Below are 59,152 nucleotides of genomic sequence, written 5' to 3' on the forward strand. Positions count from 1 at the left end.
TCAGGAGGCCACAGACTGAGAGTTATATAGTAGAATGAGCAGGGTCCCCAGCAGCACAGAGTATATCAGGAGATGAGTGATGTGTTAGTGAGGACAGGGCTGTATGTGACAGGGGCAGTGACATGATATAAGGAGGGGAATGGAGGCAGCAGGAAGCCACAGACTGAGAGTTATATAGTGGAAGGAGCAGGGTCCCCCAGCAGCACAGAGTATATCAGGAGATGAGTGATGTGTTAGTGAGGACAGGGCTGTATGTGACAGGGGCAGTGACATGATGTGAGGAGGGGAATGAAGACAGCGGGAAGCCTCAGGCTGAGTGTTATATAGTGGGAGGAGCAGGGTTGTGCCCCTAAGAAGTATGCAGATTAGTCATTCAGCGAGCTTGCTAAGTTACTATTTTTTAAGACCCTTATTTACATAATACATGTAACATGTCATGATGTCATTATGGTAAGGGGGAGGGATTGTTGTGCCCTGAGAACTGCACAGAACTTGACGTGTTTAGATGCATCAGCGAGAATAAGTCTGCAGAAGTCAAAGTAAAATGTTGTCAACTATGAACACTGTACATTATACCACTTCATGTCTATCCTGTTTTATGCTTCTGTGATTGTTTTCATCAGTATCATCTGGTTGGTGCATTTATACTGCAGTTACGAGTAGTAACCACCCAACATCACAGGCAGATCTGGTTTAATTCACCTAATTTACGAGTTAATTGTGAGATAATTATTATCTAATCAGGTATGTAATTACATCAAGTCATTTCTCTGCCGTGCAGGGAAAACTAATTGTCCTCACAAGTTACAACATACAATTATTAATCCGGGTGATGATTGACTTATACAGAAGTCATAGTAAGAGTGTTAGGAACTCCCAAGCCAGTACAGTGAAACTCGGGGACTACTCTGAAGGCCAGGTGTTCGCTGGAGCCCCTAGTGGTGGGGACAGACTGGGCTGCGGGCCGACCGAGGGTCGAGTAACGTATACTGACTTAAAGGAGCACCCAGGAGTGGAGTGATTGGCGGGCTGTAGTGAAGAGGGAATCCAAGGTCAAAGGTCACCAGCACAGGTACAAAATCCAGGGACAAGCGAAGGGTCAGACACACAGGCAAAGAAGCAAAATCCGGAATCCAGGCAAAAAGGTCAAGGTCAGAAGAGAAGGTTCACAGGTCCAGGAACAAGCAGAGGTCAAAACACGGGTAGTCAATCCAAGGTAGCAATAACCAACAGAGAGAACAAGCAGGCAGCAGAACTGAGGACAGAACGCTATAACCGGCAGTGAGGCTGCAGACCTCACTGCCCTAAATACCACAAGCCACCAATCAGAGCCTAGCTCTGATTCTCACACAGCCCCTATACTAATTAAATGAATCAGCCCACAGGCTGTGTTAATTTGCGCGCATGCGCCCGGCTACTAGTACCGCCGGGACGCAGCGCCAGATGAGAAGCGTCGGACCGTTGCCTTGGCAACGGCCGGCCAGAAACTGGAAATGACGTCCCGGTCGTCAAGGTGACGGCCGGGACGCCAGAGGACACAGGAAGTGAGCCGCGGCGGCTCGTGACAAAGAGTTAGTGGATTCCTGGTGTCACAAATGTATACTCACTAACAATCTCTTGTAAACATAATTAGATACATTGAAAATATTATACCTATTCCATAAAGCCAAATGCAATACATAGTCATAATATGCAGTGCTAGAAATAACGGGTCTGAGTCATTAAGGAGAGCAAAGCAGAAAAAAGAGTAACTTCGCACCTGGGCAAAACCATGTTGCATTGGAGGGGGAGGTAAATTTAAAATGTGGGGGCAGATTTATAGTTTGGCTAGGGCATGTCCTAGATCAACTTTACATTTCAGTGTAAACATAAAGCCACCAAGTATTTGTGTGTTACATGAAAAAACAGCCAGTATATAACTGATGTGCAAAATAATAAACTAATATGCACCCCTTGCATTGTAACATGGTTTTGTCCAGGAGAAAACATACTTATTTTTTTGCCTTAGTCTCCTTAATGAATCAGACCCACTATATTTTCTTTTTATCTCTATCATATTTTATCATGATTTGTCACAAGGTTACAGTGTTCTCGATGACACATTAAGGACTCAGAGTTAGGAGCAAGGCCAATTTGCGATGCAAGGGGGGGGGGGGGGCAAATGTATTTTTTTGCATGCAGGGAAAACACCAGCTGCTTGTGCATGTAGCACACAAACATTGAGCACCTTTATTTTTACACTGCAATTTAGCGTTGAGCTAGGACATGTCCCCTCCTAACTATAAATCTGTCCGTGCATTTTAAATTTGCTCCCCTGTAGTGCAACACGGTTTTGTCAAGGTGCAAATTTTGCACCCAGTAGTTGGATTTGCTCCTATCTCTAAATTCTCCCCTGGGTGAGGATACCGTCCTTTCACCTATGCAGATTATTAACTCCTCTCGGGTCTGTTGGTGTTTTGTCCTTATTATTTCTATGAATGGATATTTTGACTATGTATTAAATTTAGCTTAATAAAATTGTTATGATATTTAATTATGTTTACTAGAAGATTGTTTAGGGAGCCATTAGTTTTAATGGAAACTTTATGTGTTTTATTATTTGTTTTTGGAACAATGAATAAAGTGTTATTTTTCTATATTTGGTCCTGTGCAGTTTAGTGATTGTTTCATGTGCTGTTTTCTTTTGTTAGTTACCACAGAACGGGTGTCACTATGGTTCTCATTGCTTCCTCCTTTGAGAAGACCTTTTGTTAAATTTTGACCAAGGGGCTAATTTGTATGTTCTTTGTTGGCGGGTTATCCAATATCCCGTTTCCTCCTACAGTCCAAAGATGCATTGTCAGTTATCTGTCCCTGTCTTGTGTGTGTGCTTGTGATCGGGAGATTGGATTGTGAACTCCACAGAGGCAGTGACGCATGTGAATATGATTGTACTGCGCTGAGGAATATGTTGGTGCTATATAATATCCCGTTTCCTCCTACAGCCCAAATATGCATTGTCAGTTATCTGTCCCTGTCTTGTGTGTGTGCCTGTGATCGGGAGATTAGATTGTGAACTCTACTGAGGCATCGACACGTGTGAATATGGTTGTACTGCACTGAGGAATATGTTGGCGCTATATAATATGATGTTTTCTTTCCTTGTGTTGCTACAGAGAAAGATGGGAGCCCCAGTGCCCCAGAAATGGAGGGCTCCGAGACCGCAGGAGGGGGGGGAAGCAGTCCCAGACGAGAAGGCTGTCATCGCTCCTCTGGTGTTGCCTGCGATGGGCCCGGTGAAAATACCCATCCCAGAGAGAGAGACTTGGACGCGGCAGATGGACTTCATCATGTCCTGCGTGGGTTTTGCCGTCGGACTGGGGAATGTGTGGAGGTTTCCGTACCTCTGCTACAAGAACGGAGGAGGTAAGAACTGTCACAAAAACATTATGCCCTCCCCCCAAAGCTGTGTGTCCCTAGAGCTAGTGGCAGTGTTGTCCCTGTCACCTACACACAAAGAACATGTTCATTTGTGAGCTAAATCAATATTCTGCTTATTAATTCGCTAGGAACTAGTTACATCATTACAGCACCCGGAGAGGTGGATTGGGTGCACGACTGCCCCCTGGAAATGAGGCCTATGTAGAGTAGTACAGTATGTAAAACTTGTGGCTCCTGAAAAATGCCACGATTGACTGTAGCAAGAGAAAACTGCTCTGATTGGCTACTCGCTTCCTGGAATTGCCAATCAGAAAGGTTTTCTCGCACTCCAGCTAATCAATCCCAGCCTGACATGCCTAGTGCTTGTTTCAGCGTTTCAGGGGGTCCCCAACATTCTTTGTCCCCCTGACTTAGCTGGCTATAAGCACTGGTGCTGGTTAAACCTCTTGGGAGGAGGCACATTTAATTTTGTTTCCAAAAATTCTAATAAATTTTGCTTACAATAAGGTGATGATCCTCACTGTAGTCTCACAATATTTTGATTAGCGCGTATTTTAACATACACGCAGCTCAAAACACGTTGGGTCATAATTTTGTGGCTGTTTGTTCACGTGTAAGTCCTGGCCGCAAAATTTGCAGGCAAATGTAAATCAGACCAACTGTACTGTTTGTGCTTGGTGCTCCTGCAGTCTTGGTATTACTCCTTAATTGTTCTGTACTGTTTGTATTCTGTACGGAAACTTTTGGCACCTTATAAATAAATAATAATAATAATCAGGCCCATTATGAATTAATATACAATTATAGGAACACAGCAGTTGTAGTGGCTCAGTTATGCTTAGAAATTAAAGTGTGTTAGGTTTAGAGCAAAGCCGAGGTTTGTGTAGCTTAGTGTAGACGCTATCCGCCAACCTGGATTATAAACAGTCCCGGAAACACAACCTGATTCTGTTTGTAGGAAGTTTCCATGACATGAGAACAAGCTTTTAAGTTTCAAAGCTATTTCTGGATCTCTTTCTGGATGTTCCATTACCAGAATAACATAATGATGTCCTTAAATAACCGATACACTATACTATGCTGAGATCAGTCCCGGCTGCTTTAAATCTAAACTGCAGATTTAATTTTTAGAGACCTCCTGGCAATCATGACAATACTCTAAATTAATTGGAAATCAACAGTGCTTTAGGGTCACCATGAGCTATTAAAGGACGTGTGCAGATTATTACAGTTTGATATGCTCCACTTGAGCATAAGATGATTTGCAAACACTGTTATTTATTTGTTGACAAATGACATTTAAATGTACCAGCTTCTCTGCAGCACTGCAGGTTAACTGATTCCAGAGGGCAGCAACATTGTTGCAATAATGACTGCAAAGTTCTATTGTAGTGTAATTGAAGTGAGTGGGGTGAGAACCCAGACTACTATCTTAGAAGCTGAATTGATACTTGTCAGCTGGAATGAACTCATTGCTTGTTTGGCCAAAAGCAAGCGATGGTGGCTCAGTGGTTAGCACTTCTGCCTCACAGCACTGGGGTCATGCGTTCGATTCCCGACCATAGTCTTATCTGTGTGGAGTTTGTATCTTCTCACCATGTTTGCGTGGGTTTCCTCCGGGTGCTCCGGTTTCCTCCCACACTCCAAAAAACATACTGGCAGGTTAATTGGCTACTATAAAAAAAATTGACCCTAGTCTCTCTCTGTCTTTGTGTGTGTGTATGTTAGGGAATTTAGACTGTAAGCTCCATGTGACTGAGTTCTCTAATTCTGCAGCCTGTGCAGGCTGCAGAATTAGTGGAGCTATATGATGATGATAACTAAAATCTCACTTATTGGCATATTGGTAAATGCAATTGGAAGATGACTGCATCTAATTTGCAAACCCACGTGTGTGGCCCAATTGGAGAGAGAGCCTGTCGCTTGACTCTTGCGCTCCTGACACCTGAAATAACACTTTTGCCTCAAATCATCTGTTGAAAACTTAAAAACACACTGTTGATAACTTTTGTCATAATTACAGATGTTGCTAAGGAAGGTCAGTAAGTTTTCACCAGATGATTTCAGGCAGAAATCCTGAGCCCTTTCAAGACTTTTTCGCAAGATTTGGATTCAGACATATTATGATTCAGCTCAACTAAACTGGGACCCGCAACTTTTTAGTGTGCAGGACACTGTGTTATCACTTTAAGGAGCTCAAATGACACATTTCATTCACTTTTAATTTTAACACTGTAATTTGTGTTAGGATTTGATTTCACTGTTCGCTAGAATCTTTTGTAAAATGATTCTCTATTCCATCAATCCTAAATGATATATTGGTGTATCAAGGCCGGGAGTAAGGTATTTTGTTCCCATGGCCAATTTTGTAGCCCCCTACCCCCCCCCCCCCCCCCCTCCACAGTGCAGCAGCTTCCCATTGACTTAAACTCTCTCAAGCGCCGTCTGAGTTAATCATCTAATGTAATCAAAACAACACGTAATTGGCACTACTGATAATACCATAAATTAAAAATGCTCATTATTTTGAAATGCTGATAGACACAAAAAAATGTGGTCAGAATATTGAGCAAGTGGCAGCTGGCACCTGTCCATTTCTACTGCTATAGACACTGAGCCAACATGACCTTTCCACAAATCTAGTTGTACCCCCTTCGCTTTAACTCGCTCTTCTTCTTAGATTGTAAGCTTTTGTGTCCAAAATCCCCAGGCATATTGTTTTAACACTTTATGCTGCAAAAATATGGGATAACGCACTTCCTTCTGTATTGTTATGTCGCGATTACAAGACCCTGAGGAATTCTGGGACCATAGAAGACCAGGGGGCTGTAGGCAGATTGGATTTAAGGAGGTCACGGAATTCCGATGTGATTTCTAATAGCCGGAGTAATATACAGTAGGGGGGTATTATAACTTATAGTATAAAACTTTTCTTAATGAACATTGATTGCATAAGAACTCGCTGACGTATAATCAGTGACATCAGAATTCTCTGGTTATACAGATATTATCTAGAAGATTTTATACATAAATTAACATCTTTTGTATATAATAATAAAAATAATAATAATTATATAAATAATAATACAATACTTATAATAATATAATAGTAATAATACATGACTTTCTTTACTGCTGCTATAGAACCAACCACAGCTAATCTTATAGAATAAGCAAACATCAGTAATGTCAATTATGTGGGTTACTTTTGTCTTTTGGCCGCCCCCTGTTTCTCTACATAACTACTTATGTCTCTTTATTAAGGCTGAATGACCTATTTATAACAATTTCAATGAGTAATCATCGCATCCTCCCATCCCCTCCCCCCCTCCGTCTTGCAGAGAATCACACACTCTAAAAATGGAAATCTGCTGCAGCAAAGGGAAGGGAGGGGAACCGAGAGTGTCGTTCGTTGGGGCGATATCGCTGAGAGGTAAAGAAAGCGGAGAGAGGATGATCACAGGGAATGATATGACAGCTGATGAATTATACATCTGCCACAATATGCTGCTCTATCTCTCATCTCAGCTTATAAATGAGGAGTGGAGCAGTTCCCTCGCACAACAGACAGCGCTGAATACAACATTGTTACATGAAAGTATAAAACGCACAATGTTCTGTTGTACAACAATCTGAGCGTTTAGCAGCGTCCTCAGGCAGCGCATGGAAATGATCTCAGGGCGCGAAGCGGATATATAAAGTTTAAAACGTCTGTCAAAAGAAGAGCTAAAATTATTTGGAATAACTATTGTGCTGGATGGAAATTTAGTTTGATACAAATTTAGGGCTACCCCTTATTATACAACATAGGGCCTCATTGGTGGCCTGCAAAACTGATGATACTTTGATGGCAACGTGTGTCTCAAGTTGCGTAGGTGCACCTCAATTCAGACATTTGAGGAGCAAGATGGCGGCGTTGGAGGAGGAGCACAAGTTTGCACAGCCAATGGGAGAAGTTGGGTGGAGCAAGATCAAGTTACAGACTAGATGCACCAATGTGCTTAGTTTTTGCGGAGCAGTGCAAAAGCGAGATTGCGTTGATCAAGGGCAAACGCAGGATTTGTAGAGAGGGGTTTCCATGCCACACCACCAGTGGGCGTGACCAGCATGCTTTGGGACGTGGCTATAATTTTAGACAGTGCTTGGCTGCTCTCCAACTCTTCCTATCCCCATCATATACATTGGCAATGCTGCGTGTGCTACTGTTAGGGGCACACAGCTCTCCCTGTTCGAGCAGAGCCGTGTGAAGCGGACATACCTCCCAACTGTCCCTACAATCAGGACAAAGTCCTGACTGAGTGTGTCAGAGCAGTTGACAGACTGTCCTGCTCTCTCCTACCTGTTCTTGCTGCTTTCAATACTTGTCGGGGAGAAATGGCTGTGAACAGTGCAGACAGAAACGATCTGCACACAATCTGCAAAGTGGCTGGTCCCGGGGCAGGGTCCAGCCACCTCAAGCATACAGTACTCCAGGCACTAGAAACCCCCCTCCCCCCAGGCACTAGAAACCCCCGGCGAGAGCATGCGCAGCAGCTCCGTTTCTTCAGCGCTGTCCTATACAGCAGCCGCGGCGCTGTCTAAGAAGCATCCACGGCGGTGCTGTATACACTACAGCACCGCCGCGGACGATTCTTTGACAGCGCCGCGGCTGCTGTATAGGACAGTGCAGCTATAGCGGCCACTTAGTTAGCGCAGGGGGGGGGGGGTTTCTGGAGACTCAGAAACCCCCCCTGTGTGCGCCACTGCCCCCCCCTGGGTTTGCCTATGCTGATATTATTGAAATGAGATAAAGGGAGAGGAGGATATTTTTGTAGGTACTCCTTGCTTTGAGGAAGGGTACATGGTCATTTTCAATCGCGCTGAACCTTTAATGGGACACATTTTTCAACTTACAGTTACACTTTGAAGGAGAAGCGCATTTTTCGGTACCGTACTTGCATTGTACAAAAAATAAATATCTTCATAGAACCTTGAAGTAAGCTGATAACACAAGAATATGAGACGAACGACGGCACCAATGTCCTTAAAAAAAAATATCAACATAATAAGTGAAGGAAAATCAATGATCACAAATTGTTCCAAAGTCTCCTTATCAGACAAACTCGCTGCTGAAACTTTCAAACCTCCTTTTATAATTCCCTTTTTATAGCGATGATGTTGTTTCCAATTATCTCACAAAAAAAAGTGAAAAAAAAACCCCAAATGAATAAAAGTATATTAACTGAATTTCAGCTCGTTTATATCTCACGTCTAAAAATTCAACTTGTGTTTCTGCGTGAAAAAAAAGTGTACACCCCACCGTGACTGAAAACCTGAGCAGTGGAAAAATACATTGCATGCAGTGCTACTTACACTAGTGTAGCAGTATCTGGATAAATCCTTGAGAACATCCTCAGCAAAAATAGAAAATATATACAATAGTGTGATATTGTTATAATATAGTCCCAAAACCCGGGTTATAGACACATCAGAATCTTCCAAATGAAAAGAAGAAGTCTGAAACGCGTTTCAATACTGAAATACCTATGAGAAACGCGTTGATGATTTTGTCTTTTGGAGTGCTGTTTGGTTTAATTATTTACTTTTACACTTGAAGTAGGCTGGGCTAGACACACGTGCTCACTAACAAGGCGTTTTGCGGTAATTATCCAATCCAGTCCATAGTTATGAAGTCGATGGTTTTCAAGATTGCCCACCAGAAATTTCTACTTGACTTGTAAATGCAGATATTCAAGATACTCTGCATGAAAGTACAACACGGAGCATTCAAAACTGTTTCTCACTTTTCACCAATAAGTGACTCCATGGACTAGATTTACTAAACTGCGGATTTGGAAAAGGGGAGATGTTGCTTATAGCAACCAATCAGATTCTAGCTTTCATTTATTTGGTGCATTCTACAACATAACAGCTAGAATCTGATTGGTTGCTATAGGTTACATCTCCACTTTTTCAAACCCGCAGTTTAGTAAATATACCTCCATATCTGGAATACAAACTTCTGCTATTTAAATGTTTTCCATTTCCTGAATAATCAGATCATGACATAGGACAGTGGCGAGAGAGAATCCCACCTGATGAAAGACTGTTTTGTTTTTTTCTTGCTAGAGCTCATCAGTGTATGAGAGGGTATACTGCTCAGTATGTTATTGTTTCAATCAATATCAGTAAAAAAAAAATGTTAATTAGGGAACCCTTGTTACCTTAAATTTGATCAGGCCACAAATCCAGATCACACTTTCTTTTGTGTATATAATAACAAATATTAGGGAGTAAAACAGTTTCCTATTAATCTTGTTATTGTGAAGGAGAACTGGATCTGATTTGGGGGATAAAGATCATTGTGAGATAAAAAAAATAATATTTAAAAAAAAAAAAAAAAAAGGTTATTGCCTAAAAAACCAAGAAAGGCAGCGGCATTAAACTACTGTAAATGAATTGTGCTCTGTTAAATATTAGATAGAGCTCTAATAAAGATCGTCATTTGTTGATGCCTGTTCTCCTTTGTGTCTACCCAGGTGTGTTTCTTATTCCCTACTTGCTAATTGTCTTCGTGGGAGGAATTCCCGTTTTCTTTTTGGAAATTGCTTTGGGTCAGTTCATGAAACAAGGAGGAATTGCAGCATGGAACATCGCTCCGCTTTTCAAAGGTAACCTGGGGTCCACTTACATTTCCATGGACAGTATTTAGTTTGCGGGTTTCCTAAGGGAGCCTGATAACGGGTTGGGTACGGATTAGCGATTACGACTATTCCGACAAGTGTCATAGCTACAAAAAATATGACACTAGTCGGAATGGTCGTAATCGCTAATACGATTACCAGCGCTCACAGCAGCACAGAGTAATGATACACTGGGTAATCCTTATTTTTTTCAACACCTGCCTTGTAAGTCATTTTTAAACTGTGTTATAGTTGAAAATACTGGAATCAAATGGAAATCTAAAGCAGATTTTAGAAATGTATTTCTCTTTTCAATTAAAATTTATTTCTCAATTTGTCCACATATCCAGCCAAGTTGTGTGACACAAAAATATGTGAATAACTGACATTCCCTTAGGCACCTGCGATTTCTCCCCACTATTAAAATCGATGACTTTTTTCCTCATCACGTCTGAACAAGCTTTATGTTTATTGCACTGGATTTAATGGTTGAAGATATATAATACATTGTTTTACTGTGAAACTTAAGCAATTCTGAAAAGTGCTTTGAGTTAATAAAAGGTTGCAAATTGTTAGTTCAAATGACCCTCTTCCCATTCATTCTAATGACTGAAGTTTGAGATGACACCTTAAGTCAGTGGGTCCCAAACGTTTGCAGTTCCCGGCACCCTTAGAGTCTGCATAATTTTTTCAAGGCACCCCTCCAAAATAATTACCGAGCAGTCCCGTTTTATACGTAGTTGGGTCAAATAAACATAATAAGTATTTAGGTCAAGACAGAAATACTTATTTAGTTGCATGCAAATATAATACACATAAATCCAAGGGAAAAGAATATTTTTATATATATTTTTCAATTATACTTCTGTCAAAGAAAAATTTACAGCTAACTCACACTGTGCCCTCCTTCATCTCCACATACTCAGTGCCCTCCTTCATCTCCACACACTCTGTGCCCCTGCATCCACACACTCTGTGCCCTCCTTCATCTCCACACACTCTGTGCCCACCTTCATCTCCACACACTCTGTGCCCTCCTTCATCTCCACACACTCTGTGCCCACCTTCATCTCCACACACTCTGTGCCCTCCTTCATCTCCACACACTCTGTGCCCACCTTCATCTCCACACACTCTGTGCCCTCCTTCATCTCCACACACTCTGTGCCCCCTTCATCCACACACTCCGTGCCCCCTTCATCCACACTTTTCTTCTGTCTTACCAATTTGGCAGTGCCTGGGACCCAGCATCCTCTCTCCTGCCGCTTGTCACTGAATGTCGGGTGTGATGACATCACGCCCAACATTCAGTGAGAAGCGAGGAGGATGCTGGGTCACGGGCGCCATCGGATTGGTTTGGTTTTTTTCCTCCTCCTGTCACAGCACCCCTGTGACAGCGCCGCGGCACTCCTGGGAGCCGCGGCGCACACTTTGGGAACCGCAGTGTCACTCACCGGACCGTGAGTGCCTCTTCCCGGACATTTAGGAACCGTGGTCGTCCACCATCCTGAGGGTCTGCGCATGCGCAGCCCTTTTCTATACTTCAGTGTATACCCCTTTAACTCAATTGGCAGATCAGGCAACCTCCCTATATTAAGCACCTGTGGTCAACACCACGTTGCCTGATCTTGGAGTCTCATTCCTCATGAGTCTCTGAAGGTGTTCCTGTATTCCTCGTGTATTCAGCGCTGCTGATTCCTGTGGTTTCCAAACCACTTCTATTCCTGTGGTTTCCATACCACTTCTATCATCAACTGTATCATCAGGACTGTTTGCTGATTCCTATCCGCTGCCTCCGTGCACTACAGTCTTCCATACCACTTCTATCATCAACTGTATCATCAGGACTGTTTGCTGATTCCTATCCGCTGCCTCCGTGCACTACAGTCTTCTAAACCACTTCAACGTTATTTTATATCTATGTGACTGTTTGCTCATTGCTATCCGCTGCCTCCGTGCACTCCAGCTTTTACTTCACTCACCTGCTTCTCATCAAGTCTGTTTGCTGATTCCTATCCGCTGCCTCTGTGCACTACAGTCTCCTGCTTGCAACTCGCCTGTGTTCATCATCGTGACTGCCAGCTGACTACTATCCGCTGCCTCCGTGCACTACAGTCTCCTGCTTGCAACTCGCCTGTGTTCATCATCGTGACTGCCAGCTGACTACTATCCGCTGCCTCCGTGCACTACAGTCTCCTGCTTGCAACTCGCCTGTGTTCATCATCGTGACTGCCAGCTGCTACTATCCGCTGCCTCCGTGCACTACAGTCTCCTGCTTGCAACTCGCCTGTGTCCAACATCGTGACTGCCAGCTGATTACTATCCGCTGCCTCCGTGCACTACAGTCTCATCTCATCTTTGCTGTGACTTCCTCGAGACTGCCGCTTTCATGACCATCTGCTACACTTCGTGATCTACAGCTCCTGCCCTGCGCTGCACTCCTGTTTCCCATCGCTGTTGGTTCCTGTGGTTGCTACTGGTTACCTCCGTGTGCCGCTGAGCCCTGCTGCTGTGGTCAGCGCTATCGTCCATCTCCTGCTGATCCACTCTCCACGCCTTCACGTGTTCCACTGGTCTCTACCCTCCTGTCAGCATTGGATTTGTATCTCATCTACTACCCTCTGCTGGATCATCTCCATTCTCCTGGGTCTCCTATGAGTCCAGTTCCACGTGTTGCTGACTCCTGTGGATTCGTGTCCCTGTTGGTCTACTCACCTGTGCGCTGCACCTGCTAGACCTCTGCCTCACCTGTCCAGGGACTTTCTATCCAGTCGGCCTCTAGCCGCTCAGGTACCGCTGCTATCCCATCTGACTGCTACTGCTGAACCACGGTATGCATACTTCTCATTGACTGTGCTGTGTATTGCATATCTTGCTGGACTGTGTTTGGTTCTCTCTGGAGTCTGCTATCCGCTGAGTCTATTGCCATCATTGACTGTGTTATCATTGTGCTGGACTACTTCAAGAGACTTTCTAGATTGCAGACCTGCTCAGTCATTTATATATATATATATCTATATTGTGCATATTACTGTGGATCGTGTATAAGGTGCCTGTGTATATCCTGTGTTGCAGTCTTCCCCCATGCACCTCCTCACATATATATTCAGTGGTACAACTTGCTGATGTCAGACCACTGATCCCTGTTTCCGGTATCACCTGTTCCATCCTCCTCTCACATAGCAGTGGTACAACTTGCTACCGCAGACCACTGACTACCTGGATACCTCCACTTGGATTCCATTCCTTCACTCAGACAGCGGTACAACTTGCTACCCGCAGACCGCTGACTCTCACCACCTCCTTGTTTCTGTTGGACATTCCTCCTCACTATAGCAGTGGTACAACTTGCTATCGCAGACCACTGACTATATTCACGTGTTCTTGTCCATACAGTTCCTTGTGTATTATTATCTCATTATTACCAGTGTTGCTAGTCATAGACTTTCCTGAGCATCTCATCGGCCATCATTTCATGTTCCGTGATCACCCAGCTACCAGAGTACCCTATTACCATCTACATTGCTCTGGTAAGCCTACCATCTGGTGATCCCTGGGTAAAGACTCCTAGTGCCCGTGACAGTAAGATCAGGCCATGACAGACCCAGATGCGGAACCTACCGCCAAAGAGATGCTGCAACATCTGGTTAGCCGTGTGGAACAACAGGATGCCCGCCAACAGCTGTTACTTCAGTGTTATCAGTCATTAACCTCCCAAGGAACATCTGGACAGACTGTGACAGCTACTACTGAAGCTCCTGTGCTTTCCTCCGTTTCCCCATTGCCATCCCAGGTGTCTACAGCTTCCACGCTTCACCTGCCTACTCCGTCAAAGTACGATGGAGACCCCAAAACTTGTAGGGGTTTCCTTAACCAATGTTCAGTCCATTTTGAGCTCCAACCTCAAAATTTTTCTACCCATCGTTCCAGAGTGGCCTATCTTATCTCTTTGTTTTCAGGACAAGCCCTGGCTTGGGCCTCCCCTCTGTGGGAGAGGAACGATCCAATATTACAAGATAGTGCCAAATTCATTTCTACATTCCGAAGTGTGTTCGATGAACCAGGTCGTGTGACCTCCGCTGCTTCCAGCATCCTCCGTCTGCGGCAAGGATCTCATACTGTAGGCCAGTACGTCATTCAATTTAGGATCTTAGCCTCTGAACTTCAGTGGAACACTGAAGCCCTAGTTGCCGCCTTCTGGCAGGGGCTTTCCGATAAAATTAAAGATGCACTGACTACTCAAGAGCTTCCTTCGTCCCTTGAAGATTTGATCTCTCTATGCCATCGTGTTGATATGAGATTTCGTGAAAGAGAGGCTGAGAAAACGACTTCTGCTAAAGCACCTCTTCGCTCTAACCCTCAATTTCGTCCAGTGTCATCCGCTGTGATTCCCATGGAGATAGGACGTTCCAAGTTATCTTCTGAGGAGAGGAAACGAAGAGTCAAGAATAGACTCTGTATCTATTGTGCTGATTCCACTCATGTCCTCAGCTCCTGCCCTAAGAGATTGGGAAATGCCAGGCCCTAACTAGTTCTGGAGAGGTGAAGTTAGGGTCCCTGGAGTCCTCTCCATCGTCTATGAAATCTAAAGTCTGCGCTTTTGATGTGACTATTTCCTTTGCTACCAAAACCTTTGAGTCACAGGCATTGATTGATTCCGGAGCAGCAGGAAATTTTATTTCCAAATCGTTAGTAAATCAATGGTCTCTACCAATGATTACCTTAAAAACTCCCATTACTGTGACGGCTATCGATGGATCACGTCTCATCAACGGTCTCATCACCCAGAGTACGTCTCCAGTAACCCTTCAGATTGGTGCTCTGCATCATGAAGAGATATCGTTTTTAATTCTTCCTGTTACGACAAGTCCGATTGTCCTAGGCCTTCCATGGCTTCAGTGTCACTCTCCCCAGATTGACTGGCGCACCCCTCAAGTCACGTCTTGGGGGCCTGAATGTCACCATCATTGCCTTTCCCAAGTCATTCCTCTCAAGGTACAGCAAGCTTCCATCTCAGCTAGTTCACCGGGACTCCCTCCTCAATATGCTTCATTTACCGATGTTTTTGATAAAGCTCAGTCTGAACGTCTTCCTCCTCATCGTTCTTGGGATTGTCCGATTGATCTTCTTCCTGGCAAGACTCCTCCCAGGGGCCGGGTCTATCCACTCTCGTTACCTGAAACTCAAGCTACATCTGAATATATACGGGAGAACCTCCAGCGTGGGTTCATTCGACCTTCCACCTCGCCCGCTGGAGCTGGGTTCTTCTTTGTCAAAAAGAAGGATGGATCATTACGCCCTTGTATAGATTTTCGTGGACTCAATGCCATTACTATCAAGAATCGGTATCCCATTCCGTTGATCACTGAGCTATTTGACCGCATCAAGGGAGCCCGTATTTTTACTAAGTTGGATCTTCGTGGTGCCTACAATTTAATCAGAATCCGTTCCGGTGACGAATGGAAGACAGCGTTTAACACCAGAGACGGGCATTACGAATATCTGGTAATGCCTTTCGGGCTATGTAATGCCCCCGCTGTTTTTCAGGGCTTCATCAATGAGATTTTTCGGGACTTATTATATGTATGTGTCGTCGTCTACCTGGACGACATATTGATTTTTTCACAGGACCTGCCTTCTCACCACCAACATGTGGCAGAAGTCCTCTCCAGGCTACGGAAAAATTAATTGTTCTGTAAATTAGAAAAATGTTCATTCGAATTACCCCAGATTCCATTCTTGGGGTATATTGTTTCCGGAGTTGGTCTGAAGATGGATCCTGACAAAGTAAATGCTGTACTACATTGGCCCCAGCCAACTACTCTTCGTGCCATCCAGCGTTTTTTAGGTTTTGCCAATTACTATAGACGCTTCATTCAAGACTTTTCTTCCATTGCATCTCCTATTGTGGCCCTGACTCGAAAAGGGGCTAATCCTAAGCAATGGTCTACTGAGGCTATTCAAGCCTTTCAAACATTAAAAGAGTCCTTCTCTTCGGCTCCAATCCTTCGTCAGCCTGATGTGACACCCCCCTTTTTCCTAGAAGTAGATGCCTCTAATGTGGGCTTAGGAGCTATTCTCTCCCAACGCTCGGAACAGCAAAAATTCCACCCTTGTGCCTTTTATTCTCGGGGTCTCCTACCCGCAGAGAAGAATTATACCATCGGAGACAAGGAATTACTGGCTATCAAAGCCGCATTAGAGGAATGGAGATACTTGTTGGAGGGAGCTCGCCATCCGGTGACGATCTTCACGGATCATAAGAACTTGTCATATCTCCAGTCTGCCCAATGCTTGAACCCTCGTCAAGCAAGATGGTCTCTTTTCTTTTCCCGTTTTGAATTAATAATTACCTTCAAACCAGCTGCCAAGAACAAAAAAGCTGATGCCTTATCTAGAGCCTTTGTTACGTCCTCTGATATAGAAGAGGTTTCCAACCATACCATTCTAGACCCCAAATGTATTTCACTGGCTGCTTCATCCACCAAAACGCTACCATTTGGGAAGACCCTCGTGCCTCCTACTCTAAGGAGGAAAATCCTTTCGTGGTTCCATGCCTCTCGTTTTTCTGGACACGCCGGTGAACACAAGACTTTTGAGATCCTCTCTCGAAGTTACTGGTGGCCTTCAATGAGGAGAGACGTCAAAGAGTTCATTGCTTCCTGTGAATTATGTTCGCAATTCAAATCCTCCCGCAGAACCCCAGCAGGGTTGCTGCGACCACTACCCATTCCGTCCAAACCATGGACCCATATTAGTATGGATTTCGTTACTGACTTACCACCTAGTAAGAACCATAACACTATTTGGGTGGTAGTGGACAGATTTTCGAAGATGGCTCATTTCATCCCTCTGTCTGGTTTGCCTTCCTCGTCTATCCTGGCTGAACATTTCATTAAAGAGATCTTCCGTATCCATGGATGTCCATCTGAGATTGTGTCTGATAGAGGAGTACAATTCGTGTCCAGATTCTGGCGAGCCCTTTGTAAAACCTTGGGCATACGATTAGCACTCTCATCTTCTTACCATCCACAATCCAATGGACAAACCGAACGTGTCAATCAAGATCTTGAGACTTTTATAAGGATATTTTCATCAGCCAATCAAGACAACTGGGTAGAGTTACTCCCTTGGGCTGAGTTCGCCCATAACAACATGTACCATGAGTCATCATCCAAAACTCCATTCTTTGTGGTCTACGGTCACCATCCGTCTTTTCCGGAATTTCCTGCCCTCCCGCCCACCCAAGTTCCTGCGGTGGAAACTGTTTGTCAGACCTTTAAAAATATCTGGTCTCAGGTCAGAACCTGTTTAAAGAAGACATCTGTCAAATATAAATCTTTCGCTGATAAGAAGAGGCGGGCTATTCCACCACTAAAAATTGGAGATCGTGTCTGGTTATCCACAAAAAATATTCGTTTGAAGGTTCCATCCATGAAATTCGCCCCTCGTTTTATTGGTCCATATAGGATCATTCAAGTTATCAATCCAGTATGTGTGAAACTCCTTCTTCCTAAGAGTCTTCGGATTTCTAATGCCTTCCATGTATCTTTGCTCAAACCTCTTATTATCAACCGTTTTTCAACTCCTCCCTCAGCTCCGCAGCCAGTTCAAGTTCATCAGGAGGAGGATTTTGAGATTACCGAGGTACTAGATGCAAAAATTTCGCGAGGAGTCCTCCACTTCCTCGTTCATTGGAAGGGCTTTGGTCCTGAGGAGCGCTCTTGGATCAAAGCTGAAGATCTTAATGCTCCTGCCCTTTTGAAGAAGTTTTACTCCAAAAATCCGGACAAGCCCGGTTCCAGGCGTTCTGTGCCCACCTTTAAAAGGGGGGGTACTGTCACTCACCGGACCGTGAGTGCCTCTTCCCGGACATTTAGGAACCGTGGTCGTCCACCATCCTGAGGGTCTGCGCATGCGCAGCCCTTTTCTATACTTCAGTGTATACCCCTTTAACTCAATTGGCAGATCAGGCAACCTCCCTATATTAAGCACCTGTGGTCAACACCACGTTGCCTGATCTTGGAGTCTCATTCCTCATGAGTCTCTGAAGGTGTTCCTGTATTCCTCGTGTATTCAGCGCTGCTGATTCCTGTGGTTTCCAAACCACTTCTATTCCTGTGGTTTCCATACCACTTCTATCATCAACTGTATCATCAGGACTGTTTGCTGATTCCTATCCGCTGCCTCCGTGCACTACAGTCTTCCATACCACTTCTATCATCAACTGTATCATCAGGACTGTTTGCTGATTCCTATCCGCTGCCTCCGTGCACTACAGTCTTCTAAACCACTTCAACGTTATTTTATATCTATGTGACTGTTTGCTCATTGCTATCCGCTGCCTCCGTGCACTCCAGCTTTTACTTCACTCACCTGCTTCTCATCAAGTCTGTTTGCTGATTCCTATCCGCTGCCTCTGTGCACTACAGTCTCCTGCTTGCAACTCGCCTGTGTTCATCATCGTGACTGCCAGCTGACTACTATCCGCTGCCTCCGTGCACTACAGTCTCCTGCTTGCAACTCGCCTGTGTTCATCATCGTGACTGCCAGCTGACTACTATCCGCTGCCTCCGTGCACTACAGTCTCCTGCTTGCAACTCGCCTGTGTTCATCATCGTGACTGCCAGCTGCTACTATCCGCTGCCTCCGTGCACTACAGTCTCCTGCTTGCAACTCGCCTGTGTCCAACATCGTGACTGCCAGCTGATTACTATCCGCTGCCTCCGTGCACTACAGTCTCATCTCATCTTTGCTGTGACTTCCTCGAGACTGCCGCTTTCATGACCATCTGCTACACTTCGTGATCTACAGCTCCTGCCCTGCGCTGCACTCCTGTTTCCCATCGCTGTTGGTTCCTGTGGTTGCTACTGGTTACCTCCGTGTGCCGCTGAGCCCTGCTGCTGTGGTCAGCGCTATCGTCCATCTCCTGCTGATCCACTCTCCACGCCTTCACGTGTTCCACTGGTCTCTACCCTCCTGTCAGCATTGGATTTGTATCTCATCTACTACCCTCTGCTGGATCATCTCCATTCTCCTGGGTCTCCTATGAGTCCAGTTCCACGTGTTGCTGACTCCTGTGGATTCGTGTCCCTGTTGGTCTACTCACCTGTGCGCTGCACCTGCTAGACCTCTGCCTCACCTGTCCAGGGACTTTCTATCCAGTCGGCCTCTAGCCGCTCAGGTACCGCTGCTATCCCATCTGACTGCTACTGCTGAACCACGGTATGCATACTTCTCATTGACTGTGCTGTGTATTGCATATCTTGCTGGACTGTGTTTGGTTCTCTCTGGAGTCTGCTATCCGCTGAGTCTATTGCCATCATTGACTGTGTTATCATTGTGCTGGACTACTTCAAGAGACTTTCTAGATTGCAGACCTGCTCAGTCATTTATATATATATATATCTATATTGTGCATATTACTGTGGATCGTGTATAAGGTGCCTGTGTATATCCTGTGTTGCAGTCTTCCCCCATGCACCTCCTCACATATATATTCAGTGGTACAACTTGCTGATGTCAGACCACTGATCCCTGTTTCCGGTATCACCTGTTCCATCCTCCTCTCACATAGCAGTGGTACAACTTGCTACCGCAGACCACTGACTACTTGGATACCTCCACTTGGATTCCATTCGTTCACTCAGACAGCGGTACAACTTGCTACCCGCAGACCGCTGACTCTCACCACCTCCTTGTTTCTGTTGGACATTCCTCCTCACTATAGCAGTGGTACAACTTGCTATCGCAGACCACTGACTACCTTCACGTGTTCTTGTCCATACAGTTCCTTGTGTATTATTATCTCATTATTACCAGTGTTGCTAGTCATAGACTTTCCTGAGCATCTCATCGGCCATCATTTCATGTTCCGTGATCACCCAGCTACCAGAGTACCCTATTACCATCTACATTGCTCTGGTAAGCCTACCATCTGGTGATCCCTGGGTAAAGACTCCTAGTGCCCGTGACACGCAGCCTTAATATATCAAAGTCTCCAGTTTGGGAAACGCATCTTCATCTTAGCAGTTCTTTCCAGTCTTTCAAAGGTCTAGTATTGGAATAGGATCTTTATCGATGTATTGTTCTAGAAAGGAATACTAAACCTTTAAACAAAACAAGAGACTTTGCACTGCTTACGAGGGATAATATGATAAAATCAGAGAATGACAGGACTAGCAAAGAAATGAATTATGTGCAGCTTGTCTGTCATTCCACCAGTTTCAAATGATTTAATGACATTGTTGCAGATTGAAATACAATTTGGTACAAAGTTCAAATACATTGAACCTGTTTTCTGATACGGAACATGGATAGAATGGCAGGGGATTGGAATAATTTGCATGTATGGCGCAGTCCATGTGGTGTTCCGCAGTTACTTGTTTGCTTTGTTCATTTATGAAAAACCTGCTCTAAGGGATTAATGAAGACTAAACATACCTGCAAATTGAATAAAACAGGTTAACTCACTTGGGATCAGAATTTAAAAACAAATTAAGATGGGGTTAGAAGTGGGATGGAAATAGCAGATAGAAGGAGGTTGACGCAGTAGGGGTCAGACATGACGACAGAATATATAAGTGTTTTGGTTGCTTCTCGAGAAAGAAATTGGCATATTCCAGAGGTGGAGGAAGGATTATAAGCTCTGTTTTGTACACTATTAGGTAGTGTTGGGACATCCATATGGAGATAAGAGAGAGACAGTTGACTACATGAGATAATACAGAGAAGAGAAGAGGTAGATCTTGGTGTCATCATCAAAGAGGAGACAATGGATGCCGAATGAGCGAATCGGTTCACCAAGAGAAGCGGTGTACAATTAGACAAGCAAAGGGCTGGGAACAGGATCTTCAACATATAGCGGAAGGGAGCATTAAGGACTTGAAACATTCTCTGGTCAGTGTAGTACCTTAGGAATGAGCAAGATGGTGAGGTTACCACTGAACATTAATGATTTAACTGCAGTGAAGTTTTCTTAGTAAAAGATTACAACACATTTCAAAGGTAAAAACTTTCTTCATCAGTCCATGAGTAACAATGTTTCACGACGGATTTAAATACACCCGAGTAAAAGCTTGTATGGGTCACACAGGAGTGCTGGATAAACGAGATTGAGGCCAATCAGTCTCTGGTTGATATGTAAACAAAAATGCCATCGCACAAAAACAATGTTGCGACAAATAATAAAATAATAGTATTTGTTTAATGTTTCTGCATCAGAAAAGGGAATTGTAACTGTGTATTCTACATTGATTTAAATATTCTAATGTTTCTGGATTTGACTTTTTGGGGGATTACAAAAGCTTACAAGTAGATTTATCATTAATTAAGAGCTGGATTAATTAATTTATTTTTTTTGGGGGTGGGGGTCTTATTATTAAAAGACTACTCTAGTAGAAATTGCACTACCAATCTCTTGCAATTTTTTTTGTGGAATCCATTGTTAAGGTGCTTTCCAGCTTTGTAAGCATTTTTAAAGGGATTTTATTTCAGCTGAAAATGCAGCGCTTTTTAAATCTCACAGCGCGTGATGAGTGCTTAAACGGTCTGTTGAAAGATAATAGTTTTCAATTGCCCAAAAACATGGCTGTCGATGTTTTAGAAATCACTTTGGCAATTAAAGTGCCTGTACGACATCTCTCCACGTTACTCATAGAAATTATTGAATCCAGATTGGGAGTGATTAGAAGCTGGGAGTTAAACGGAGAGTGAAAAGCTCTCTGCGTGACCCTAAATTTGCTTTCAAGCTAAATTGCTTTTAACTGAGTTCTATTTTCTTTGAGCACTAATCATGTGTTCGATGTTTCCTTTTTAATTTTTCCTTTTCAGTGGAATACTGCCAAGATAAAGTATCTTTTAATGAAAAAAATAAATAATTTACAGTATTATTAATAATAATAACAATACTAATATCATCACTATGCAGTTCCAACACCAGAAACAAACTTGTATACCTATTACATCACCAAGGGAAAATACTAGAAGTTAATAGTCAACACAACCTGAAAATTTTTGTAACAAATGGTATTGTGCACAAAGGTTTTAGTGAACTTTTTTTTTTTTTTTTTTATAATTATACCACCTCTGGGTGTGATCAGTACAGGAATTTGTGGTCCTTAGGTGCAATAACATTTTGCATAGTTTAGCCTTGAATTTTAAGCAAAAAGTGAATCTACAAAAAAAGAGCTTAAGGCAAACTAAAGAAACTAGAAAAATAAATTTTTAACAACAAAAAATAGAAAATAGGAAGAGACCAATCCCAGGAACACGTCTGGTAGCCAAAGCATTAAATTCACCCACAGATTCACATGAGTAACAAGGCACAAAATTCAACCAAACATGTCATCCACAACCAACGACATTCCATCTTCGTGTTCTTAATTCCCCGATGACAAACAGCACCAAATTACAAATAACTTCAGCCTTCATGAATTGTTTCCATTTAGACAGTAACCTTCATTAACCACAACCCATTAAAGAACACAACACTCATAGTTGCATTTTCTTCTTACCAATGTTGGAATCGTTAACTCAGCCAAGAGATGAACTGAAAACAGTCAAAATATTTATGATAAATAATTTGTTCCTTCTCTAAAAAGACCTGTATTGACCATTACATCCAAATTTGAATTTCTTGAGTCACCGATTAAGGATGATCTGCCTGCTGGTCTTGCCAAATCTGCACTATCATCTTCTTCTGCATCATCCATCTCATTTGTAGAAGTCCAATCATCCATAAGCACATTATAACCCACACACCCAAGATGTTCTAAATGTCAACTCAACCAGGAGGTCCACTGAAAACAGCTGAAATGTTTACATCTCTTGTGATGGCCAAATTTAAATAACTTAAAAAACGAAAACGATAAAGTTCATCTTAATCCATAATTATTTTAAATTTCAGCATAACATTTTCCTACAAATCACTGGCACTGCTATGGGGACTAGTTTTGCGCCATGTTTTGCTAGTTTATATTGGGGCTGTTTAAGCATACCTATAAAGTATTTTCAATGTTTTCTCAATATCTTTTTACTGAATGCAATTTAATCTGAACAACAGCCCTGTTGGGTCAAAGCAGGTCCAATGCAGTTGCTAAGTAGACAACCTTATTATCATTTGGCAGGATGATACGAATGTAGTCCCTAAATGTGCTGAATACTTGAATCACAACAACTAATCTTTACGGATGTAGATACCAATTGTTATTTACATGTTATCACTTAACATATTAAAAAAAACAGCTATCTAATACACCATTTAGGTAGTTTGGAAGAGTGGGGACAAACATTACCCCAATGATCATAGAGAGAAAAAAATATAAATTACAAACTCACTCAGAGTTGCCTAAAAACTGTCTCCGCTATTTAAATGTTGATTCCTTACAGCTCAAGGAGCCGTAAGAGCGGAACTTTCAGATACATTTGTTGACAGTATTGAAAATAAGAATATCTCTATTGATTTCCTTACCACAGGTCCCTTTTTTGTCCTATTTTGACATATATGGCAAGATGCAATTTACCTTCTTGAATGCTCATGGAAACTACACTACAGTAGGCGCACAAACCAACCTTTGAGAAATAAGTTATCTAAACCTTGGTCAGATATCCAGGCTTCCAAATTCACATTGCCTCCAAACACTCCACTCTTGTTTTGTAATTAAATCCCCACACAGTTAAAGATTAATCAATTTGGAATGTTTAATCCAATTGAGGGGAGAGCACCCTCATGTTTTATAACAAATTCCAACAGCATTTATAATTTGGAAACCGTAGGACCTTATGGACACAAACCATCCCTTGCTAGCTTTTAAACAGTTTCTGTTTATTATATTGTTTTCTTTCCTTTAGCTTTTATTGCTACATTTTTCCAAATGTATAGTGTTCTCCTCGATGCGTTTACCACAGATAAATGCGTTGGGGATACTTAGAGTGCCCGCCCGCAATGCTAGTAAAATTGATTGTAACAAAAGCATGTCCAATGCGTTTGTGTTTGACGAACATTTTTACAATTTTTACTAGTGTTAAAAGAAACAAATACAATGCCTGGCCTTAATAGTAATACTACAGTTTACTTATTTGCATTCATTTCTGACTTAAACTTACCCTATATTACACTGACCGGAGCTTTTACAAGAACTAACCAATCCCTGATGAATGCTTACAGTTGATCTACAAGGGTATGACATTTTTTGCATTCATTTAAAGTTAGAGACATCCTAGACCCCTAGCTTTCAAACTTATATTTTAATACCTAGGGCTATATCTACTAAACTGCCGGTTTGAAAAAGTGAAGATGTATAGCAATAAATTGATTGAGCAGCTTCCACTTCTGTATTGCCTAAAGCAACCAATCAGATTCTAGTTATCATTTATTTAGTACATTCTACAAAATGACAGCTTGAATCTGATTGGTTGCTATAGGGAACATTTTCACTTTTGCTAACCCGCAGTTTATTAAATATATCTCCCAGGCTCTTCTTCCCTTTTATTCCTTTATTGGGGTAGTAAATATAGGAAATTATCACAATCAAGCATTTTGCAAATTAATGTTTGCTCAAGGTGAACTATTTGTGTTTTGTAGTGTACAGAATACTAATATAGATGTTTATGTTGATTTAAGCAGTTTGGTAAATTTCCAGCTTTCCTTTGCAACAAATTGAATAACAAACAAAATAAACTGATCTTAAAATAGAACCAGGACAGTCTAGCTGCAGTGGGAACACTAGACTGTTGACTCTGCGATGTCCAAGAATCTAATTCATGTTGACGTTCCACAGGTCTTGGCTTTGCATCAATGGTGATCGTGTTCTTCTGTAACACCTATTACATTATGATCCTGGTCTGGGGTCTCTATTACCTAGTACACTCCTTTACCAACACCTTACCCTGGGCTACGTGTGGACATCCTTGGAACTCAAAGGACTGTACTGAAGTCTTCCTTCTAGACCAGTGCACCAACGAGACCACCGTTAACAGCACCGACTCGAGCATCGTCTACAACATCAGCTGTGACGCTCTTCTTAACAAACGCTCACCCATCATCGAGTTCTGGGAGTGAGTATTAAAAGGGACATTGTTCCTGGTATAAATAACTAGTATAAGTATAAGTAGTTACTTTCTAATATGAACTATTAGCCTGTCACAGTAGATGTATCCTCAACATAATCATAACTACATTGTTTCCCCTTTTAGACATACATCCTTCTCCCCAGTTATTCCTTAAATTCTGAGTTTGTTATTTAGATTAATATAGCTTTTCTCCGCATGGGCTCCCACCTGAGGTTTTCTTGGCTTTACTTCTGAAGGACAGTTTATCAATCCTTTCAGCTTACTTCACTTTTATAGTGTACCGCCAATGGGCAGTGTAAAAATGAGATTTCATTTTGTGAAGTGAGACTATTAAAATGAGATAAAGGTGCTTTTTTAAAGACGTTCTCTCTTGAACGGGCACATCGCCACTTACACATAAAAACACAGCTCTGAGCTAGAGGAGGTCGTGTCTCATCCTATATTTTTTAGACGCTCGCATTTTGAACCTCCTGGTTACACTTTGGTAGTGAAGACCATTTCGCAGTCCACACTGTCCGAGTGGAAAGTTTCACACACACAAAATCGAAACACGTAGTAGAGACAGCCCAGAAGTCCCGTTCTCACAATTACTTTAAGCCATACATTCATCTAAAACTAACCTGTATTTTAGGAGATAAAAATAAAAAGTTTAATTCAATAAACAATCGGTCCTAAAGTAGTAGGAGGTTGGACTTTGATATGGCATTTACACTTTTGCACAATGCACCATTTCAGATATTTTTGCCTCCAAAAACAACCCAAATTTTATTCCGGGGAGAATTCTCGACTCAGCAGCCTATTAGAAATATTTTAAAGGAATAAAATGCAGGTGGCCCATTGACGCAGCCCAAGGTAGCCCCCTAGCCCAGCCTGGCCCTCACCCTAGGTGTACTTCTAACTTGGGGAGTCATCTTCAAGCACCTGAAAGTGCGCTGAGTGAACCATTTAGATGTAATGGTGCAAAACCAAAGTAATATGTGGTGTGCAACCACTTAGCTTCATAAATTGGGTTCAACGTGATTTTATGTAGCGCTACTTAGTTTGCAGAGCAGACACAATGCCTATAAGTGGTTGTTTTTATGTTCAAAAATTTGTAATTAAAGGATAATTTCACCCAAAACTTAAAATGTAGTTTTGTTCATGCAAATCATTATCTCTTGCCTATCTGATAATCACATTTGAACCAATGTATGTTTGACTGTAATTAGATGAGATAGATTATACAAGAAAATCTCACCAAAGTTCCTCTGATTGATCCTCTGATCCAAAAGACCCTGTGTTTCCTGTAATGCTGCCAAGTAAGGCATCCTCTCCCCTCCTTCTTCAAATGCCAAGTGGTTTGTCGAGTCCCTCTTATTCAGCTTTAGGGGAAGCACATGGGGGGAGGGGCTCTGACAACTCACTGGGAGTTTGAAAAAAGTCCAAGCAGGAGAGAGGATCTCTTGCTTGGGACGATTAGAGGCAGTGCAATTTGTACAAATTATATGAGTGGGCAGACAAGAGATAACAAGAAGAATGAACAGAAAATAAGTGGATTCTAATTTCAGATGAAACATTTACTATGCAAAAATAAGCAATCTGAGCCCCCATGTAGCAGCTGTGCACATTGTTTTATTCATTTCTGTCCTACAGGAGTTTCCAGATTGGAATACCAGAAGTATATGAATACACATTAGCACTTCTGCCTCACAGCACTGGGGTCATGGGTTCAATTCCCGACCATGACCTTATCTGTGTGCAGTTTGTATGTTCTCCCCGTGTTTGCGTGGGTTTCCTCCGGGTGCTCCGGTTTCCTCCCATACTCCAAAAACATACTAGTAGATTAATTGGCTGCTATCAAAAATTGACCCTAGTCTCTCCCTCTCTCTCTGTGTGTGTTAGGGAATTTAGACTGTAAGCTCCAATGGGGCAGGGACTGATGTGAATGAGTTCTCTGTACAGCGCTGCGGAATCAGTGGCGCTCTATAAATAAATGGTGATGATGATGATGACACATGTTGTATGGTTGCATTAGAATCATTTAGATGCATGCTACACAATGAAACTTGCAGTCATCCAATGCTATTATGTATGTTCCATATATGACTGGTATTAAATGGTGACCTGGCCACACTAAGTGTCACTTTCTGCTAATGGCCGGTCTCTCCTGCAGGAATAAGGTGCTGCAGATCTCCGGAGGTCTGGATGAGCCTGGGCAGCTAAACTGGCAAATGATACTTTGTCTGCTGGCCACCTGGATCATTGTATATTTCTGCATCTGGAAGGGAGTCAAATCAACAGGAAAGGTAACACCGGGGAACTGGAGATGTTTTATACAACAAACTCTCTGTTACAGTAAAAGGTGCTAGAAATACTGTAAATGTTTTATAATGCCATAATTCAAGATAAATATCATAATGTCATGTGTTCCACATACTGTATAACTTCCACATACTGTATCCATACTTGCCAACTCTCCCGGAATGTCCGGGAGACTCCCGCATTTTGCGAGAGTCTTCCGGACTCCCGGGCGAGTGTGGCAATCTCCCGAATTCTGCCCACTTCACTAGGAAGTGCCCCACTTCCTAGTGAAGTGGGCAGAATTAGATCCCAAACGCCGCGATTCCCGGTGAATCGCGGCGTTTAGCCCCGCCCCCTGCTGTCAAATGACGCAATTTGCGTCATTACGTCACGGGGCGGGGCCAAAATGACGCGATTACGGCGCCCCCCCCTCCCCGCACGCCCACCTGCTACAGAGAGTCTCCCGGACACCAACTTAAAAAAGTTGGTAAGTATGACTGTATCACTTCCCCAATGTCCTGTGTTCCACATACTGTATCACTTCTTCAATGTCCTGTGTTCAACATACTGTATCACTTCCTCAATGTCCTGTGTTCCACATACTGTATCACTTCCCCAATGTCCTGTGTTCCACATACTGTATCACTTCCCCAATGTCCTGTGTTCCACATACTGTATCACTTCCCCAATGTCCTGTGTTCCACATACTGTATCACTTCCCCAATGTCCTGTGTTCCACATACTGTATCACTTCCTCAATGTTATGTGTTCCACATACTGTATCACTTACCCAATGTCCTGTGTTCCACATACTGTATCACTTCCTCAATGTTATGTGTTCCACATACTGCATCACTTCCCCAATGTCCTGTGTTCCACATACTGTATCACTCCTCCAATGTTATGTGTTCCACATACTGTATCACTTCTCCAATGTCCTGTGTTCCACATACTGTATCACTTCTCCAATGTCCTGTGTTCCACATACTGTATCACTTCCCCAATGTCCTGTGTTCCACATACTGTATCACTTCCTCAATGTTATGTGTTCCACATACTGTATCACTTCCCCAATGTCCTGTGTTCCACATACTGTATCACTTCCTCAATGTTATGTGTTCCACATACTGCATCACTTCCCCAATGTCCTGTGTTCCACATACTGTATCACTTCTCCAATGTTATGTGTTCCACATACTGTATCACTTCTCCAATGTCCTGTGTTCCACATACTGTATCACTTCTCCAATGTCCCGTGTTCCACATACTGTATCACTTCCTCAATGTTATGTGTTCCACATACTGTATCACTTCTCCAATGTCCTGTGTTCCACATACTGTATCACTTCCTCAATGTCCCGTGTTCCACATACTGTATCACTTCCCCAATGTCCTGTGTTCCACATACTGTATCACTTCCCCAATGTCCTGTGTTCCACATACTGTATCACTTCCTCAGTGTCCCGTGTTCCACATACTGTATCACTTCCCCAATGTCCTGTGTTCCACATACTGTATCACTTCCCCAATGTCCTGTGTTCCACATACTGTATCACTTCCTCAATGTTATGTGTTCCACATACTGTATCACTTACCCAATGTCCTGTGTTCCACATACTGTATCACTTCCTTAATGTTATGTGTTCCACATACTGTATCACTTCCCCAATGTCCTGTGTTCCACATACTGTATCACTTCCTTAATGTTATGTGTTCCACATACTGTATCACTTCCCTGATGTCCTGTGTTCCACATACTGTATCACTTCCTTAATGTTATGTGTTCCACATACTGTATCACTTCCCTGATGTCCTGTGTTCCACATACTGTATCACTTCCTTAATGTTATGTGTTCCACATACTGTATCACTTCCCCAATGTCCGGTGTTCCACATACTGTATCACTTCCTTAATGTTATGTGTTCCACATACTGTATCACTTCCTTAATGTTATGTGTTCCACATACTGTATCACTTCCCCAATGTCCTGTGTTCCACATACTGTATCACTTCCTTAATGTTATGTGTTCCACATACTGTATCACTTCCCTGATGTCCTGTGTTCCACATACTGTATCACTTCCCTGATTTTGTGTGTTGTATGCACTATGGTACTTTCTCAATTCCTTTTTGTTTCACATACTGTATCTCCAGCTATTATTCATGAGTTTCAGCTACTGTAACATTTCCTTAATGTTGTGTGTTCCACATTCTGAATCACTTACATATGTTTCACTTCTTCAGTTGTGTGTGTTCCAAATATTGTATCGCTTCCTAATTGCTGTGTGTCCCACATAGTGTATCACTGCCTCAGTGTTGTGTTTGCAGCATACTGTACCTATTTCATTACTTCCAACTATGGTAGCACTTCCTCAATACCTTGTGTCCCATATACTGACAAACACGACTTATTAATGTAGATCATGTACATTTGGCACATTCATGAACATATTGAAAGAATATGTTTTTGCTATTCTGTATGTACTGCTTGTATGCACCTTTCAGTCGTGGCACAAACCCCTGTGGGTTGTTATGTTTGAGCGATAGGAAGCCGGCACCCTTATCAGTCTGAGGAGTGATACAATAATGAAGTTTCTCTCCTTCCTTTTCCTGCATCTCCCTGAGGCCACCAGACACAGCTCTCAGCTCTGATTGTCATGTGTGTCACGAGTTCTCCTATTCTCCACTTCTCCTTCCCACACGGCTGATTGCACAGGACAGGGGGATTAATCAAACAGCATCAGAGTTTAATCTCTGCAGTCCTCCCTTCAATACTAATGCTTTTATCAAATCAGCGAGCGGGGAGAAAAACTGCAGCCTGAAAGACATAAACATTGATTGGCACGAAACAAAGTGTCCTTGACTTTGCATTCCCTTTACTGCGGAGAGAAATAGTCTACACACCCTTATTGACATTGAAGGTGATTGTGATGTGAAGCCTGACATCAAGATACATCACGTCAGATCTCTTTTCACCTTTAATGTGACTTTGCAACCAACACAATTCAAGTTAAAAACAAATAGACATTTTTGGGGAAAAAGAAGTGAAATACCCTGCTTGCATAAGTGTGCACACCCTTCCATAATGGGGTTATAGCTGTGTTCAGAGTTAACCAATCCCATTCAAAATCAGCGTACACCTGCTCGAGAACCTATAAAGTTTGTCAGAAACCGAGGTGTACTTGTGAAAATCAAGGACCAAGGCTGATTTGTGCTGTATGTTTTCCATTATGTACTTATTTAATGTCTGCCTCTATTTCTCCCTCCAAGGGTATTTGTCAGTACTGTCCCCTGCCCCCTGTCTTATTCACCATAGTGATAGAACCATTGGTGATTCTGATCAGAGATTCTGCGGATAATTTTGGGCTTGCAGATTGCCAGACTGGAAGAAAAACATTTTTAAGTTAATTTGCACTTTTCTTTATTTAGAGAAACCAAAAGCGCTATTGTCCCCCCTATATCCATTTCTCTGAATTGTGCATCAATTGAAACTAGTCAAAATATTTTTACTTAATAAAAGTATACTGGGAACGTGGGGGGTGGACTGCCCTCTCCAAAGGGTAGAAAAAATTGAGTACCTGGGCTTAGTCATGTCAAAAGACCTTACTGTATTCTCATCTTTAACAGGAGAAGTTAACCTGATCTTTCTCCCAAAATTATTTATAGCTCTTCCAGTATTCACCTGTGTTGAGATAAACGACCTTGCTCTAACGTCCTAGATCTCATATGGGCACAAGTGACCACATAGTTACGTAGATACCCTACTGTGGCTTAACCACCACCTCTCCGATCTAATGACCATCGCTGATATAACACGCTGGTCTTCAAGGGAGCGAGGATCTTTAGGTGTGTTTTGAACTACGGTCCACTGTAGTTTGACCAACTAAAATCTGGATTTAACCCATACTTGCCAACTCTTCCGGAATGTCCGGGAGACTCCCGAAATGTGGGTCGGTCCCCTGGACTCCCGGGAGAGCAGGCAAGTCTCCCGCATTCCGCAATTCCCTGGCCAAAATAATGCGATTAGCGGTGACTCGCGTCATTTTGGCCCCTCGACAAATGGCATTTCCGTCGCGATTGACCGTGCCCCGCCCCCGCCTGCCCTCTAGTCACTCCCCTCCCCCGGACTGCACTGCCTGAAAGTAGGCAAGTATGATTTAACCTCTCAAACAATATCTTTTTTTAGCATCTTCAACTAAGATCCACCCTTACAGCACAGTTCCTGCTGCTGCTGATAGAACTGACAATGTCATCATTAGAGCTTTGAGCCTATCCACTGAAGCAAGAGTTGTCACAATTACGTCTCCACTTAAACTCTGTTTATGAAGCCCGCTCTCCTCCTAGCTGGCAGAGGTGGGTGGAGGAGGTGGGTGGTAGAGGTGGGTTCCTGGGATGACAAGCAGCGGGAGGAGATGATGAAGTAGATGTACCTATTTGTTCTAGAGGGAGACTGACTCACATAAATACATTAAAAAGAAAACATTAAAAAGAGAACAATTGAAAAACAACCCCACACCACCAAAAACAAAACAATGCACAAAAGAGCAAATAAGATGAATCTTTTATGCTGCCAAATTCGATGTGTCTGTGTCTCACAAGTCATACAAGGTTCCTGCACGTCTAGTACAATTTGGTCTAGTTGAGAAAATCATCGGTCCTTGCTGGAGGTAAACTCGGCACAAGCTTTGGTCAAGCTGTGAGATAGCCCAATTTCTGTTCCCGGGTGTTGGATTTTGTTAGCAGATATTTAATGTTCCCGTATATTATATTTTATTTCCCACTCCACAGGGGCTGGTCGATGAACTTCAAATGCCAAAGACTCGCAACTCCGAGTATTATATTATGCTAAGTAGTGCTTTAGTATTCTATTGGTATCCTGTGATCATGCCCTTTATTACTAAGTGGGACAAGCTCATAAATTATGTCTTAGGCCTTACTGAGATAACACAGGCGATGCCCAGATACATTTCTGGGGCATTTGGATTGAATTTATATTCAAGGACTGTGAGGAAGGTGGGTCTGAGCTCAACTCTAAATCGCAGTTTTGTAGATAAAACTGGACAGTATTTGAGTGCTACATGCAAAGCAGACAGTATTTCCCTGCATGCAAAAATGCATTTGCGAGCCCTGCATCGAAACATGGTATGTCCAAAAGCAAATGTACCCCCTTTAGCTGGATTTACTCTTAATTGTAAATGAAACTATATATGTCCAGCAATAATTGTTCACTGAATTACATATGATGAGTGATGTGTTTACCAAGTACGTGATTAATCTCTGGTAATTCATGTACTAGATGGGTACTGGAAACCACCTCGGTTTAGCACCATCGAGCCTCAGTATTCCGACCAGCGCACTGCAAGGTGCCACTGAGGAAATATGGACAAATCGAGGTGCGTGGCGAGTCCACGGGTGATTTTGTGCTGCGGAGCAGCCGTTTAGCGTTTCACTAGTGACCATCCGATGTCTTCACAACGTGGTGGGTTTTATCTAACATCAGCTGTAAACCTCTATCTTTTCCAGGTGGTCTACTTCACAGCTCTGTTTCCATACGTGGTTCTGATCGTCCTTTTAGCCCACGGGGTCACTCTGCCGGGTGCACTGGATGGCATTGTATACTATCTAAAACCTAACTGGTCTAAGCTCGCTGAAGCTCAGGTGAGGTCCAACGCGCTTTACCATTCTGCCTTCACTTTTGAAGTTTGCCGTTTTCAGTCTGCGTTAAAATTAATATATTTTTTTAAAAAGAAACACTATATAAATAATATTTTTATTCAATTTAAACGTTTTTTTAATTTTATTTTGAACTGCAAACATTACTTGCCATTCAAAGTCGGTAGCTCGCGTATAATGTTTGCAATAAAGAATCACCAAGATATGGTTCGAAGCAGATAGCGTTTCACAATTTTTGCAACGGTTCAATGATTAGAGAAACGTTAGAACTGTTTCGTCGAAGCGGTTCAAGAACCGGAACGCAAGCATTTTAAGCCTCTCTAGTTCATGCGCGTTATTTACATTTGGGGTCTCTCACCCATAGCAACCAATCAGATTCTAGCTATCATTTTCTACAATGTACTAGATAGCTTATTGTTACAAACTGATTGGTTGCTATGGGCAACACCCCCACATTTCCTTTTTAGAAGTTTTAGTAAATCTATCCTTAAAACCCTAATCACTGCACTGTTCAGTTACCCTCCAAGATCTCTATAGAAGAATATACTGATACATATCTTAGGGCTGGTATGTGTTGGAATTTTCCCTGCCCCCGCGGTATTGTCAATCTGAGCTGCGCCTGCGCTTAGCCAGCGTTACATGCGCACAACGACCACAGAATTATCCGGTTGCCTATTAGATACAAAAATATTAACATTCGCTTTGGTATATTATCACACACACACATTATTTGATGTCCTACTTTATATAACGTGTTTTTAAGCTGTTTCCTTGCACTTAATAGAATGTTGTTGGTTATATTATCTGCAACATATTATATTGTCCTTTGTCATTGTTATTGTTTAATGCAAGAGCAGATTGAGCAGCACTGTGTACGTTATCTCTGCTCATACCACGGGCTCATGTCTGCTTGAATCATTCCGGATTGACCACAGACTCTCTCTCTCCCCTGTAGGTATGGATTGATGCCGGAACTCAGATCTTCTTCTCTTACGCTATCGGTTTAGGGGCACTAACAGCTTTAGGCAGCTACAACAGATTTCATAATAACTGCTACAGGTGAGTTTTCCTGGCCGTGAGGAGGAGAACGAGACATCACCTTCTATACACCCTAAAAACACACGATCTTGGCCGACGTTTGTGCTAACAAGCAACGCTCAAATGATTCTTAGATGTCACTTCTTGTATGCCTTAGTAAGAAGCTAATACGTTTCCAGCCCTCTGCCCCGATCGTGCTTATCACTTTGAGTCAAAATACAAAAACATTTGGCAAATACTGTCTTCTCTGTAGGAGCCTGTAGACCGCAGCATTGTGTGTGTGTGTGTGTGTGTGTGTGTGTGTGTGTGTGTGTGTGTGTGTGTGTGTGTGTGTGTTGCTGTTTCCTATGTAGGTGTCTGTGGAATGGAATGAATCTTCCAAATTGGCTAAGGATGGGAAGTTAATTGAGGTTGGCTCTGTGTAGCTGGAGGTTTGAGAGTCCATATAGGGTGATTTATGTACAGGAGCACAGTTGGCCTTCAGCCCAAAATAACTCTCTAAATAACCTCCAGAGTTGGAGGAAAAGTATATTAGAATTGCTTTGAGAATGACTAAACCTGAAATGTAAGTAGACTTGTATGAGTTCTTGGGACCAGATGTCTGTCCTGATGTGCGGAGAGGCGGAGACCTCTTTAGAGGAGCGCAGGGTGTAAAGAGTGTAAAGGTCACATCAAACTCCAGCCTCCTTAGCATCACTCCTTTTAAAAGATATACTTTTATTTTTGTTTCTCCTAAATTACTGCTTGGTTTAAGCTCATTTAAAAGAATCAGGATAATGTAGAGACATTGGGACCGTGTGAAGCATTTTTCCACGTTGCTTGGAGTGCGCACAGAAATGTCTCTGACAAAGTGCAAGACAGAGGCTCAGAACAGGTCCCATTAAAAGTATAGAACAAGACCTGATCCCTTTATTTCATTAGAATAATCTGGCTCCACAAACCACTATCTCATTACTGTAAAGCTCCACAAAACAAGGCGGACTGGTGCCTAGACTTGGGTAGGAAAACCGTTACTGTGCTCAACTCCTCCACCCTGCCTGCGCTGGTGCACCTTCGTTGCGGCTCTTCCGTCCATCCTGATCTGTAAACCTGATGGAAATCGAGTTACTCTTGTGTAAATTGAATCACACTTTTGCATTACGGAGCGGCCATTTGTGCAGCACAGTTGCAGCTAGATTTCTGCCGGGCAAAAGTGGCTGCATTTGTGGAGGAGCAGAAGTTTGCAGAGGCACCCGATGCGCCTCTGTTTGCAGAGCAGTGCAGAAACGAGATTTAATTTGGCGGACAAAAACGGGAGAAGAGGGTGCATTTTTTGGGGAAGTTCCTGACGTCTGCACAGCAGATGGCAATCCGCAAAAGAACTTGAATTGTGCACTGTCTGCAAATGCTCTTCTCTGCCAAACGGGTCCTGTTAAAAATATAGAATTAGTCCCAATCTCCAACAGCCAAACAGAGCAGTATTTTAAGTGAAGAAGTAAAAGTTTGATTGATTGTAAGGGTGGTTCTAAAGAGGTACAAGGTTGGACTTTGATGTGACTTTTGCACCCCTAAAGAGTTTTTTGTCTCTCCACACGTTGAGATGCACTTTGCAGAGTCTGCTCTCGAGTACAGAGAAGAAATGAGCACTTTGACCTGCACTGAATGGGCCATTGAGATGCACCAATGAAAAACCAAGGTATTTTGTGATGTGCCTCAGGTGCTCTTTGTAAATTTACCTCCACTGAGAATTGTACAAGACATAAGAAAGGAAAAAACTGATACTCTTGTAAAGTCTATCAACACTTAATGCTACAATCTCTGGAAACTCAGTACATGATACAGTTATGGAATTCTGAGCTAAACGGCCAATCCAAGGCCAAACCATCATGATCATTAATTAATATAGAATCATAGTTTCTCTGGAAGTAATTATTATTTAATTCTATCTCATGGCTCTTTTTTTTCCCCCGGCAGAGACGCATATATTTTGGCTGCTATTAACAGCTCTACAAGCTTCTTTGCCGGATTTGTGGTGTTTTCCGTCCTCGGGTTCATGGCATCGGAACAGGGAGTTGACATATCAAAAGTTGCGGAGTCTGGTGAGTGTGTTGAGTCTGGTGAGTATGGAATAAAAACGTCATTAACACAGTTTATTTTCCCTATAGGCAAACTATCGGCAAAATAATAAAAAAACGTTAAGTAACACAGGGCTCATTTTTTCGTTGCTATATAATCAAACTTATTGGGGCTAAACTTTATGTGGCCCAGTCTAATACGCAGAACCTTCCTGGGGTCCCAGTCTAATATACAGAACCTTCCTGGGGTCCCAGTCTAACATGCAGAACCTTCCCCGGAGCCCAGTCTAATACGCAGAACCTTCCCCGGAGCCCAGTCTAATATACAGAACCTTCCCGGGGGCCCAGTCTAATACGCAGAACCTTCCCCGGACCCCAGTCTAATAGGCAGAACCTTCCCGGGGTCCCAGTCTAATACGCAGAACCTTCCCCGGACCCCAGTCTAATAGGCAGAACCTTCCTGGGGTCCCAGTCTAATACGCAGAACCTTCCCCGGACCCCAGTCTAATAGGCAGAACCTTCCTGGGGTCCCAGTCTAATATGCAGAACCTTCCCCGGAGCCCAGTCTAATACGCAGAACCTTCCCCGGAGCCCAGTCTAATAGGCAGAACCTTCCCGGGGGCCCAGTCTAATATGCAGAACCTTCCTGGGGTCCCAGTCTAATAGGCAGAACCTTCCCGGGGGCCCAGTCTAATACGCAGAACCTTCCCTGGAACCCAGTCTAATATGCAGAACCTTCCCCAGAGCCCAGTCTAATACGCAGAACCTTCCCCGGAGCCCAGTCTAATAGGCAGAACCTTCCTGGGGTCCCAGTCTAATAGGCAGAACCTTCCCGGGGGCCCAGTCTAATACGCAGAACCTTCCCCGGAGCCCAGTCTAATACGCAGAACCTTCCCCAGAGCCCAGTCTAATACGCAGAACCTTCCTGGGGGCCCGGACCTCCCTTCTCTCCCTATTAATGCACTTGCCAGGACTGGGAGTACAATGTGTTTCCACTAGATTTCAAAATAATTTCAGTAGCCACAATTTCAGGTAACCACAGACCTTGTCGTACCTCACGGTTGGCATTGGAAGTGGTTTGGCGCATTATATCTCAGTGGAGAGATAATCATTATTAAGCACAATGTGGAAAGTGGTTTTATCTCTTCATCATAAGAGGCAGAATTAATGCAAGTGAATTATTTATACCTAGTCTAGTTTGCCCTTACTATCTATGCCTCTAGCCATCTGTCAGTGACTGGCAGCCTTTAAACTTCTGAGTGTTTGTCCTGCACAAAGGCATGATGGGTAATGTAGGGAAGGGAATAGGCATCTTGACATGTAATCTAACAGACTCACAACCTGATGCTGTCCTTTGTCTGACCATTTCTTCCTAGGTCCTGGATTGGCCTTTATCGCTTACCCAAAGGCAGTAACTTTGATGCCATTTGCTCCAATCTGGGCTGCCCTGTTCTTCTTTATGCTATTGGTTCTTGGTTTAGACAGCCAGGTAATCCCAGGGATTTGGGGTAATTGTGTTTAAGGGATATAGCTAACCGAACATCTACACACTTGGTGAATGGAAAAAGGTGAACGCCACTTTGGGGCGTCCTAAAATGTTTTACAGTTCAAGGCCGGATTTATATCTCTGACCCACCAGATTGGCTATATTTAGCTATTAAACTAAAAAAAGCCCAAAGTGCACTCGATGTGACATTTACTCACAAAGTAACTGCGATGAAGATTCGACATTCACAATGTTTTGACTTCCAGCTCTTGGATTAAAGTTACTAATAAGAGAAACTTCTTATCTCACTTATCTTTGTTGCGGTTCCTGAATTCTGTATAAGTCATGATTAGCTACTACACCAACCCTTGGGCTAGCGACCAAGTGGATGGGATAAAATACCCAGTTATCAAACAAAAGTCAGTGGGAACTCAAAACTAAATGTTTGGTGTTTCTGCCCGGTTGGGTGATCCTTCCCAGTAGAGTTGCCGTCCATATCTTGTCTACTTTAGAAATCCGGCCCTGAGCTACACACTTCTATGTAAATACAGACATTGTCATTTGTAGTATGGATTAAATAAATGGGTGGAGGGATCTTAAAATATGTTTTTATTGTTGGGATGCTCTGGTCATATTTTGGCACCCAGGAGCAATGTCTCGTTTTTGTGTGATATCTCCAAGTGCTGAGCAGGACCTGCCCTCCACTCCCCACAGGACAGCTGTCTCCTCATCACCTTCCTCTTCTCTCACGGTGGGCGAGGGACAGAGAAGAGGTTGGACACTGACACCATCAGGGCAGAGTTGGAGGAGAATACGGGAGAATTCCAGTCTGTGTAATGGTGTGCAGGGTTGCGGGTATGGGGTCTCAAGTGAACCTTGTGCGTTCAGCTAGTCTTCCTGGACACGTCCTGCCTGTCTTCTAACGTGCGCTTCCCTTCTATCTCTAAACAGTTTGTGGGGGTCGAGGGATTCATTACCGGGATCCTGGATTTATTTCCTCACCCAATTAATGGCTTTTTGCGCAGGGAGGTCACCGCTGCACTCTGTTGCCTTCTATGCTTCATTATCGACCTCTCCATGGTGACTGAGGTAAGAAACAAGAGATATTTGAAGTTCTCCTAAAGGGTGATACACTCAATACTGTTTTATTAGCCATCGAACAGTGCTTTGATCTCTCTCTTATGATCATCATCATCATTTATTTATATAGCGCCAACATATTCCGTAGCGCTTATGTACTCTAGACGTCTTTGGGCCGATGCAGATAGAGAGATATACACCAGTTTGCGTGGTGTATCAGAAAATGAGCGCACTCATTGGCTCCTGTGCAGACGTGTCATTCTGGCACTCATGCCCGCCTGCGGTGGGATGGGGGAGGGAAGGGGCGTGCAAGAGCAGGCAGAGTACACTAAAGTCGTCTTCACGCAAATACGGCTCATGCAGACCTGCAGACACACCGTATACGCCTGTTTGGAGGCGTAGGTTCCGTTCCTGCTGTAGGCCGGAATAATCCGAGGTCTAACTGGGCTGGAGCCCAGGGGCCTCGGGCATCTGGGGGGCCCACCGGCATTCATTGGGTCGCTCCGACTGTCAGCTGGAGAATGGCAGGCAGCTAACAGCAAATGTTATGCTGTTAGCTGCCTGCTGTCACTGTAGTGCTTCCTCTGCGCGCAGTAATCTCCTTACTGAGATCTCGTGAGAGTGAGACTATGACTCATAGTCTCACTCTCACAAGATCTCCTCAGTAAGGAGATTACTGCGCGCCGAGGGAGCACTACAGGGAGAAGAACGTAAGCAGATAAGTGCTCGGGGAAGGGGTGGTGGCCCCCTTAGCCCTCCATTCCCTTAATCCTGCCCTAGCTACAGAACAGGTGTTCCCGTTTTGCATCCAGCTGTGCCACAGCCTCTCTCTCAGTAACCCTATCCAAGGACACTGTTGACAGTCTCTCTGAATCTAATGTCTGATAACAGAGAACACTAGCTTGCACTCAGCTGTATATAGGTAATATAAATACAATGCATAACATCACATCCATACACATTGTGGTGCCCCACATTCTCATCACCCTGCTGTCCAATACCCCATCCTTACTTTTAGTTTCAAAAAAAGTTTCTGGTACAGACTATGTAGCACCAACAAGAAAACTAATAGTAAAAAAAGTAAATAAAATAAAAATAACATGACCAGTATGGTCAAGGAGCAGTACTGCCCCCAGCATTTACCTGTGTTGTCTGTTAGGTAACTACAGGGGCGGTGGAACATCTCCAAATATATTTGTGAACATTAACAGATACCTTTAAATATTTAAGCAAAGTGGATCCAACACCTAACAGTAGAGAACAGCTGACATGATTTTAGTTTACATTAGTAGCTTTTAGGACATGCGGCTTTCTGGCTGTAATATTGATTGGTAAATGTTTGATCAATAGTATAACCCATGCCCCCCCCCCCCCCCTCCCCAAAAGCACAAACCTTGGGGCCTATGTAACAAGGCCAAATATGGAGACAAGAGACATGCATTTCCTCTCTTTAATCCATATTTGCCGGCGGATATAATATGGTTCAGCGCCCCTGATAGTTGTTAGTCTGCCTGGCTGGGTGGGATGTGTGGCGGGCTCTCGTCAGATCACTAATATCCGTTGTATGATTCCAGGGCGGGATGTACGTCTTCCAGCTTTTCGACTACTATTCCGCAAGTGGCATTACTCTGCTGTGGCAGGCCTTCTGGGAGTGCGTAGTCATTGCGTGGGTTTACGGTAAGTCCCGTGGGGTCTCTTATGGATGTCAGGTTTGTGGAAAAATATCCGCACATATCTCGCTGTTCAACAAGGGCAACTTTATTAACAATAGGGAAACACTTTGTTGAGCAAAAAGGATGACCATCACAGATTCCCTGAATATTTTTTTTTTTTTAATTTTAATTTATCTTTATTATTTTTTTTAATAATAATAAATTAATCTTTTTATTAACTCCCCCCCCCCCCCCCACATTGAAAGCCCAAATCTGCAGAGACTGTCCAGGCAAAGCAGTACGTTAACCCTTACCGCTCTGGACCAGTAACTGAATTACTGGAGCTCCCCGAGCGATATATTTTTGTTAAATTAAGGCGATAAGGACATTTTTTTTAAAATATGCCGCGATAAGTGGAAATAAAAATACTACTTATCTCTGGCGTACCGGGCCTATTGATGAATTAGCACCTGTAAACCAAAAAATGGTTATGGGGTAGATTTATCAAACCTTCTAAAAAGGAAGAGTGGAGGTGTTGCCCATAGCAACCAATCAGATTCTAATTTTAATGTTCTAGAATGTACAAGATAAATGATAGCTAGAATCTGATTGGTTGCTATGGGCAACATCTCCACTTAGCCTTTTAGAAGGTTTAATAAATTGCCTTCAATGGCTTAATGCAGCACTGCACTTCTTGCTATGATATTTGCAGCAGGGGTTAACATAGTATTGGAGAAGGGTCGGTATAGCGGGGGCTTTAGCTATATCATGCTATATCTCACATGCACAGGACATGGTTTACGTATAACTCCCCAATATTATTAGTGAATTTTCAAAATCCATTGATAATGTGAATGTTTCTACTATAGTCCACAATGTATCCCAAAAGGAAAAGACCTATAACCTGTTTTACAGAGCCATCTAGTGGTATATTATGGTAAAACAATTGCAATATTTTCCTGTGTACTTCCTCACTGCCACATGAAGATGGCGCTATTGCTGCTTACCTGTCACAAACACATTAAACTATATCAGTGTCTTTAAAATAGCCAAATATAATTTGTCAATCTAAATGTGCATTAGGATCCTATTTCAGACTTGCAGGTAAATTGGTTACCGTCCTAGTAAAGTCTACATTTACTATTTCATTTTAGTTCCAATCCAGCAACTAACAATCATATTAAAGACATTGTCCGCTCATAGATGACCTGAACTATCAGATATTACCCCCTCTTTTCTTTCCCCTTCGATAGGAGTTGGAAGGAAACCACTAACCAATGTATTACCCGGTCTCTATTGTGTCTATAAATAAGCGAAGGAGAGGCCTAGTTAAGGCTGAGCCTGTCCTAAGTATTTAAGCAGCCAGAACAGAGGGATTCAGCTTATGCAGCTTCCGACTGGATTGGCCAATGCTCCTGTCCAATCCAGTGCTTCATACATCACACGCCTACAGTGGCTGAGAATTCTAACTATCCCATCTGTATCTCTCACAGGTGCTGATAGGTTTATGGATGACATTGCCCGGATGATTGGTTACCGACCTCTCCCTTACATGAAATGGTGCTGGTCTGTGATTACTCCTCTAGTCTGTGTGGTAAGTAGGACAGGGTCACTACTAGGAGCTCCGATTCCCAGTGCCAACATCTTTCTCCTGTATAAATATACAGGTACAGTATCTATCATTTGGAATGCTTGGGACCCTTTTCTATATAAGGTGTTTTCCTGTAATTTGGAGCACCATGCCTAAGACGCACTAACCATGATTACAAATGGCCACAAAGTTTCCCCGCACTGACTCTGACATTCTTTATCTCATTCAATTAATTAGCAGTGCTCCTCATAGTAACTAACTAATTTCCTGGCACAATTCCAGATTTACAATATTTGTCCCTGGAAATGTTTTAAGCATCATCCAATTGCTCTTATTTTGCATATATCACTCTCTTCTTTTTCTGTTGGTTTTATAAGATTATATTTAATTAAAGATGATTATAATCTGTTTCGCATATAACAATTTTGGGATTTGAAATATGCAGGTATTATACTACTCAGGCAATAGCCTGCCCCATTTTCTATCATTTTACATTTATATGATGTTTTCTTAGGTTCCCACGATCAGTTTGTTGTTTTTTATGACTGTCTGACATTATGTAGGAGATGGGGATGATGTATCTCACGTCTGCCTGTATGAAAAAAAAACATATGACTATTTGTAATTATTTAGTTGCATTGACTTCTAAAGATGGGTTGTGGTAGATTTTGGGGTTATGGCGATGAAGGGGGTACACTGACTTTCCTGGACTAACTCAGACCTTCCTGGACTAACTTGACTAACTCAGACCTTCCTGAACTAACTCAGACCTTCCTGGACTAACTCAGACCTTCCTGGACTAACTAGACTAACTCAGACCTTCCTGGACTAACTAGACTAACTCAGACCTTCCTGGACTAACTAGACTAACTTAGACCTTCCTGGACTAACTCAGACCTTCCTGGACTAACTAGACTAACTCAGACCTTCCTGGACTAACTAGACTAACTCAGACCTTCCAGGACAAACTAGACTAACTCAGACCTTCCTGGACTAACTAGACTAACTCAGACCTTCCAGGACTAACTAGACTTACTCAGACCTTCCAGGACAAACTAGACTAACTCAGACCTTCCTGGACTAACTCATCTGTGGGTTCTTTGTTTACAGGGAATTTTTGTGTTTCACGTGATCAACTACAAGCCTCTAACTTACAACAAAACATACGTCTACCCCTGGTGGGGTGAGGCCATCGGCTGGGGTCTAGCTCTGGCGTCCATGCTGTGTATCCCACTGACTCTTGTATGCAAGCTGCTAGGAGCCAAGGGGTCTCTGCGGGAGGTGAGTGTCTCTGTCTGCACCACGTTAGTATTAGGCAAGTTGAACCCAACAATATAAGCTGATCCGGTATTAAAATACATCTTTATATAATCCCAAATGTATACGTAAATTGTCATAAACGTATTCTAACACTGTTAGGTATTAGAAGAAAAGTTAAACTTAACGTGTGTCTTATTCCGACCTCCGTACGGTAAAATGTTATGTGTTATCTGCCATAAAGCTGTGATATTTTACGATGCATGGAAGGTTTAAGTTGGCCATACACATTTGTGGTCAAATATGCTGTCATTGTTCAGGTCTTCTGTCCTTAACATGGCCGTAATAATATAATGCTACACTAAGAACACAGTATTACTGGGCCAAGTAGCAACATTTGGAGAGTGTCCGGCCATGCCAGTCCATGTCTTCCTGAAGCCCCCACTATGCTCTTCTGAACATGTGTGGGAGTCCGGAGCATGCGCAGTGAGGCCTGGTTTGGGGATGAGCCGCTCATGCACCATCCTGTGTGTACTCAGATGTACTCGCTCTACTCTACTGTGTATGCATGGGAGTGGGTGCCAAAACCGTCTCCGTTGTGCATGCACCACTCCCTTATAGTACTAAGTAGAGCAGAGTGGAGGCCTCGAGAGGCTGGTCCGGCATTGTCGAACCCTTCGCTCTTCTGGGACCTCACTCCCTGCCGTGGCTGCCGTTGACCACACCACCAATGATGACCGCCCCCTACGTTGCAACTAGGTCAGGCCCCGAGCTGTATACTGGGAGGATTATTACACATGAATAAGACTGGCAGGAGGATATTGGCAGGAGATAAGGAGATTATGAAACAGAGACAAGAACAATGACCCTCTAGTGCACGGCTAGATTTACGTGCAGAGTTAGATGTTTAAATTGTAATAGTACTTTAAATAAAAGTATATATTTAGTTACTATGGATAAAATTTTATTGTGCTTGTAGTATCAAATCATCCTTCTCTATAAAAGATACTTCTATTTTTTCACAATCATTTACTAAAATGGACTTATCCACCTCCGATACCTGTCTGGTGGGGGTTCCATCCCCTGGCGCTCACGTCCTCCGAGACCCCCACTTCCCCCCACACCAACAGAAGTGTATTTGTCCTTTACAACGTAAAAGTGTATTGTTCTGCGACTCATCTCTTTCCGTGATTACTTTATTTATCCTCTGCAGCGTTGGCAACATCTTACCACCCCGGTGTGGGGTCACCATCATCTGGAATACCTCACCCCCGAGGCGGAGACCAAGCTACTACCCCCCGACTCTGTGGTCATACTCGGCAAGGAGAAAGCCACCCTGTTCGAAACAGTGATCTAAGACGCCCACGCCGGTCGCCTGCCGGTTACACTGTTTTATATTATATGTTGTGCCAATCCGTCCATTCCTGATCTTATGTTTCTGTGCAGCTTTCCAAGAGGTGTCAGAGCCCGGGAGGTGGGGGTAGGGGGGGGGGTCTTCTACAGTACAAAAGGATCTATAAAACGTATTCTTCTCTGTCCTGATAAGAGGCAGTTCAGAAATATTCCAGTATCTTACCGTAATTGTATTCTTTGGCCTAGTCAATGATAAGCAGTGTTGATCCCCCCATAATGTATTATGTATTAGCAGAAAATTAAAGTGAGGACTTGTACAGTATTCTGTAGATCCCTGCATTCGGGACTCTTCCCAAGGCCCATTTTAAACCCTTAATTTTTAAAATTCATGAATTATTGGGAATACTTAGAGTCAAAGAGCAGCGGATAATGGATCCGTACCAGTGATCTGGCTCTTCAAAGGATTTCCCTAAAGTTTGACTTCATGTTCTCCTGCAACTCCATTGCTGTTTCTTGCTAGCTCCTTTCAGTGCTCTCCAGCCACGCATTTATATCATCAGAGAGCATTGTTTCTTTCCGTTGCCCTTGGACTCAACGTAGCTCTGTTGGGCTCTCTCCATTAGATACAAGTGTATTTATAGAGCAGCTTGGCGTTGTATCCCAAGTAAATAAAATCTGCCAGATAATATAAAGGCATGGCTAAAATGCACACAGGAGAAGCTAGAAAGAAAAAGGAATCTATGTAGTAAAAGTTGCATGAGAGCATGTACAAGCCAATCAATTAAAGTTATCTGAAAGTGGATATCCCCTTTAAGGATATACCTATCTTAAAATGTGGTTTTGTTGGGGAAGTATTATTTCTCAGGACTGCCTTTATGTACTGATGGCCTTAAAATGAGATTAAATTCTATAAATCATGTAAATATACATGCACCACAAAGCTGGCTCTGATGAGTTTCAAAATACCTTAAACCGTTCACCACAAGTGATCAGATGATGCATTGTGAGGTCACCAATGATTATTGATTATTAGATATACAGTATTTCTCCAATAGCAACGAGATATCAATCTGGTGATCTCTTTGTTTTCGGGTGTTACAATTTTCTGGCTGTAATGTGTAAGGACTAGAGTCTTCTGAAGATATTAACATTCTAGATGAAAATTTCAAAAGGCTTTAATCCTGCAGTATTTAAAACCCAACGTAGTGAGACGTTGCTCTACGTTCTGCAATAAATCTCATCTTCAAGGCAACGTAGTGTCTGATAGGCAATGATAAAGTCAAAAATAATATTAAACTGACCCATTTGACCTTGAAATAGAGTGCCCAACGCCAGCTTAGAACACAGGTTAAAGCTTACAGTATAGTGATTATGTATAATGGAATTAAAGGGCAACTCCCATAAAAACTAATTATAATTTCTCACATATAGGGGCTAATGCCAAGTGGGACGTTTGCTAGTTTTGGTGAAATCGTTTTGAATGCGAAGACAGTTGGTGTATGGCTATACAGATTTGCGTGATTCTTGCACTTACACCCTCCGGCGCCTGGGGAGGCAGGGCAGGGAAGAGTCGATCGAACGTTGGCAGAGTATGCAAATTAGAAGACATATGTTTTGCACCTGTTAAAGGGCAGGTGCAAATACTCGTTAATGTTGATGATTTGTCGGAAACCAGGTGCATATGCAGCCGATGCGGACGCATTTCGAGAAGTGTATGGGCTATTAAATACGCTATTTTTCCATGCTTGTTTTAAAGAGTCATTTACTTCCATTTTACAACCAACTCTACATCAGTCCCATCGCCTCTATAATTGATTATAGTTGTAGAATTAGCATTGCCCCCTCTCCCCCATATTGTGTTCTGGCTGCGATGTGAAAGCACAAGATTTTTGGTTTTCCTCTGCTTAACAACAAACGGACAGAACATTATCCTGGTCTTGTTATTATGTGATATATGTTATAAATCGCTATACATTACCACTCTATCACATGTAGCAGATAAAATTGATCAGAGGACGGCACCTTTTTGAACGTGAGTGTCCAGATCTGTCAAATAGTTCAAGAGACACAAATCCTGCGCTCTCCCCTGTTTTTCACATTACGGCCAGTGCCGGATAAAAGGAAGAGGTGAAGATCGTACTATAACACTAATGAGCTGTAAAGACTTTGATGGAGTGAGAAAATTAATTTTTAATGGGAGTTGAACTTTAATACATTTAATGCACTTTTGTGAGGGTGGAGGTATTAGCTGGTTGGTATAAAGAGAGAGTACTGTAATATGACACCATATTTTACACCGGTTGTGTGTTTAGCATGGATACAAAGTATCAACACATAACGACCTCTATTTTTTTTTTAATACAAATAAATTAAATCATCTGTTGGATTTGTGTTATAGCCACAAATACTCATATAGTAGTCTAGATTTATCAAATATAGTGGTAGTTTATCAAGAGATGTAAAGGTGTTGCCCATAGCAACCAATCAGAATCTAGCTATCATTTATCCAGTACATTCTAGAATAGTGATAGCTAGAATCTGATTGGTTGCTATGGGCAACACCCCCACTTTTCCTTTTTAGATAAATCTATCCCCTAATTTTCATCTTCTGATAACTTTTGGCAACTTACAAAGATAGAAAGATTAAAAGAAAATCAGGCAACACAATCCCACGGCCTATTGTCAGAGACTCCTAGCATACAAAGTGCTTCCCTGGTCTAAAGTGAGAAGCTGCCAAACATATATAGTATATAGAAACATACACATTTATAGACAGGAAAAAGTTCAACACTACTTTAATATTCAGTATGAAGCCAAACTGAAATATGTATATTCAGTGTATCAGTGTTAGACTGGTTTTAATTATTAATATGTAAACACTACACAACAGTATAACACTGTAAAGGTGGGAGTTGTCTACTTGATTTAAAATTGCATTCTGTATAGACAGGAAAAGCACCATCTAAATTGCTATAGTCAAAACCAAGTTTTACTATTACAAAACTAATATCTTGCATGTTAGTGACCATTGATCTGGATGTGTCTCATCTTTTTGAGCACTAAGGTTTCTCTTTGAAATGAGAACCCTACAATCTACATAAGTTTCAAAATAAGTGATATTTTTCATGTTAATACTAAGATATATGGATGACATCACCTTATGACAGTAAGTGGTCACGATGCTTAGTAGGTAGAAAGGAAAATCAGAGTACACCTATTTACAAACCAGGATACTTTAGGTAATATGCACAGAAGATGCCCCTGATATGTCCTGGCTATGCCCACGTCCCCAACCACGTACCCAACCACTAGATCATGCTGTGCAAATTGGTACCACATGCCCACTGTTTGCATCAGTAAAACGGGACGATTCCACTGAAAAAATAAATAGGACTACTGGGTGGTATATGCTGAGACCAGTCTAATGTTGAAAGTATGTGATCCTCAAACCTAGCAGTCCATGTTTTCCAGATCTCCTCAATAAAATACAGGTGAAGACATGAGCACCTGGTGAATCTTTTAGCATAATCTGTACACCGATATTCTTCACAGAGGATATCAGGAAAATCTGCCATTATATCAGAGACTTGCTGAAGGCATTTACACTCCACCAGACATCTCTTATCCAGGAATTGATAAATGGCAAGCCATGTTTTCTGGATATCTTGTACTGAGTAATCCCACTCTAAATGCATTTTGCCCATTTTTCCAGGGTGACTATTTGTCACCCATAAAAGTAGATTGCTGTTTTCAAAATCTTCACTTTGTCTCGAACAGGGATAAAACGTTTATGACCATACCATTTACTCCACTCATTTATAATAAATACATTATAACGGCTTTTTTTTTGAGTCTCAGAGACCGATGGAAACTAAAAGATCAGACCCTCAAAGTCTTTAATAAGGAACAGGTTTCTTAATTCTAATTTTTATATATATATTACAGATTACTCCCCCCAGACAACAAGGTTTAACATTGAGGAGTCTCAATGACGCTGGATCTGTTGTAATAACCGGTGGCATTTTATCCCGGGAGGGGATAATCATTTGAAATTTCTATTGGGTTTTACTGGTTGATGTTTTCAGGGAACACATTGCACAAAGTAAATAGAGAAAGCCAAGAAAAGGTTTTGTAGCCATGATTGACCCCCTCCACTAGCATCAAGGCCTCCATTCCTGGAGCCACCGTAGTGCAGGAAAACAACACCCTGTAGATCCTGTATTCCCATGATGCTCCAGGGTTCAGAGCCTGAATGTGAAATGATGATGTCATCATGGCTTGTCCAATCAAACGACAGGCTGTAAGCCCTGACGGATCATGGGACTGCAGGAGGAAGGGACGGTCATGGCACCTCTGTGGTTCTCTTAGACTGCAGTGATAGACAACCTGATATACTTCAAGCGACGCATGGTGCGGCCCGCTAACCTGCAAAAGGGCCCAATTACCCTTAATCTCAGTAATAAGTGAAAAATATACATTTAATAAAAAAAAAAACAGACACCTATCTGTAATAACATATCAGAAAACATTTTATACAAATGTTACAATTTATAATGTGATCCGCTATTATAAAAGTATTTTATACTGACAACTAGTAAACTACTTATTGGATATTATAATATTATTTTATGCCCCTACCCAATTTCTAGACAGTTATGCGTTAATGCAAATAATAGCCACCGTCTGTAGCCAACAGTGTGAATTGCGTTGCCCGGGTGACGACACAGAACATTGGAAATAACTGCACCCAGGGAGAAACACTATCTCATATCTCAGGGCAATAAAAACAACTACCTGCTGATATAGAGACAGGGATAAGAAGCACAGAGGAAAGCTTGAAAGGAAAAAGCAAAAACAATATATTTAGTTACAGGAGGGTGTCTCCAAGACATGAAATTCATTATAATCTGGAAACACCTTTTAAGACCATGTAATCTAGTTTCGTCTTTACTCCTGCCCCTAAAGCTGAAGTGATCACACAATTCTGCACTGTCATAAATGACAATTATATTATCATTGGTCACAGATATCCCTGATACTGAAAGAGGTCGCTCTGATGCAAAGAAATGAGTTTATTTTTGAATGGTACAGAATAGTATTTTTGTAGGCATAGATTTAAACAATCTGCAGTCTATACCTTATATATAAATATATATATAAATATATTCATCCTAAAGATACTGTAGCATTGTTACTCTTTTGTAACATTGTAGATCTGGAAGAGATTACCCGAGTTCTGGGTGTCACCTGACCTGATAGCCACTGGTGAAGCGATCACCTTTGCTGCCTTTAAATCCTAGCTCCGAAGCTGCACATCCTCTGCCGACCATTCTGTTTTTCCCACAGTCTCTTCATGTCTATTGCATTATTGTACCGGGCATCTATTCCAAGCTTTGCATGTGACCGATGTCTTTTGAGGGGCTTTATAAAGTGTCTTTGATGCATGTTAACTGTTCTGCCGACTGCAGTATTTCCATTCACTCTCATACTCGTGACCTTTAAAAAAAAAAAAAAAAAATACTTACAAAATATCCCGACGTTCAGGCGGATTCAGTAAATAATCGCAGTCTATTGTGTGTGCGGAACTGATTCACCTTAAAATGCAGCAAACAATTCAATGGGAACCAACAATCTTTATGCCTCAGTCAGGGACTGATTATCCAATAGGCTTTCTAGGCTGCAGCCTAGGGCGCAAGGCTTTTGGGGAGGGTGCACTTCCACAAAAAGTATGTTTCTGATTGGCTCACAAGTACTAGGAGAGGCGTGGCCTGTTAAATATGCACTGGCGTTAATACATGTCATGCAATGAGAAACCAACATATATCACCAGAGTGAGATTAAAAGGGTAAGGAAATCCAAAAACCGGTGACATTTTCCGGGCGTCTTCAGATTAGCGGTGAATCTAACACTAGAGCATATCTCAGAACTGTCCCGATTTTGGTGGGATAACCGATTTACTCTTTGCAAAAGGGGTGGAGCTTAACACCAAGGTGGGTGGAGTTTTGCACATATTTTGTGGGCAGAGTTTGGACAAAATGGAGACGGGGCTTATTTGGTACAAATCATGTACAATTACGAGCATGAAAAGAGCTCTCCCTTAACTAGCAGGAACAAGGAGATAAGTGAGCCAATCACAATGTACTTTTGATATATACATCCCAAGCAACAATACTCTCAATGAGACAAGATAACTCAACTCCAGCAGTATAGCTGCCAATTGTTCCAACCTTCGAGGTACATTCCAAGATTTTAAAGATTTGTCCCTGGAAATGTCCCTATTTTTCCAATATTGACCAAATGTATAGTACAACTTCAATAATTATATTTATAAGATGCAATGCTCAGCATGTATTGCTCTGTTCTTGGCTTTACAAGTTAATTGTTACTAAATATGATTATTTCAATTACAAAAAGATTACATAATATCCGTGTTCAGTGAACATGTCATGCTGGGTATTCTAGTGCAACAAAGTTGCCAAGACTGCATCTCATGGGAAATATATTTAAAATATAGATATAAAAATATTGGCAAGTATGCTACAATGTTTCAATGCCTCTTTGCTGTGCTTTGCATTTTTATCATTTTATAGATAACGGTTTCTGCAAAAACTCACACTAACACATATAGATGCGGTGTATAAACTGCTGCAATTCTAACCATGAGCCATAAGGTCCCCTGCCCAAACACTAACCCTGCTAGTACTAATTACTAGTTACTGCTTAGACTAGTCCTTCGTAGGCAGTTCTAGAACACTATTCATCACATTGGCTAACTTTGTGAAGATGCATCGAGGGACTGTAGGTGGCAGTAGAGAGCTTAAGGAACTCAAGTTTATATCTATATTTTCCAGACATTTTCTACTTACAGTATGTGGTTAATGACTACAAATGGTTATGCCGAGATCAAAGACTAAAGCTTCTCTGTTCTGCGTAAAATAGTAATTTTACTCCAGAGGTCATTCCTACTCCATCATGATGGATTTTTTTCTGTATATACAAAAAAATTGTCAACCTAATAAAATGAAGTAGCACTTAATTGATTTAACATTTTCTTTCTGTAAACTTTTCATTGGCATATCTCGCTGAGCTCAGTGGAAATGGTTACGTAGGATCCCATAGAGCGAGGATACAAATGCTGCAACGCTATGCACCAGACATAAAGCCTCTTGCTCAGTTAATTGAATGTGACTATGCCACTTGGTATCCTGGCTATGCAACGTGTCACCAATTTAGCCGGTGTGCCACCGATGTCGCTTGTAATAGAATCCATATGTGTTTTTTTTGTGTGCCAAATCTGTTCCTTGCACCGAATCGTGTACAGCACCCATGTGTAGTGTCCCCAGCCTGTCCCCTATGACCAGTGCGGTGTTCACACCTTATTGTTTTATGCCAATATAAATGAAGTATTTCTATAGGGTCTTATTTTTATGAGTAGACATCAACTGTATGAATAAGATAAGAAAACATTGCAATAAAAGTATTAAAAAACATGAATCAAAATATTATTTTGTACGTTTCTTTGTGGTGAAGTTTATTTGTTTCTTCTTTTAAGCCAAAGGGCAACCAACTCCGATCCTGGGGGCAGCGATTGGCGTCTGGAGGCTTTGCAGGGGCAAACGCAGGATTTGTAAAGGGGCGTTTCCACATCACGCCACCAGTGGGCGTAGCCAGCATGCATGGGGGCGTGGCTATAATATTAGACAGTGCTTGGCTGCTCTCCAACTCTTCCTATCCCTATAATATACATGGGCAATGCTGTATCCACTACTGTTAGGTGCACGCAGCTCTCCCTTTTCAAGCAGAGACGTGTGAAGCGGGAGCAGGGTCCAGCCACCTCAATTATACAGTGCCTCAGGCTTGAAGGGGGTTTCCAGGCACTAGAACCCCCCCCCCCCCTCGGTTTGCCTATGCTTTGGAAGAACAAAATGAAAATAATTGGGGGTAGAGATGGAGTAAGATAGCCATAGAGATATGTAGATCAGGAATGGGGTATTGCAAAAGCAAATCTAATTTGTACTAACAAGCTAAACAATACACATGAGATGATTAATATGTCGATACTTAAATAAACATGTCCACCATGCTCTGTATCAGTCCTCGCTCACAGGTTGCCATGTTAGGGGGGAGGGGCTTCTCTAAGTAAACAGTTCCATGATTGGCAGCTTGGCAGACTTGCTCGGCAGAAAAGCACATCGTGGATTGGTTGATTCAAACACAGGACCAGTGATGTCCCAGCGTGGGCTAGTGGTTAGAAAAGTCAATATTAAAAGGCAGTAAAAACATCAAATCTATGTAATAAACATTAGGGGTCATATTCAATTACGATTCGCGGCCGCGATTACGCCCGGTACCGCAACATTGTGGATTTCTGTGCGCACCCAATAGGGGTCCGCACAGAAATCTGCGTTATTGCGCTACTATAATGCCGCTTTATATGCGCAGCCTCGCGGAAACGCGGCCGCGAATCGGAATTGAATATTCCCCTAGGAATCTTATGAGTAATGATGTTGGAAGAGAATTAAGTTATATGACTGTTATCTATTTTAAAAGACAACCAGGGCCAAATTAACGGCCACATGGGCCTGGGGATTAAAATGACAAAGGGCCTATTGTGAGAAATGCCAATCTACCTACGATAAGGTCTTCCCCCCTTAAGGACACTTTGGTCTTATTCCTTCATGATAACTCAATGTTTCAGGCCATGCCATTATAAACTTATAATAATTTTTGTTAGAACATCTTTTGAAATGAATGTCTCATACTGTATCCGAACCCAATCTCCTCAAACCTTCCCCGTCTTCCCTCCTCCAATTTTAAACAAAAACAAAAAAAAAACAAAGGAGAAACACTACCTAACTTAGCGCTGAAAAAGTTAATGCTGGCTATGATAGAAAGATGTCAGAACACATCACAGCTTGCTGTGTATGGGGCTGCGTAGCAGCAGACCAATCAGAGTGCCCATGCTGACCCCTGTCCACCATTGGCACGTGAGCGCCAGAACTGGACCATGGAGCAATAGACGAAGGTGGCCTGCTCCGAAGAAACCACGTTTTCTTTTACATCATGCGGTCGGCCGGGTGCATGTGGGTTGTTCACCTGGGGAAGAGAGGGCACCAGGATGTACAATGGGAAGAAGGCAAGACGGTGGAGGCAGTGTGATGCTCTGGGCAATGTTCTGCTGGGAAACCTTGGGTCCTGGCATTCATGTGGATGTTACTTTGATATGTACCATCTACCACCAAGTACACCCCTTCATGGCAATGGTATTCCCTGATGGCAGTTTCAGCTGGATTATGCGCCCTGCCACACTGCTAAAATCGTTCATTAATTGTTTGAGGAACATGACAAAGAGTTCAGGGTGTTGAATTTGTCTCTCGTTGTACCGGCTGGTCAGGTATAATTGGGCAGCCTTGTTCTTCATATTCCACTCAGTGAACTGTGCCATATCTTTGCTGGGGATTGGAGAGCTACTAGCTGAGTAGCAGAAAGGAGTAAGATAACTCTGACCAGGTTTGATTACACAGGGAGTAGAGACTCTTTGTTTTTGCAGGTAAACTTCCTTTTAGAATCTTGGATGTTGCACTAGTCTCTGATGACATTAAGCAGTTAGGCTCATTGATGGCACTGAGAAAAGATGACAAACAAGCAGATTTGGTGAACTAGTACCCTGGTTCTCTACTGACAGCAATCGGAAGAGTTCTTGGTTTGAGTCCTAAGGCAGGATTCATATTTAGGCATTTGAATGTTCCATCAGGTGGTTTGACAACATTGAGAAAAACACTCTAGAAACATTGATGGCAAAAGCTACTTAGTTGTCTAGAAGCCCAGTACTCACCTGGCTATGATGGAGATGTCTAGAAGCCAGGTAATCATTTGGCTGTGATGGTGGAGCTTGTTAATTAAATCCCTAGGTGTGTTCTTTCTTACTACCATGAATGTTGTACCAGGCTGGTTTGTGACATTGAGAAAAATGCATGAGCTGCCCCAACAAGCCACCGCCAGTAATGGTAGAGTCCCAGGTTTGAATCTGCAGGAAGGTATCATTCTAGTACTTAGGATATTGCACATTCTTGGTGACATTTACAAAAGTCTCACCTCCTAAGGATACTGTAGAAGTCCTGGTTTATGTCCCCCCAGACAGCATTCTGTTAGTACCTTGGATGTTGCTCCAGGCTGGTTGATTACTTTGAGCATTTTCTCCCTATCATGCCATACTTAGCAAACAAGGTGGCTCTGTAGACTAATGTCCAGGTTCTTTGTTCAGCTAATAGTGGAGTCTCTGGTTTGAACCCCAAGACAGGCTTCTTTTAATTTCCTTGCCTGATGCACCAAGATGAATTATGCCACTCAGTAAAACCACTTGTACAAACTCAAGCTGGCTCAGAGGACTAGTAGCCTGGTCCTCTGCTTGTAAATATTGTGGAGGTCCTAGTTCAAATCCCCAAACAGATGTAGATTTTGTACCTTGGATTTTACACCTGGCTTGTTGAAAACATTGAGAAAAGTGTGCCTCTTGCTTACACCCTATGTGGCTCAGATGACTAGTAGCCAAGTAAACTCTGTACATGAAATGACTGAGGTCCTGGTTCAACTCCCTTGTTGTATATGGGTTGGTGTACTTGGCTGGTTCATGACATTGAGAAGAGTCTTCTTACCTGAAGGATGATCTGTCTTTATCACATTGAGGACATAAGTTAGTGGGCAACCAGTAAAGTGCACAACTAACAGCAAAGTTCCTATCAACATTGAATAAAAGAGTAATCTAGTGGCAAGTTAATAATGTAAGGAAGAGTTCACTTTTACAAACTTTGGCTGTTGTAGATACAACAGCCAAGTTTATTAAAGAATGCTAGACAAACAATTTAACACATCATCACTACCAGGAAAGAACCCAATAACCAGCCCCCACTGAGCAAGCTGATGGCAGAGGAAAGACCATCACACCTGTCTGGGGATTTGAACTGGGACCTCCTGCATCACAGTCAGCAATCATGGCCATTGGCCAACTGAGCCAGTACATGATGATGTGAGCAGCAGTGAGACTTTTATCAATGTCATCAAGGGGCCTGGAGCAAAAGCAAAGGTGCATTAAATGTTATCTGGTTGGGGATTCAAACCAGGGAATCCATATAAATTGTAAACAGATCTCCTATCTACTGCGCCACCAAGGTAGAACATTTGTTGATGATATTTAGAGACTTTTCTCATGGACTTCATCAATCCTGTTGCATCATGAAATGTGCTAAAAAGGAAGCCACTCGGAATTCAAAGCAGGGCCTCTACTATGACTGTCCATGGGCACCTCACTACTAGTCTACTAAGATAACTTATACTTCTCTCAATGTCTTCAATCAGCTGCTGCAACATTCAATTTACTAAAATGAAAGCAGACAGAGGATTCAAACCAGAGACTTCTTTATCACTGCAAGTAAATAACCCAGCTGCAAGCCTGCTGAGCCACTGCTTCCATAGGGTTGCTGATGGACTTTTCTCACTGTCTTCAATCAGCTGCTGCAATATTCAATTTACTAAAATGAAACCAAACAAGGGATTCAAACCAGAGCCTCCTCTATCACTGCTAGTAAAGAACCTGGCTACTTACCTACTGAGCCATTTCTTTCTTTGAGCATTTGGAAGACTTTTATCACTGTTTTCATTCAGGAACATTGTATCAGGAATGGGTCATATTTCTGAACTACAAGTCCCAGCAAACTCAATAAACCTCTGTTTGACCATCAGTGCAGAGAGTCCAGCCACTACTGGAGTCCTCTATTTCTCTTACTGCAAAAGCCTTTGGTATCTGATTATCTTATATTTCTACATGTCCAGAAACAAACCATACGCCAGAGAGTGCAGCAGCATTCAATTCATCTACGAATGCAAAGGACTCTACTACAGACTATGATTTAATGGGCAGAACTGGGCGGAGAAAGGGCGTATGCACGTAGTCATTGTACAGTAAGTGCGTGCCAAGCTCCAGTTCACGCTTTCGGCATCTCTGAGGACCGTGGTTTTCTGTCGTATCTCTTACACCAGCTGCAGGTCAGGTGTAACTGCTGAGTGATAGTGATGACGGCTGTGTATGCTGCTAGAACATGTGTTTGCAATCAGGAGCAACTGTAAAAATGTATATTATGTACAGTAGACATTAATAACTTCATGATAAATGTATTTTATGGAGAGAAACATTTTTTTTTTTTATGTTTTGTCCGGCAACGCAGGGCAGTCAGGCGCGTGCGCCAAAATACTTAACAGCCTGCATGCTGATTTATTAACCAGCCATTTAATCAATCTCCACCTGAGTCTTTTTACAGGGCAAAGCCCTGGTTGGCCAGCATTAGTATTTGAGGCAGGGAGGGCTTAGCCTCCATGCCAGTTATAGCACTTACTACCCTGTTTGCTGACCTGCTCCTGTCCTGTTCCTGTTAATCCCAGTGCCTGTGGATACTCTGCTACTTTTCTATTGGATCTCCTGTTGTGACCTTCTGGCTGTACTTGGACCCTGCCTGCTTGCCTGTGACCCTGACCTTTGGCGTGTTATCTGACCATCCTGTTTGCTAGTGACCCCTGACCTTAGCCTTCGTCTGGCCATCCGCTACCATCTGCCCAGCCTCCTGGCCAGTCCCAAACAGCATGTCGATCCATGTGTACACACTATACACATTTTACTGTCAGATCTGTGCTCTTCATCTGTCATATCCATCAGCTGAAAAGATGCTGACTCTGCACACTCCATAGAGATCTATGGACACTGCCGGTCCTGAGTGCATACACACTGCAGGATTGGAACAACATCGTTCCATCGTTTATAGAGATTTATAGTCCATTTATAAAATGAAACGATACCCTGTGCTTTGGTACGATAAACATGATCCTGGAAATGAACACGCTAACGTGATATCGGATCTAACAATCGTTTATCTTGTGATTGGCACGATAATCTGTTGAAAAACCTGTAGTGTGTACCCAGCCTTAGTCCTGAGTGCAATACTACAATTAGTCACAACCTGCCCTAATCATGGTACTTAAGTATTGATCCTTACTTTTAATAGTCCCCTTTTTTTTATTCATTTCAGAGACTTATTCCAAAGCACTTTATAACTGCTCTGCAGAGACGTTTTAATTGCTCTTCAAAACATACTTGCAAGTTGGTGTTTTTTCTCCCTTTCAGTGACGTATTTACAAACCACCGAATATGTTGTTTCAGACATAAGCTGGTATATGAATACATTAATACAAAACATTACCCAGAACACGACATGCGATCATTCTGTAACTTCATTACAACAACCACATTGACCTTAGATTTGCCCTTCTTGGGAATCTTTGGCTTTGCTTAAATTACAATTCAGATGCTCATTTTAAAGCTGTAGACACAACTCATTCCTTTACTCTTCGTTTTCCTTTCCCTATTAATTTATTTTTAAGGTAATATAATGTATCAAGCTCAAATGTCCCTTCTAAGCGAGATTGTTGGCCAGATTATGTCTGGTGCACCAGAGCCTTCCAATATAATTGGAGGTACAGGACAAGCAGATTATTTAGCAAGACGTTGTTAGTTGATTGGCAAGATAAGGAATTTTCTGTACATATAAATAGCTTTATATTTCAGATATTTACTTAATTATAGTATCTTACAGTAAGCTCTTCATTATTTTAACCTACTGAACTGTAAATTCTTCACTGAATATTCATTGTCCTGTTTCATCCACACAACTACACATTACTGTCTATAGGGGACAAAGGATTCCGAGCACTAAGGAAGTAACGACAGCCTGCAGTCCTGCATTTGACCTGTCAACGCGTGGTGGCGCTGTGCCACTACAGTATTATTTATCTATATATTAACAGCATAAGTACGACTTTTATGAGCGACTTATTTCTATGATGCCGCTGTCTGAGCAGGGCACATCAAACTTAAAGGTATTGGTCTGTAGATTTGCAGATAAATATTGGGGTTGTAATCGGTTGCACCGTATATCCCATCCTCGTTGCCGTAAAGTGTCATAGGCATTAATCATGCTTGAGGGAAATCTCATCAAGGAGTTAACTCTTTTCTGCAGGAACAGAGTACCCATTGTTATGTTCGTCTAGTCGCTATTCAATGAAAATTGTCCACTTCGAATAGTGTGGTTCCAACTCACAAAGTGAGCAGCAAACGTATCTTCCCCGCCGAAAAGCTGGTTCACACTGGTCTATTTGCATTACACACCCAATACCATTCTGATCATTAATTCTCTATCATCCATAACTCGCATACGCAAGGTGCGATCTCTTAGCCGATAGGAACGGATCTCTGAGGATAAATAGGGGATTAGAATGATACTAAACATGATGTTTCCTGTATCCTGAACCTTAGATCTCACTAAAGTGCATTTAACATTATTATATTTAACTATAAACTTTATTAAATTTGATTATAAACGACTGTGTGTTGGAACTATTTTAAGGTGAACTATTTACAAGTGAATGTGTGTGTAAATGTGTGTTGAAGTGTTCGCACGTGTTGTGGTTAAATACGCCCTTCCACGCC

General features: G+C 42.4%; 1 protein-coding gene across 1 annotated transcript; it reads left to right on the top strand.

The window, feature by feature from the left end:
- The first annotated feature begins 3,181 nt into the window (after positions 1 to 3,181).
- On the top strand, positions 3,182 to 52,119 carry LOC142099735 (sodium- and chloride-dependent creatine transporter 1-like). The gene is given in 14 exon segments (XM_075183562.1): positions 3,182 to 3,208; positions 3,210 to 3,405; positions 9,939 to 10,070; positions 24,863 to 25,139; positions 27,307 to 27,439; positions 32,959 to 33,093; positions 34,064 to 34,167; positions 36,100 to 36,224; positions 37,577 to 37,689; positions 38,638 to 38,775; positions 40,341 to 40,443; positions 41,912 to 42,012; positions 43,120 to 43,290; positions 44,480 to 52,119. Coding segments are annotated over 14 exon segments (1,896 nt in total). The 5' UTR covers positions 3,182 to 3,184; the 3' UTR covers positions 44,624 to 52,119.
- The last annotated feature ends 7,033 nt before the right edge of the window (positions 52,120 to 59,152 follow it).

The sequence above is a fragment of the Mixophyes fleayi genome, chromosome 8, assembly GCF_038048845.1.
Source record: "Mixophyes fleayi isolate aMixFle1 chromosome 8, aMixFle1.hap1, whole genome shotgun sequence".
In the NCBI taxonomy this organism is placed as follows: Eukaryota; Metazoa; Chordata; class Amphibia; order Anura; family Limnodynastidae; genus Mixophyes; species Mixophyes fleayi.